This window comes from Chamaea fasciata, unplaced genomic scaffold, assembly GCF_029207755.1.
Source record: "Chamaea fasciata isolate MVZ Bird 193981 ecotype frontalis unplaced genomic scaffold, bChaFas1.0.hap1 SCAF_1, whole genome shotgun sequence".
NCBI lineage: Eukaryota > Metazoa > Chordata > Aves > Passeriformes > Sylviidae > Chamaea > Chamaea fasciata.
In genome coordinates, this window is record NW_027094086.1 from 58,516,516 (window position 1) to 58,588,288 (window position 71,773).

The 71,773-nt window shown below is 40.1% G+C and overlaps 3 protein-coding genes across 4 annotated transcripts in view; 1 reads left to right on the forward strand and 2 right to left on the reverse strand.

Annotated features, from left to right (window-relative positions):
* Nucleotides 1-5,245: 5,245 nt before the first annotated feature.
* Nucleotides 5,246-21,544, reverse strand: CYB5A (cytochrome b5 type A). Of its 2 annotated transcripts, none has more exons than XM_066184425.1 (5): nt 21,314-21,544; nt 11,459-11,587; nt 9,712-9,741; nt 7,171-7,205; nt 5,246-6,320 (listed from the first exon to the last, which is right to left on the reverse strand). In XM_066184425.1, exons 1-5 carry the CDS (start codon nt 21,455-21,457, stop codon nt 6,242-6,244), a joined length of 417 nt encoding a protein of 138 aa, XP_066040522.1. In that variant the 5' UTR covers nt 21,458-21,544; the 3' UTR covers nt 5,246-6,241. The 2 variants fall into 2 exon arrangements, with proteins under 2 accessions (XP_066040522.1, XP_066040529.1); XM_066184432.1 differs by lacking the exon at nt 21,314-21,544 and adding an exon at nt 12,971-13,172.
* Nucleotides 21,545-25,096: 3,552 nt separating this feature from the next.
* On the forward strand, nt 25,097-42,585 carry CUNH18orf63 (chromosome unknown C18orf63 homolog). The gene is made up of 14 exons (XM_066205668.1): nt 25,097-25,230; nt 25,871-25,949; nt 27,372-27,428; nt 28,745-28,856; nt 29,813-29,854; nt 30,752-30,828; nt 32,218-32,327; nt 32,983-33,079; nt 33,175-33,260; nt 33,833-34,016; nt 35,399-36,469; nt 37,474-37,590; nt 39,180-39,267; nt 42,483-42,585. The coding sequence occupies exons 1-13, from the start codon at nt 25,097-25,099 to the stop codon at nt 39,234-39,236; spliced, it is 2,223 nt and encodes a 740-aa protein (XP_066061765.1). The 3' UTR covers nt 39,237-39,267; nt 42,483-42,585.
* Nucleotides 42,586-62,209: 19,624 nt separating this feature from the next.
* Nucleotides 62,210-71,773, reverse strand: part of DIPK1C (divergent protein kinase domain 1C) — an 18,444-nt gene continuing 8,880 nt past the window's right edge. The window contains exons 3-4 of the mRNA XM_066184443.1: nt 71,316-71,480; nt 62,210-69,639 (exon numbers count right to left, since the gene is read on the reverse strand). Coding sequence (XP_066040540.1) covers nt 69,424-69,639; nt 71,316-71,480 — 381 coding nt within the window. The 3' untranslated portion in view covers nt 62,210-69,423. The remainder of the gene's footprint in view (nt 69,640-71,315; nt 71,481-71,773) is intronic.

Sequence of the window (71,773 nt, forward strand, 5' to 3'; positions counted from 1 at the left end):
AATGTACCCTATGAAATTTTTATTACTAGGGCAGAGATATAAAATGCCTGTCCTCTGACTTGGGCACATTAATTGTAATAAGAGGACTCACACTATTTCATGAAATGAAGGAACTGGGAGGAGGATGATAGCCAGGTAATATGGTGTACCTTCCACTAAGGTCTGAGCCACCTAAAGAAAAGACACTAAAACTTGGTTTGATACTACTTTCTCTTTATGCTGTTTAAAGTGTAACACATTGACAAAGATATGCTAATTTTGTTGTACACATAGGAGACAAAATTTGTCGTATGCTGAGCAGCTGCTTGTGGCCTACACATCCTACAAAGATTTGTGGCCTACACATGACTGATTTATGCAACAAGATGCTAAAAATGCACTTTTGTGAAAAAGTGTTTCTTGAAGAAGACTGTTCTTTTTCAGGCCATTTTGATGGCACTTTGTTGCATAGACAGGGTTGACCCCTCTAAAATGAACACTGTAGCCCGAGTTTAAAGTTTCTTTGAAGTGTTAAATTAAAAATAGAAAAAGTATATTTATGATATAGAATACAATTTTTGTGGAAATCCTGTTTCCTTCATGAAAAAGTCCTTTTTCATTATGTTAATAAAGCAAGCATTAAAGCAAATTTAGCCTTCTTCTAATAGCATTGTACTAGTGGATTCAAAATGAGAGTATTAATGAAAGTTTTCCCAGAAGACAGAATTACCAGAGTGCTGTGTGCCAGAAGAAATAGGATGCTGACACACAGTCCCCTGGCTTGCTTTTCAATAACACTGCACAGCACAGTACACAGCTGCACTGCCTCACAGCGCTCACACTCCATGACTCAGCCTGTGCTTAATTTCAAGACAAAGTTTGTTGTCTTAATTCATCCCATACTTCTGATTTTTAATTGTGCTGGTAGTTTACTTGGTAAACAAAAGAAAATCTAACAGATGTACAAATTCGTATTTATGAGGGAATTTACACTCATCTGTTTGCTTGCGAGTCGCATTACTGACACTTTTTTCAACAGTGTTACTAGAACTCCTCAGCACTCCAAACAAAATCAGAATCTCTTTGCCCAGGGTTTTCTTTCACACACGGGAGTGAAGTCCCTGCAGCAATGGATTTAAAATTTGTGGGTTTTTAAAGTACAAAAGGAACGTAGTTTGGTGACTTGTTTTTTTAACCCTATCTTGCTTTGTTATTTTTTTTAACAGCATAACAGCAGTTGAAAGTAGGAAGGCCATCTATTTTTAAAGGATTTATAATGAGCTTGTGATGACTTCAAGAACAAACTGAAAGGTTCCCACATGAAAGTGTGTGACAAGTCTGGAGCTGCATTCTCGTGCTTCAGGCAAACCAGAAGTGAGGCCCAGCAGAAACCAGTGAGGTTACGCCTACAGGAATGATGCAGACATATCCAAACTCACTCTAAACTAGACCGGAGTCTGCCCAGGCTGTAAAACTTTGTCCAAGAATCAGGATAAATACTCAATTAGTTCATCCGTTCCAGTAGAAACAACAATTCATAGCAGAGAGGAGAGACTAAACATCTCTGCACTTAGCAGTTAGGGCACAGAGCTCAGAAAGAAATTAATGGACAACAGTCCTTCTTTCACAGGCTGTTTCTGTTTTCTTCAGCCACTGTTCCTGCTCTTCCTCACCTGCTGACATTTATTTGAAGACACCAATTTACTATATGAAAAAGCATAATTTTCAGTTTTGAAGAGTCTGATCCTGTAGATGTGTGTTATATGTGATCTGAGACAACCCCAGATCAAGACTCTCCTGGGACCTTGAGGCAGGATAATCTTCTCTGCTCAGGCTGGCACATCCAATAGATGCTGAGCTTCTCAAGCCTATGATTGCCTTGCCTTCAGCAAAGGTGCAATAGATTATCTTGCATGCAACCAAGACTAAGAGCAGCCCATCACCAGGAGCTGCCAGAGAGCGGCAAGTTAGCTCTAAGTCTGCACACTCCATCCTGTATTCTAGTAACCTGTTCATCCATATCCTCATGCCTGAAGATCTCACCATGACAACAAAATACATAATAACCTGCATTTTCAAATGTCTTTGTGACTTCCATAGGGTCAAAAAGTAGTACTAGAGAACCACCTAAAAATAAAACAAGGTTTTCTCATTCTGGCCCCGGAAGCCAAGACTGCTCAAGGACAAACTCCCCTTGAGTATTTTTAAATTGCTTGTTCTCCGCAGACTGATACAGAAAATGTTATCAACTGTAACACTACTCTGAAAATGGATCCAAATAAATACAAGTTGTGAATCCACTCAGTTTACAAATGAAAGGATGTATTTTTTGGTTTCCAGGTACCAGCCCACCACCTTGCTTCTAAAGAAGCAGGTTAGACTCTTTTTTCACATCTACCATCAAGCACCTATGCAGAAAACACACCTTTTATGGATATCTCTGCAACCCATGTTAAGATGAGTGACACTAAAAGCATCAATTGCTTCTGCCTTCAGAAATGCGTGACAGGAGAATGATGTTTCCTTTTTGAAAAAAAAGTCACTTAGGAAAGCACACCCCTTGCTTGGGTTACCTTTTTTATCTATTCATGCCCTCCTAAACCTTGAAGCAGTTTCCAGAACACATATCCCACTGCTGGCAGGTAAAACCCCTACTAGTTTTAAACAATACATGGCTGTATTTATTCAAGACCTAAATAGGTGGGACTCCAGAGACACAGTGCAGCACTCCCACCCTGCAATACGATCAATCAGGTTTATCCACAGACCAGGGCCTGCAGAACCAGCAAGAATTTCTGTGGCACTTGTGCTACTGGGTACCATTCCTGGACTCTGGAAGTCTGCAGGACCCCTCTGGTGTTCTGTCCAGAAACACCAAAAAACCTTCCCTGAGGCTTTCCTGTGCATTACTCTTCTTGCCTGACAGTGCTACTTTCAGTGAGCAGAACTGACAGCCATGGGCAGTACTCAGGCTGTGTCTGCCCAAGTGCAGCAAACTGTTGAAGTACAGGCACAGGAATTATACACAGGATAGAAGTAAAAATCTATTCCCTTACACATGAGACTGCAGTGCAATTATGTCTATTCTGAGCTTTGTTTTAGCAGCATCAGTATGGACCAGTGCATGTTCCCACTTTTAGAAAATCACATTTTATGTTCCCACTTTAAAAAAACTTGCAAAGAAGATGTCAAAGATTGCTTTATGCACACTCCTATATGCAAGAAGACTAAGAACAAGTCTAACTAGTTTTGAGAAAGAACAGATAATCCAGCATTAATCATCTACCAAGATCCAACTGTCCAACATATTCTCATTAATTCATGTGCTTGTCTACCCATCTACTTAAAAACTCAAAATATTTCAACACATAATGAATAAATCACAGGAAGAAGTACAATGAAGTATGAAAGTAAAGTGAAATTCAAATATGTCATCCATCAGTTCACCATAGATGGGGACAGGCATTAGAGATAAGCAGAGTGGAGCATTAGATTCCTCCTGCTTCTTATTCCTTCTATGGCAATTCTGAAATCCTTTTCTATATTCAGGAGAAAATGCTGCAATACTATTAATGTTCTCTGCTTTGTGCACACAGATATAGCTCATTCATTTCCACTGAGTTTCAGTTAAGTCATTGCCAGCCTTGCAGAAAATACAGGAACAGTTTTGCTTCAAATGCCCATGAATTTATAAACACTGTTTTACCCTCAGTAGTCAAACATATAGAAAATTAAAAAAACACCTTTGCAATTTTGTCTCTGAAGAAAATTTGTGATCACCTTCCATTTGCCTAGCTTTCACCCCCTTGTCAGCTCCTCTTTAGCATTCTGCAAAATCCTGACTGCAGTATGATGACTAGGGAAAGGCATCAGACCAGCATGACGGAGCAAGGAAACTGGAGAAAGGAACAGAACCACTATTTTCTCTTTGTCATCTCAGAGGGAACAAGTGAACAAGTTGTGCTGGCTTTTCTCCACAGACACCAAGAAGCAGCCAAAGCCATCTCCATTTAAGGAGGAGCTCCCCATCACTGTGCATTCTTGTGAACAGCAGAGGACACGCAAATAAAGGCCAAAAATGCCATGCCCAAATAATTTAAGGCAGTGTAAACATTACAAGGTTGTACAGGTAGACAATAAAAGATGACAACTGATTTAAAGCATCAACCACTAAAGCCAACCTCTTTTAACAAAAATTAGTATTTATTATTAGACAATTAGAGCAAATACTTTCAGTTTGGATCTGTGGACAAAGGATTTTGTTTTGAGAAGGAAGCCAACTGTCAATTCTTTTCTTTTTGCTGACAGACTGTAAAAACATTGATCACCCTTAATTAACTTGCTTTTACAATAGCATAGTCATTCATTCCTCATCACACCCATATATATTTTCTCCTATTCATACTCAAAAGCTAAGATCACATAAAAAGTTCTATATGACACCTCTAAGGCAAGCAGCTCTAACTTTAAGAGTATTAAAAAGAAAAATAAGCCTGATCATTTTTCTAGTTTAGATTTATCTCCACTTACAAAATCAGTTTACATTTAAAACCCCAAAAGCAATGTGTATCTCTGAGGAACAACTTGCATCCACACCAGTGGAAGGGAGTGCACATCCACATTAGCACTTTCACTTGTAACAGTTATTGAAGCACTGCCTACTTATCTGTACTCACCATGCTTCTGGTTCACACTGTGGAAACTCCCTGCACATGCCAGCTTGAATGCTTTTAGATGGGACTGAGCTTCCATAGTTACTCCAGGGAATTGCATGAATATCCAGTATACAGGACCAAAACACAGCTACATCATATTAAAACTGTGTTTTAATATGTGCTTCACATTACAGATCCACCTTAATTGCACTGCTCTATCTGCTGATTTGGACATAGCTTAGCTTCCCCCCTCCAAGAATTTCAGACAGATAACTTTCTAAAGTTGCCTTTTTTTTTTTTTTGGCCTTGCCTAGATATATGGACTCAAGTGTTCTCTTAAAAATGAAACTTGCTTTGTGATTCTAAATACCAACTCTGAGTTATTATATCCTTTTTAAAGGTTATCTATAAAAATATCAATAAAACTTGAAGTTCTAAACTCGGTTTCACCACATTCAAATGCAAAGCCATGGCAAAAACAGGACAAAATTTACTGCTTGATATGAAGCTGATGGGAGCTACTCTCTCTACACTTCTGAGAAGTGCCCCAATAGGATAACATCCCTTTCAAGGCCTTCAAATTTGGAAATGAAGGTGTTTGAGCCAGCAGGTGTAAGCAATTAAACTTTTATTCATGATCATTTACATATGACTAAAAATGTTCACCACAAAATGCAAACTTGTAGTTATCTTGTACTCAGCAGTGAAAACGGTCACCTCTTCATAGTAAAGCACCATAGCACATCCCAGAAGAGTCAGAAATAGATTTCATTTTTCAGTTTTTCCCCTCACAATGTACTTGACAAAGCTGAAGATTTTATTGAAGGCTAAAAGTTCCAGAACAAATTCTACAGTCACCTGAGTGTTTGGCAGGAACAGTACTATTCAGTTACTTTTTTCTGCTTTTTTTTGAAAAAAAGAGCTATTTTTTCACAAAAATGAGACAGACATAATTGGGCCAAACATTGAGATGTATATTTCACCTGAATTTTTCAATGGGAAACAAACAGAACAGTTTGCTAGTAGGAGTAGCTACAACAACTATAAGAGTCAGTTGCCAGAAAAAATGGAAAAAACCCCAGCTCATTACAGCTGAGTGGTAGGGCCCAACCCACTTCCAGGCACCTATAACTCCACTCAGTTTTATTCATTACATTTAACTTGCATTTCATTCATACTACATTTAAAAAGACAACATGATTTTTTTAAGTTAAGTTGTGTACATGTACACAGTTTTGGTAGTCTTTTAAAGCTGTAAAATGTATACATAAAGAGAGTCCTAATGACCCTATTACAGATTAAAGAGAAATAACCAGAATCAGTGTTACATACAAAATAATGTTCTACCACAGAAACCAATACAGTTATCAAATAATTCATTAGAGAATGAAAGTGTTATACAAAAAGAGAAATGGTGCCTTTTTATCACTTCACAGCAGCATATAAGAAGGCAACATTAAGAAAAGTGCACAGCAGAAAAAGAATTGTTTCGCTTTCTGAAACACTTGAATTTTTCTTCAGACGTCAGGCTTTTGTCCAGGAACACATTGTTTATATTTTCTCCTAGAGAATGTATTCTCTTCTTGCATGAATTCTCAGTAAGGCGCTTACTCTGACATGTAGGAACGATACATCAGGGCCACGATAATCGCTGCTATTGCTGGGATCACCCAGTTGGACCATGAACTAAAGGGAAGTTTTTGAAAAAGCACTTTAGTAAGTGACAACCAACAAGTTAGACAAACAAACAAACAAACAAACAAGTCATTGCTTAAAGAAGTCCTTCCTCCCCTTCAAATTCAGGGCAACAGAACACCTGGATTGGCCAGTAATACTCCAGACAAGGGAAGAAGCTTGTACAGTAAGGCTTTGTACTGGAGCTTACAAGAAGTTTGCTTACTAGAGAAGAGTAAAACCCCAGGCACATTTAAAGTCATGGGCTGCTGCCCAGAACGTCATTCATTCAAAAGCCTATTAAGTAGCAGCATCACATTACACTTCTAAGCACCCAAACTCCCCACCCAGAGGGTCATAGAAGAGGCCTCTGAGGTTTCAGCAGTAGGAAATTGTCAGCAGGATGTAACTTTACAAAGTTTGATTCAGTGGTATTCCAAACTGTTTTTCAACTCCCTCCCAATTCTGACAGATCTTCCTTCTTATGCACAGAATCCTCTCAGATTTCCCTTAGAAGCAACAGCAGTAGGAAATTTTAAAAGTAAAAGCATCCATGTCAGTAAAATGGTTGGGAATGGCTTTAAGAGTCTTCCCTTCACGTGGCAGACTCCAGAAAAAAAGGCCCGTGCAAAACAAACCATTGGGTAGATACTGACACCTGTCAATATGAGAAAAGTATCTACCTAGTAAGCTGACACCCTTGTAAAGTGGTACATGGACGCCAACTTGGACTTTACATAGAACAGAAATTTTCATGTGCCACCCCGATATCTCAGCTTCCAGCAGATAAAAGCCATTCAGATTTTTAAACTTCAGAAAATCATGAGGAACCTTGAGTTTGACATCAGATGTCATACTGTACCTGGAAGTAGACTGAACAGTGGTAATAAGAGTTTCCTGGAAAGCAAAGCATAAGAAGGTATTTACTTCAGGAAGACAACCCTCTCCCATCTTAACTAGTCCTACAGTTTCTCAAAACTCATCAAGTGAGACTAATTCAGAAACAACTCAGTATATGCATTAGGGAAGCATTTTCTCCTAATTCCAACAGCAGTTTCTGTTGTATTATAAGCTAGTTAGTAGCAGTTTCTACAGCAAACATTGAATCAAGTTCCTAAAATACTATCAACAAGAATTTTACTGCAAGTTTTCTATGAATTTTAACCTTCGGTTACATTTGAAAAGTTTCAGTCATCTGTAAGACAAAAATCCTTTCCTTGACTAAAATCATATTGAAAAAACTCAGAATCAATGCATAAATATTTTTTATATCAAAACTACATAAAGAAAGCTACTAATTCACCTCTACAAGGCTTATTAAACTCACGGGGTTTAGTGTGGTGTTTCAGATTCTGTAAGAATTAGTCCAATTGTTATAGCTGTTCCTGATACTCATTTGGACTTCTTGTTCAGTTTCCACAGAAAAAGTGGCCCTACAGGGCCAAATCCCAGTTGGGTACATGTGCACAATTTATATGAAGACTTATTAATTTGAATAACTCTAGTTGTGTATGACCCTAAGTTTATTTTAAAAATCCAAGCATTAAAACCCTACCTAAACTTAGTGGTACAAGATCCATCACTACAAAATTACTTGCTTTGGTATCAGAACATTTGCAAGTAATTTAAAGACGGATTTCCAACACCCTCTCAGAGGTTCAAGCACACTACCTTTGCAAGCACCCAAATCATCCTAGGTTTACATGTGCAAATACTGTGTGCAAAAGGATATGACTCATAGATTACATCTCTGTTGCTTTTGTGAACACCTCAATGAAAAACTAACCCCAAAGCCAAACAGCATGGAAGAACTGGTGCCCACATTATCAAGGCTAGCACCATTTTTAACAGATGTACCACATGCAGGCCCAGGAGATGGCTCCCCTGACGTCAAGACAGTAACAGGAAATATGGCACAGCTCATAAAAAGATTAATTTTAAACTCTATGACACTGGACAGGTGCAGGGAAGGTACTTTGAAAACAGTGTGAAGACAAGAAGAACATTTGAAAGCCCAAGGCTTTCTGTGAGCTCCTAGAGAGCCAGGGCACAGAACCTCCCTAACCTGTCACATACCCACCCAGAGTCTAATGCATATGGAAACTGTCTTTCTACAGCCACATCCTGCTGCAGAAAAGCACCCCAATTTCCTTCTGGAATGATGGAGAACAAGTGTAGTGTAGGTAGCTATGTGGATACATCTTGACTCCTGACTATGCACTGGCCAAACTAATATTCTAAGTACTTCAGTTTGGTAAATTCCTCTGAGATTAGTCAAAGGATTATCTGATACAACTTGCACTGGGCAGTCTGTTCTCAGCTACATTCCTTATTAATGCTCTTAATGCTTAAGTGTAAACTGCCCTGAATGTCAAAAGAAATCTGAAGAGCAGATACTGTTCTTGGTGGGAAGAAACTCAGAATTTCATTCACTATTCCATTTCTTACTTTTATTAGTACACTAGTTCCAGGCCCTAATAAAAAAAAATTAATAACTGCTATTGTGAGCATTTCAATGCATATATATATATATATATATATACACACATATACACATAAATTTTATTTCTCTCCTTTGATTCATAACATCTCCTTTGATTCATTCATATGGGAAGATCTTACAAAAGTGATTACTTCTAAGAAACAATCTCTCCAAACATGAAGATTAAGATCTTATTCTTACTAAGATTCATTTTAAAATAATTTCCAATTATTTCCTAAGCATGTTGCTGTACTGGTAAGCCCAGTGCAAACATCCTCTATAGACAGAGTAGCAGCAACTGTACAAATTAATCCCTGAAGCACCTTCTCCCTTGAGGGACATGTGAGAGTTTGACAGCTGAGTGCCAACACAGATTAATTCTAATAAGGATGGAAAAAAGCCATTAGAAAATAAGTGCAATACTGCATTGACAGGACACTCAGCAGAATCCACTGAAATATTCAGGAGGCAAATAGTCAGTAATTTCACCTCGAAAAAGGTTCACAATTGCAATTTAACTGATTTATAATACACTGAATGCCCCTACATTCTCTAGCTACTAGCGTGACCAATACATTGTTAAGCATCACAATTTTCCTCCCATAAACGCTTCTAAGTTTAATCTGTTCTGACAATAAATTGATTTTTTCTTAAACTGAATACTAGAAGACCACTGACTGACTCCAGTCACCTTTTTGCTAGAGTATAATGCCATCACACTTAGTAACCCCTGGTATGAAGCCACACAAATTCAAGCATATAATGGTTAAGGGAAAGAATAATTTGAAGCAGTATCAACAGGTCTAAGAGATTTAAAACCTGAAACAGGCTTAAACTGAATTTTTTTTTTTCATTCAGACACTAAGACACTGCCTGTAACACTCAAAAGAAACAGTGTGGCATCTCAAGAAACACACTTACTGTTGGTTTCTGAAGCTTGCATCTATCATCCTGCAAGGAAAAAAAAAGCAAGCAACATTTAGACAAAATCTGAAAGCATTAAAAACAAAACCAAAATCACACAATTCATCACTTAATTCAGTTTGCAATTCATTCTGTTAATGTGTAAGTATTTTTCCCTAGGTAAAAACAAACTTGCAAGAGAGATAATGTGATTGATTTTAAGCTAACATAAACAAGATCACTTCCTCAAATTGTACTTCCCATTATACAACGAAGAAGTGAAACATGAGCCTCCAACAAATTTCATTAATCTTTGTGCCCGTGTTTTTATCTTTCCTTTGTCTCTGCAGAGTACATAACCTTAGCTTATACATTGACTGCAATCATATTAATTCTACTTAGTGTACTTGTACTATCAGGTAAAGTCAACTAACTGGTTGTGGTTCAATGTCCACTGGACCAAAAGTCACAAATTCTAGGGATCTTTCGTAAACTCAGAGTTCTGCTTGGCACAGTCCCATTCATTACAAAAAAGCCATAACAGTATATAATCCAGTCAGTATATGTATGCACAAACACAGTTCTGTATTTGTATATTAAACCACCAAGCTGTTTGTTTCATATCAAGTGAAAACAGGCACTTGACAAACAAGGAAGAACCGGACTGATAGCCAGGTTAAGAACAATGTTAGTGGCATCAAAAATAGATGGCAAGCCTGCAAAGCCACAAATGTGCATCAGAGCCAAATCACTTATTAGGACAAGCTACTACTTGTCCTAACTACTATCAGTAATATTTATAAAGAGATGACCTGAGACAAACAAGATCAGGAATCTTATGGTGCAATAGGCTAGTCAAGACAGTGATTTTATCCCAAATGCAAGACAAAACATACATAAAATGAGAGGAAAAGAGAAGAGGTAGGAATGGGCAGTAAAGTAGAGCAGACAGGCACACCAGCAGCCTAAACCTCAAAACAATGGTTTTCAACTCTTAGGATGCAGGAGAGTTTAACTATGGCCTAGCTGAAGGAAGTCAAGGCAGCAGCTCTGTAGCTGGAAAGAAATACTTCAAAACTTGACACAGCAGAAGGATGCTCACTAAAAAATTGGGAAATTGGATAGACAGTATAAAAGGGAGGATGTGACAGATGATCCAGTGGGAACTGATCACTAACAACCCTGACAATCACAAGTAGGGAACCGTGATGCAGCTAAAAATGGCAGGAGCCAGAGAGGGGAAGATAGAGTGACAAACTAGAAGTGCAATGCTTATAATAACCATTTTCTAAACACATCTATGAAGAGTGAGGATTGCACCTTCCAATGCAGATGGAAGCCTGGTACAAACGTATTTACAATGGTGAAAGCATGAAAGTGGTTGTTTAGTAGTCACCCTGCCTAAGTCACTGGCCTAAGAAAAGGTGTAGACATTCTGACATACCATCTTCATGGATTATGGAGTTTCGTTACAAAGCTGACAGCATATACCAGAAATGACACAATTCCATATTCAGTTTATTCAAGAACTAAGCTGTAAGGCAACTTAAATCACCAAAAGATGTGACCATCCTTATGCTACACTAATCAAATCCCTTCACATTGGGGGAACTATCTCAAACCTAGGTCCATCCACAAACAGCTGCAGGACTGGCATCCAACCAAACTAGCAGCTCTTCTTGATTTTGAAGTAATTACCAGACAAGTAACTAGATGCAAAACCAGTATAGTAAACACAAAATTAAGGACACTCTCATATACTCACGGGATGAAGTTCCCCAACAATAAAGGATTCCGACAATGTCCTTGCATCTGTGGAATGGCCAACATCTTCAAAATTCTCAGTAGCATCTCCTCCAGCTTGCTCCCTAAGGACCTCTTCACCTCCTGGGTGCTGCAATTTTTAATGAGTTTGAATTTGTTACTGAAATACATTTCACATTTTAGAAATGGAAATTCTGCATTTTTACATTTTTAAAATTAAAAAAAAAAAAAAGAGGCAATATCAGCTGCTAGACTTTCTATAGCAAACATAGGCTTTTCTGAGATAGGTTTATGTACTCTCTGAAGCCAAAACCAAGGAAGGTAAGACTCTATTTCATTGGTAAAGCAGAACTAAGAGGCATTACCCGTTGCAACTAAAGCATTTAGAAAGCTGTGTGGGAATCAGTCTGTACTTTAACAGCCCAACTATCATCTGAAGTTACATTCTGTGTTTTCACTTCTTTAGAAAAGGTGTATTTTTATCTAAGCAGTGCTTTATACAGCAGAAGGATAAAAGCCAACTATCATCTGAAGTTACATTCTGTGTTTTCACTTCTTTAGAAAAGGTGTATTTTTATCTAAGCAGTGCTTTATACAGCAGAAGGATAAAAGCCAAAAAGGTATAAGCTGCAGCAAGAACATTCCAGGAAGATAAAAAAATCTGTTCACAAGAAGCGCAATCAAGCATTGGCCAAACAAGCTGGCAAGGTGCTAATGAACCCAACCTTCTAGTTAATCCTGGCTCCAGCGGGGAGCTGGGCCAGATAACTTTAAGGGTCCTTTCCAAAACAAATTATGGTACAAATATCAAGTAAGACACCTCTTTTGGAAGTGATTAAGCACAACTGAAAGCTCACTCAAGACCCTAGAATGGCAATTTGGTTGTCATAGACAACGGAATCCCGAAAACACATTGTTGATAAAACCCCTGAGACACAGAGAAGTCATCTTCCAGGATCTTCTAATACCTCAATCTATCACCATTCCCTTAACATAAACCCCTGTTCTCCATTAACTTTTATTCTTCCCCAAGATGCACTTTGGGGATTTTATGAAGTTTTTATGAAGTACATTTTTATCTATCAAATAACTCTGCCTGAATATACTGGAAGATCTATCATATCTACTTCAGTGCATTTCCTCAGCTCCACATTACTTATTCATGTAACAGGTAACATGCCACAAAAAATTCACCACTCAACTTTCAAGCAGGAAAGTACTACATAAACATTGGGAATGATTAGGTAAACAAGCTAAAAGCATTTACTAGTACTGCCTTCGATTAAGGCAACCATGGAATAGATATTTGCACTTTACCAGTACAGCGGATATAAAATGCTTTGGAACCTCAACTCAATTTTTAATGCTTCTGAGCACAAGACCTAAAATTATGGAAAATAGGCAAAATTTCCACAATTTAGGGTCACCTTGTGGGGAGCACGGCTCACCAAAAAGCCCACAGGTTAAAGAAATGGCATTTCTACTCATCTAGGCAATTCATCTTAGCACTTACCTCAAACCCTCCTATTAATCTCGTATCAAAACTTCTCTTGTGACAAAACCAGAATTTGTTCATAGAGATGAACCAAACTACTACTATGAATTTCCAGCAGTACCAGAACTCCACAGCTTGAATATTCACATTAAAGACAGACATTCATTTTAACAGATTAAGGAAGTTAAGGAGAAGAAATAAACCACTAACAAAAAACCCCAACACAACACTTTTTAAAGAGCCAAGATACCACAGCTATTAGGGTAAAGGATCCCTACCATGACTAAGCAAAAACCAAGATTAAGCAACTGATAGGGAGATTAGACACAGAAACTGAGCCAAAAAGGGTTAGATGAGTACAAACAGAGTAAAGATTATGTAAGCAACCTGCAAATACAGCATGCTCACCAAAATCCTGTCCTTGAATCCATTCTGGTACATATTCAGGAAAAGGACAGGACAAAAGTTGAGGGAGCACTCAAGTTCAACGCCTTGAAATGGCACTTAAGGAACTGAACTTGGGTCTGACTAACAGTCCCAGACACTGCCTCAACTAAATCTTCACAGAATTTCTTCAGCAATGTGGGTTTGGGATTTTTAAAACCATGCTAAAGAATTGCAAAATAGAAAAATACATGTATCAACTTCAGCAGAAAAGGTGGCACAACTCCTTGGAAAACATGCTTAACAAACAAGGTATCAACAAGCAGCAAAAGGCCCCAAAGTTAAACCACCCATAAAGCACCAGCAGCAGAAGCAGTATGTAAACTCCTACTCATGCACTGCACTGAAACCAAACTCCACTCAGACAAGCACATAAAATACCAGTTACTCCAGCAAGTAAGATCACGGTTTACACTAGCTCACAATGTAAAATTCACTATCCAGCCAAACAAGTGGATTTCTACCAATGTAACTTAACTGCATCTACATTAAAATTACTTCATGGAGTACTTTAACAAATTACTTGCAGGTTGCCAGCTACAGAATGATCAAGTACTAACTTGTGCTCCCAAATCCCTCCCCTGTGCCACTACAAAGCAATCACGTAGCAGTATGGGCAGCACCACAGAGGCACTCCAGCTTTTCTCTGTAGAACTAGTTTTTTGTCTAATTAACAACTGATCCCTCTGTCTACAAAACCACAATATTACTGTCAAGACAGTGAATGCAACCAATACTTTCTACCAACCCTCTGACTGACTATCACAGATCAGCTGAAGAGAACAAATTCACCCTGACCTCTGCCACTACAGCTGGAAAACTGGTAATTTTTTTATGACATGAGCAAGGTTAAGTACAGAGGATCACACACAGAATTCCAAACTCAAGCCATCTACCAGATAATGCTAATAAGAACCTGCCAGACATTGATGGAAGTACTTTGAAACTAAACATTTGCTTTTAGATGCCACCTCTGCTTAACGATGTGAACTTACAAACCCTCTGTAAATAATCAGCACATAATACACGCAATTAATGGAAAGATTCGACGTCCCCTAATGAAAGAGAGCAACTGTAATGTCTCACACAAAGAGCAAGAAATGACTTTTCTATCAAAAGATGAGCATCTTTCATGGTTGGATGAGTTTCCCAAAGCTTGTTTATACAAGGCCTTTGTTCATCATTCTGCCTGGTAAACAAAGCCTGCTACCAGAACTGCTACTTTAATGAAGATTCTCTGGACAGACCCTGGAACTGGAAAGCCCACAAGGCTATACAGATAGTGACTCCTAAACCAAAATCCTGTTAATGAAAGTAATTAAAGAGTTCTTGCAGGTAAAACTGTGGTTCAGAGGAAATGAAAAAGCTTTTGATGGTAAATTAAGACAGCCTAGCTCATTCCTAGGGCACTCCCAATATAATAAATAATCTAAGTTACATGTATTACACATGCCTATACAGAGGCAGCACTAGTAGAGAGCACAGACTAATTCCTAACAGCAGCACATTAGAAAGTTTTAGATAAGGCAAATATAAAATAAGGCTGCTCTCATCTGGGTCAAAAGTCCATCTTGCCTCATCCTGAATGCCACCTTTTCTCCCCCTTGCTATGGTCATGCAGATTTCTCAGTGTCATAGTTCAAGACTATTAAAGCATAACTACCTTAATCTGCAACTCCTGCACCCTCACCCTTCCTATAGTGAGGGAATGAAATCTAGGGTCCAACTGAACTTTCAGAAAGAACAGCAAAGGTCTGCATTAGTGGCAGTCTTATAAACTCACATTTCACTTTCTGCACTAGTGGCATGAGAAGCAGAAAGGGGGCAGTGACACAGCCAGGAACACCCAGAGAACCTCAGCTGTATTATGCAGGACAGACAGACAAATGCTTGCTTATTTCAAGGGCATTTTCATGTGGACTGAAAAGAGTCCTCCCAATTACTTCTATCACCCATTTAACTTTCAGGACAGAATTGTCAGCTCATGTAAAATGTCAGGAGCCTATAAAAGATCTCTCTCTGAAAGTATGTTTTTGAAAACTATCATTAGGCTTTCAGATGAAGTGCAAACAAACTACCCAGTAGCTTGATGCCTGCCCTGATTTCAGCTGGGACAGAGTTGCATTTTCTTCTTGGAGGCTGGTACAGGGCTGTGCTTTGGATTCAGTATGAGAAGAATCAGTGATAACACACTGATGCTGCAGTTGTTGCTAAGTAGCACTTTACCTAATTCAAGGACTTCTCAAAGTCCCATGCTCTGCCAGCAAGAAGGTGCACAAGAAGCCAGGAAGGAGCACAGCCAGGACAGCCGATCTGAACTGGCCCAAGGGGTATTCCATACCACAGAACATAATGCCCAGTATACAAACTGGGAGGAGTTGGCTGGGAGCTGCAGCTTGCTGCTTGGCAATGGGCTGGGCATGGGTTAACATTTCTTTTTGTCTCCCTTTTTATTGTAATTATTATATTTTTTTTTCAGTTATTAAACTGTTATCTCAACCCACACATTTTATCTTTTTCCCCCTTAATTTCCTTCCCCATCCCACCAAGGGGCTGTGGGGAGAAATGATCAAGCGGCTGCAGGGCACTGAGGCAAAACCACAACAGTGCCCATTTCCTCACTTACAAAGTTACAGCTTGAAGAGTTTCACATAGAAGTGCTAAGAAGTTCTATTTCTTAAAACATTTTCAAATTCTCCTAAAAGCTTCATTAGAGCTTAAGGAAGTGTTAATGCTGGGTTTAATCCTCAGACTGCAAGGTTCTGCAGTAACAGTTCCTATAGTTCACTGGCAGACTCCAAATGTGCCAATACAGGCATCTTTCAATGCAAGCTGATCATGACTTTAAACATGGAAGGCATTATGCTACTCTTCCACAACACCATCCCCATGAATGTAACTTATGGCCACATAGGGGAGAGAACATTTTTCACCCTGACACAGTAGAACAATATTTGCTTTTTGCACTTTATTTGATCAGCATTACAAAACATTTAGTGGGAGCTGTCCATTCTACAAGAAGTTTAGGGAAAGTGTTATGGAAGCACAAGTTCATACCTTATGGGAAAAAAATATTTACCAATAATGTTTTTGCTGAATTCTTAGACCACCAACAATTGAATTAACCCAAACAAAGTCTGCATCAGACTAATATTAAATGCATGCCATAGTTGGGTTTCCAAAACAAGAAACTCCTCCCTGGTAGAGATGTTCCTGTACATGTCAGCTTTTTGGCTTAGTGTGAGGAATCCAATCAAGTTCCCACAAGAGCCTCACCACCACAGCAAGTAAACCAAAACACAGATCACACAATTTTACAGGCCCAGCTATTCCTGTTTAGCTCATTAGATTGATGTCAAAACCTGACCAGAGGGATTACTACATTAAAATTATGGGGAAATATATGGAGCATTGCCACTGCACTTTGTCCATTCATTGACATTTAATGTTCCCCATGTATGTAATTATCTCCAATACAGATATAGCCATGACATCCTGCTGTGAGTACACATGCATTTCTAGTAGCTACTTTCCTTTAAATGAAAGCAAACATAGGACTTTATGCTGGTTTCAGCTGGGATACAGTTCATTTTCTTCTTAGTAGCTGGTACATTACAGTGCTTTGGATTTGGCATGAGAACAATGTTGTTCATGAACTGATGCTTTGGTTGCAGCCAAGTAGTGCTCACCTAAGTCAAGGCCTTTTCAGTGTCCCACACTCTGCCAGTGAGGGAGCACAGCCAGGGCAGCTGACCCAAACTGGGCAAAGGGATGCTCCATACCACAGAGTGTCACACTCCATCCATAACCTGGGAGGAGTTGTCCGTGAGTCACCAAACACTGCCCAGGAACAGGCTGGGCATTGGTCACGGAGTGGAGAACACCTGCATGGTGCACAATTTGTTTCTGTTGGGTTTTCTTCTTCTCTCTCTCCTTATTATTACAATTACTGTTACATTCACTTTATTTCAATTATTCAACTGTTCTTATACTGACTCACAAAATCGACCTTTTTCTGATTCTCTTCACCCTGCACTGGGCAGGAGGGTGAGTGAGCCACTGCATGGTACACGGTACGTGGTACTCCCTGGGGTTAAACCACAAGACCTGAAGCTGAGGAAAAGGTTTCCCAAATCTTCTGCAACACAGGTCTGAAAGCCTTTAATGACAAATAACATAAAAGTTTCTGGTTTCAAGAATACTCTTTCTTGCCAAGACCTTTTAAATAATGCATTCCAAAAGCTGAAGTATCTTGATTTCTTCTCCCAGACTTGAAAAATCAAAGGAAATTCAGAGATTAATACTCAAGCTATGAATTTTGCACAATATGTACCCCTTAGAAAACAAAAACCAAAAAACAAACAAACAAAAAAAATCAACCTGATTAAAAAAAAGCAGTTGCCGTTGGAATCTTCATAAACTCCAAGGATAACATATCAAAGCACACAACTGTTTCCTCCTTCAGCAGTTTTTCTACTTTTCATATGATCTTTTTTAAGCCTTGTCCTCGAGGAAACCAAGCTACTATGGGTAACACCATGCCGTGCCTCCACTCCCAACACACACATATCACCACCCCAGCCCATTTACTATCTAACTTCAGTCAAGTGTTCACAGAGGCTGACTGTTCCCCAAAACTAAACAAGTTCCACTAAACACTTACAAGCTCCATGAAGACACACAACAGCTGGACAGAGGGAGCAAACCCTTGAACTACTGTAATGGAGTGCAAAGCAGCACCACACTTTTACTTATTAAGCACAAGAGTATCCAAGGTGTCCTCAAGACTGAAGCACAGTTAAGTTTTCAACTTTGTTATTAATAAGAAAATATTTCCATAGGTTAATGCAGTATTTGAAAAGATGGCTTATTGGTTTAAGAAACAGGACCGGTGAGCTTAGCTGCTGCTCCCATTTCTTCACTCCCCAGTAAACTGATATTTATGTACAACTTGGGAAGAGCACAAGTGACATGACGCTTTAGCAGTGCATCCTTTTTAATACTACTGGACTTAAACTTCAGTGGCCCACATTTAAGTCTTAAAATATGTTAAGCTTTTCTACTTCTGAAAGGAACTGGAAGAAATAAACCTGATTTTAAGCAGTAATGCTATTGAAACAGCTAACATAATCCCCACTTTGAGTAGGGTTTACTGTATTCTGGAATGAACCAGCAAGAGGCTAGCTAATTTCTCCTCAGCTGTCACATGTAAATGCCTCAGGGTGTCTGACAGTGTCAAAAGAATTAGCATAACATTTGGTAAGTTAACTAAGTACCAAAAGCATTAAAAAAAGAAAAAAAGATTTTAAAAGTGCCCTATGAAGCACCTTAATCAAAGAGCTCCCTAATAAAAATCACCAACACAATGAATATTAAAATGTCAAAGAGCTTTCCCGAGAACTGTAGCTTCGCTTAAAATATTTCAGGTAACTATTTCCAACAATCTCATCCATCATCCCAGAATGACTATGAAATTTCAGCTCAAAACCAGCCATGTTCTATTGAAAGCTGTTTCATGTGAGGCTGAAGTCTGACTTACGCATATCAGAGTGTCTCAAGACATCCCCCACATTGTCCAAAACCCAACTATTTAAATACTTACAAACTGAATTCTTTTGATATGCTGCCAAATTATCAGTGTTGTCCCGAAGGATGAAAATGATGTTTTCTTGGAGAAATTTACACAAGGTGATGCCTCTTAATATTTACTAATTTCATCATAGGTACTGAAGGAAGAGGCTATGCAACTGCTCAAACTCAAAAGCTCATTAGATCCTGGATTTTTTTTTTGTCAAGTGGTTTGTTTGGTTTTTTTTTCTTGGGTGCGGTTAGGTTCAGGGTTTTTCTATGACATGGGTCTTTTTGTTTCTGCCTCCTCAACCTGGACAATATGTACAAACAATACAATTATGTATCAATCAAAACTGATCAAGTTTCCAAAAGCTAATTCAGTTTTGCAGACAACATGGAAAGCTGCATTCTCCTCCGGAGCTTCTATAATTAAATCGGCCCTGACTGCATAACCATACAGCAATGTCCACAACTAATGAGTGAAGATGACCAGGGGCAGAGCTAGATGAAAAATAATGAAGAGTCAGTGGATCAGTTTCACAATCTGCCTTGCTGAAAAGCCAAATAATTTGCGTTGACACATAGCTTAAGAATGAAATACTACCTGTGTCAACAGTGCCTTTGAAAAATTGCTTGTCAACCCTCCTTTGCAAAATGCTCAGTTTTTCCTTTGAATTGCAAGTGTTTACAAGCACAAAAAAATCAAGATGGAGCTACAGAACTACTGATGCTTAAAATCTGTCACATCTCCACAAATCTAAACTGTATTCTTTAAGAAATTAATGTAAGTCTACCATACACTTTTTAACTGGTTGCTTTTAGGAAGAATTTCTTCACAAAAAGGGTGATGAGACATTAAAATAGGCTGCTAAGAGAGGTGGCAGTCACTGTTCCTGATAGTTTTAAGAAAAAACTGCCATGGTCTAATTGACACAGTGGTGTTTGGCCAAAGACTGTACGAGATCTCAGAGGTCTTTTCCAACTTAACTGATCCTGTGATCCTACCTTTGCTAACTGGGAATACAGAGCATGGAAGAAAACTCAAAATATCTAAAACCCAGCACCATTCAATTACTGAAAAAAAAAGTGGTAGTTTTATTTCTGCATTTCCACTGAAGAACGTTTCAGTCCAATAACTAAAACGCTTCTTTATCAACCATGACTATCAATGATTACACCAACTGCTCGCTGTCTGCCAGAGATCAAAAACATCAAACACTAACTGGGGAAGAAAAAAGGCCAACAAAACACAGCCAAAGGAACTGAACTTGACTCTGGTGCTCTACAGTAGAGTCTGAACTGGTGTAGCTTTGCAGCACCACATTGCACCCCTGCACCGAGCAGATCAGGGCAGCAGAGAGCCACCCTAATTTTCTGAATCTGCCTTCCTGTATGTAACGCTACGTCCTGCAAAAAAAGACCACCGAGGTCTTAAGGCTACCCAGAATGTACTTATTTGGCAGATATGAACACAAGCCACTGTGATCAAGAGGCTTTACCAAGGGCTGGATATATGGAAGATTTTTTTTTACAGTGACAAGAGTGAGGCATTGGACAGGTTGCCCAGAGAAGCTGGGAATGCCCCATCCCTGGATGTGTTCAAGGACAGAGGCTGGGAGTAACCTGGTCTAGTGGAAGGTGTCTCTGCCCTTGGCAGGGGGCTGGAAGGCCATGAGCTTTAATGCCTCTGCCAATCCAAACAAATTTGTGATTCTGTGAATATTAGAGTAACCCCAAGACCTGTGATATTCTGCATGCTGTGGTACTTTCCTTCCACCTTGTGAAGTCTCTTTCCTATTCCATAACACAACACACACTACAGTAGTATGAAGAGAGGAATTGCTGACCTTTTAGCTCACAAGATAATATGGCTCTGGGTCCCAGCTGAGTCTCCACTTTTAATTCTGTTTTCAGCTAGTACACCACAGCAAGAAGCAGATGGGTTCACACTCTTGGTACCCAAGATTCACACAGCCAGGCGGCCTATCTCAGCTCACAATACTGACTCCAGTTTTTTCTCCTTGTCCTTATTTACTGGAAATTCAAATCAGAATCCAAATCGGAAAGTTTGAGGAGGGCGCGGGCACACAGCGGACGACACGGCAGCGCAGCCGGCATGCTCGGCACTCACGCGTTTCTCCTGCCCGAGAGGCGCCCGGAGCCCGGGCCCGCCCCGCCACTCTTCCTCCAGGGCACTACCGCGGCCCCAGGGGCGGCTCCCGCCGCGGGCCGGAGCAGGCGGACGGGAGCCCGCCAGGGGCACAGCGCGGGGAGCCCAGGAGCCGCCGCCGAGCCCGCCCCGCGGGGCTCTAGTGCGCTCCGCGTCCTGGGAATGCGGGCACCCACCTCGTCCAGGAACTTGGTGACATCGTAGATGCGGTTATGGATGATGATCCAGGTGCTCTGGCTGTTGTTGTGCTTCTGCACTTCCTCCAGGCGGTAGTAGCGGCCCCGCCACGGCTCTTTCCCGGTCTCGCTGGAGCCCACCATGTCTGGTCCGGTCCTGTCCCGCACCGCACTCGCCACAGGCCGATACCCCGCACACGGCCGGGGCCCCGCCGCAGGCCCTATCACCGCCCGCCACCGCCCCGCCCCTCTCGCCTAGCCGGCCTCTCATTGGCGAAGGGCAATGCCACTCAAAGCAGACGGGCTGACGGGGGCGACCGGGGGCGGGACTTTGGAGTCGTGCCCCGCCCTCTCCCCGCCGTCCCACGTGACCGGCTCGGGAGGGGCGGGGCGGGGCGGGGCGGGGCGGGGGCGGTGGCGGGACAGCCCCGCTGGCTTCGGTCAGGTCGTCACCGGTGGCGGGTGTTGAAGTTGCGGCTTTTCTATTGTCCCCTTCTTAGGACGGTCATCCCAGCGTTCGCCACCTTTGGCAGCGGCGGGCTGCGGGGCTACCGGTGTGCGCTGCGACGAGCTAATCGCCGACTTGCAATGTAGAACCACATTGGGATAGTTTGGGTCGGAAGTGACCTTTTAGCTCGCTAGTTCCAATTTCCCTGCTGTGGGGACCACTAGACAAGATTGTTCAAAGTCCGATGCATCATGGCCTTGAACATTTCCAATACGAGAAAGACAAGGTACTGCTGGAGAGGGCCACAAAGATGTTTAGGAGTCTACAGCACTTCCTGTGGGAAGAGACTCAGGGAGCAGACGCTTTTTGCTAAGACAGGACGAGGAGCAATGGCCATAAACTAAAAAACCAAGAAGTTTCATGAAGACATTTACATGGAGAGTGGCAGAGATGGGCTGGTCGGGGCTGCCCGGGGAGGTCGAGGAGTCTCCCTCTCTGGAGACATTCAAAACAGACCTGTAGTGTTTCAGTGAAGCCTGCTCCCGGTGACCCTACCTTGACCCTAGATGATCTCCAGAGGTCCCTTCCAACCCTAACAATCTGTGATTTTGTGATTCAGACTCTCTGGGCACCCTGTTCCAGTGCCTCGGCACCCTCGCAGTAAAGACTGTTTTTTTTTCCTAACATGTAAGCTGAATTATCCTGGTGCCGCCGTGGTAAAGCCGGCTGGCGCCCGGCTCGGCGAAGAGCTGTGCCCGGCCAAGGCGCCTTTGCCTTGGGCACACGTAGCGCCGAGGGGGCTGTTACACCCGGACACAGCGTGGCTGCGCCGGGGCTCTGGCCGGCTCTGTGACCGCCCGAGCACCCTGCCCTCTCCTGCCGGTGTCCCAGCGGGCAGGGGCTGCCCGGGAAGTCACACATCCTCGCTGATCCCGGCAGCGGCCGTGCCCGAAGGCGGGCGGCGCCCGGCAGCCGCTTTTCCCGCGCAGCCCGTGAGGTGATCCCGACGGGAGCGGCCCTGCCATCGGGGCTTCCTCACAGCTGTTTAAAACCTCCCGGCTGTCACAGGCGTCCCTCGCCCCGCATTGGGAGAGCTCTCCCGCGGGGCGTGGAGCGAGGCTGCCCTCCTTTGCTGCCAGGTGGGCTGAGGGCACAGGGAGCGGTGCCTTCCCCTTCTCTCGGTGAGGCCCTGTCACCAATCCAGCATCCTGGTTCCTTTCAGTTTTGGCTGAGGTAAAATATGTTTCGTTCTGTTTCCTTTGCTCTGGTCTCAGATGTGTTCGATGGCTTTGTCTGTATTTCAGGCCAGTGTGGGTCCCCACATCCCCGTGTCACGTCCGTACACAACTTGGGTGCCCCAGTAACAATAGCCCCATGGACACACTCAGGCGTGATGATAGGTTGGATTTGCGGGGGTTTTGTAGCATAAAATTTACCGAGGGTGACCTGTCACCCTTCCTGAAAGCTGGTGCTTAGCTTCTGCACCCTGAGCCTGAGTGCAGGACAGCTTCGTACTTCACTGAATGCCCCCACCATCTTCAGATCCTGCCTCAACTTTTCAGCCAGCCTGACAGTAAGAGTAGTAGCTAGTCTCCCTCAGATTGGTGTTGTTCCCAGCTTTAATAAGGAGGTTCATCATTCCAGCTTCCAGATTTTTACTGAAAATTGCAAATACTGCTGCCAAGCTCTGGGATTTAGTTGCCTGTTCTGACAGAAAAGACAGCGATAGCCATTCCCTGACTGATGTTCTGTTCAGCTTAGCAGGAGCTCAGCGATGGTTTCAAGTTCACATGCTGTGATTATTGGCATGTAGAGGCGCAATTTCTCCCACACGCGTAAAGTCCTCTTGTACAGAGGGCGGCCGTGTTGATTTCCGATGATTTATAACCAGTAGTTCTTTCTTAACTGGCAGATCTGTGTTATCTTTATCCTCTCCCCTGAAGGGAGAAGCCTTTTGCAAGCACTCCGTCCCATTAGCTTTTAAGATGTCTGGGAAGATTTAACTTACGCTTAATACAGCAAGTTGTTCCCACAGGGGAGTCATCCTCAAATAGCAAGCAGGGCGCTGGAGCGTTGCAGCATGTGTTTTACAACATCTCTGCCACAAAACTCCCCAATAAACATTATGAAAGCTGAGGATTCAGGCTTTCTTTTCCGTGGTTGCATAAGGACAGGATTTTTTTCTCATTTGTTTGAAATTGAGCTTTCCCTTGAGCTGTATCTTTTGGAATTCTCTGATGAAGTGATAGTCTTGGCTGGCACTTAAAAAAAAATCCCCTACTTTTCATGACTGCTGAAAAAACTTGAAATGTGTTTTCCTTTAAGGGTGAGAAGTAAGAAAACATTATTTTCTTTTAAATGACAGTTATAAAACACTCACCTTGTGATTTTTCTTGGATGTGATGGAGGTTAACCTGTTTAAAGTGTTACACTCTAAAGAAAGCAAAGCAAAATCAGAACAGCAAAGTTATCTTTGACATTGTTCCTCAATATTTGCTTCCAGTTCATAATTGTTTTATCACAATTTACAAAATTGCTTTTCAGGCGAATACCTGGTGAGTTCATAAAATTTGGGATCAAAATATTTATTGCTGTCCTCACTGTGCCAGTGAGACCATTTCCCAAAATTGTTTTGGGGTTTGGAGAGGGAAGAAATACTAAACCAGCTTTCTCTAGTGTGCAGTGTTTATTCCTGGCTTTCTAAATACCTGTCTTTCTTTGCCATGCTTTGATTGAAAAAGGTGCTACAGTTAAAGGGTTTATTTTTCTTCAAATAATGAAATGGTAGATCTCTTCTTTTGTCGTGAATGTTTTAACTCATTACACTGAGCCTGGCTTGTGCTGCAGGGCAAAGGAGCACACAACAGGATGGGTAATATGAATTCATGTTATTCCCATTCGCATGTAGTTTGTAGTTCTGCATCAGGGAATCATATTCTTAGTCTGAAATTCTGGTTCTCTGGGTTCTTTTCACTGGTTTTTATGAAGTTCCAAAAATGACAGAGTTCCATTGCATGTGCTCAGTTAATTGGGCAAAGATCATACATGTACTCTGTATTCTTTTGTCCTTGTTTTTTCTCTGATTATTTTGGCTCTTGCAAATAATTTTTTCAAGTATAATGCATTACATATAGAAAAAAGATATTCAGCTGTTTTAGCTGACCACAATATGTTGTATTTTCTCTGTATTCTCAATCAAAATATAATTGATTCTTTATCTCCCTAATGACATATAAAGTTCTGTGAACAAATACCTGCCTTACCTAAAAAATTAACTATTTTTTTTTTTTTATTTTAAGACCCAGGTGCTGCTTTGGGGCAATCAACAACATACCATGAATAGCACCAGACACCAGTCTCTGTTCTTTGTCAGTCTGCCTGAGCTGCAAAAACTCTGTGCTGCTACCATAACACTGAGTTCTCAGATACCAGAAACTGAGGCCAGGAGTACACAGATAAAGACTTGCAGGTAAAGAGTTTTGAGGGCTGTTATTTCCAGAAGCTGATAGTGGTTGTCATTCAAATATTTTATTAGCTGTACTAGAATTAACTGTAATAAAATCAGCAAAATTCTTATCAGTGGCTAATGGTAAAAAAAAGATTAAAATAGGGGTTTTTTTTTTCTTGGGTAGGGGACTCCCTGGCTATTGGGGCACAAAAAATATGTTTCTATTACGTTTTAAATTTCATAGGCTAAAACTAACAAATCCACATACTGCAAATTAATGAATGGTTAAAACTAGACTGGGTTTACCTGCAAAGCTGGGAAGCTTCATATAAGTTGAGACTAAGCAAAAAGATTATTTGGAAAGCAGATGCAGGCTCCTTAGCATTCACCAAGCATTATGTTACTCCCTATAAAACAAAAGGGGAGAAATGAGAAATTCTGCCAAAAGGAGCTCTTTTGGGGAACTCCATTTGAGTGCCAAAGGCCTGTAATCTTTGTCTTAGACCATTGTGAGCAAGTAACTTGGACTAGTCCAATCTATTTTACTGAACCAATGGAAACTGATTAAAAGTGGAATGTATTGTGTTTGCAAAAGGTAAGGAAAATAAATTTAAGCTGAGAAAATAAAACATTTTAAATTTCTTTCTCACCTTTTTCTTAGACAGTTATTATTCCTGTATCAAGAGATCCTTTCTGCACCTGTTCTGGGGACACTGAATCAGATTTCGGTTGTGATGGCGGTCAGTATCCCTGTGTAAATAATTGTCTGTAGTTACAGACTGCTGCAGATGAGCAGAGTGCACCTCACTCAAAAACCAGAAGCAGCACTATGTTTTATGGAGGTAAAATAGTAATTTGACAGAGTTTGATGGGTCTGATGGAATTTAGCAAAGTTTTAGCAGTGCTCTGGCGAAGTTCAGGAAGTTTGATGCCAGGGTTTACCTTAGTAATTACACACAGAAGGAACATGAATAGGAAAAGTGAGTTAGAATGACTCAGAGTGAGATCAGGGGTGCAAAGAGTAAAGAGGGCCCTCCTGTGGAGACATGAGGTTCAGAGTGGATCCCTTTTTGGAATTCCTGTTTGGAGCCTGTGTGTGGCTATATACAATCTTCGTCTCAGATTTGGTCAGCTGTTCATGCCTAATGGAATTATCCCTACAATGTTTATAGTAGCTGAGTAGTTGCATGGATTAATAATTGTTCATAGCATGAATTCAGCATGCCTTCAGTTACTTACTGCAGATCACAGGTAAGGGGTCTCTTGGCCTTTTGTGAGGAAGGTTCTCTTAATTTCCAGTATGGAATCTCCGAACTTGAGAAGAGTCCCTGCCCAAACAGAGTCACCTGCCATGCAGGCCAGCTGTCACACAGTCTGGCTTTCAGGGAGTGCTCAGATTGGGCCCATCCCAATTATAATATTTAAAGGGTGAAGTAGTTGGCTCCTAATCAATAGTACAGGCAAGACAGATATCTTTGATTAAGTGCTGATAACTCTTTCTGTACTTTGGTTATCTTGTACTTTCGGCTTTCAAAAACACCTTCTGAAATATTTTTCAACACACCTTCACTCCCTTGTAGATGAGCCAGGGACTTTCCAGCTTGCAGGTTCATCCCAAGGATGTGAGACCTGTTGCTTCTTGGTCAGTCTGAACCAAACTACAGCCAGGGGTCAATTGTATTCATCACTCACACATGTGCTATGTTCCTCTAAGAAGTGTTGCATTGGAGGATCAAGGATAAGTAAAAATATTTCATTTAAAGCAGACTTTTATTTTTTGTGCAATAGCGGTGTAGAAGGACAATTTAAGTCCTTTATTTTTTTTATGAAATGACCTTTTCAGATGGTGAACCAATCTGTGGAATAAAATGGAGTCAATTGGTGAGGTGCCACCCAGTTCAAGGGTGAAGCAAGTGCAGAATTCTGCAGCTTTGTTTTGGGCAGTCTTTGACTTGCTTGGCTTGCTTGTCAATGTATCTTTAGCTAGAAATGAGATTACACTATGACAAATGCCTGAGCTAGTTTGAGTTTTCTCCTTTAAAACATAGGATCAAGTGTTTGCTTAACTATTCCCTTGCATGCTTTTCAAAGTCTCTGTTGTACTAGAATTGAATTTATGCTTAATACCAAACAATTGATTGATTTTTTATTGTTCCTTTTAGGTGCCATTTTATGAATCAGGAATATGTCAAGCCTATGTAGAGAGACATGGAGCTAGTGTAAGTGCTGAAATACGATGCAGTTCTTTAGACTGTTACACTTGTCTGCAATTGCTGTTACCAGAGATGAGTATTTTTCATAGGCCCTGCAGTTTGCACTACAGAAGCCGAGTTTCAGCGTTAATAAGTCTGCTCATAGACAAAGTGTGTCCTGTGAATTGGGGCACGGTAAATACACTTTGTCAGACTCAATAGTTTTAAGGAGTTTGTAAGCAATACCTCTAGATTTCTCTGCTGCCGTGGCATCCTTCTCCTGCTCAGAGGCACTGGGGACTGACCTCGAAACAACCTTTGGGCCACAGACCTGCAGCTTTCCTGCTGGTGTCATCCCCTTCATCCAGTGGGAATGTTCAGGACCTTTGGGTTTACCCAGCCTGTACAGGACAGTCTCAGGGAAACAAAACAAAAGCACAGAGAAGAAATGGAACCCCTGAGCTTAACAGCTGATATATTTTTAGACCATAATGCATATGATTTACTATCTTCTAGTGTGCAACATCTCTGGAGTTTGTGAATGTAAGTGTGGATGCACTAAAATTGCTGAGTCAGAGGTCTGATTGTAACTCAAGCCAGTAGCTCTCATAATTCATTTGTGCAGCCAGCTGGGTGTATTTTAATTTGTTCCAAGGAGTGCAAATGCATATGCAGATTAGTAAGACATACACTGCTCAGATATGCTGACCTTACAAAACTGCTTTGTGTTGATATGTGTAGGTGATCTGTCACTGTTAGGTTTTCCAACACCAAGCAGTTTCTCGCAGGCTTCATTAGAAACATCCCTCTGGAAGTGTATTACTTAACTCTTTTTAACCTACTGTAGTTAGTTTCTTGACTAATGCTGATGGTCAAGAGAAAGCTCTGCAGGACAGGCAGGCAAGTAGAGCTGTTGGGTGAGCAAAGCTACATTTATCTACTGTGATTGCCAGAAAATGTCTGTGGGTTTGACTCTGACAGCAGAGATAATGTCAGCTTTGGAAGCTGTGCCTGTGGTCTGGAGGGAGTTGCATATCTAGTAAAGCACTCCAGAGGGCTCAATTAATCTTTCCCCCAAGTCTATTATCAGCCCTATGAAAGCATTCTAGGAGGTGTCATGCACCTCACTTTAATGGCACATGAAATCCAAATGCCTACATCAAATACTGTGCTACCTTCCTCTTGTAGCTAAGTAGATGAAAGCTAAACATGTGTGGCACATACTAGCATTTGGCTCCAAGATAAAGTAGCAGTATATTTGCTTAAATTTTGACTGAGGCCTTTAAAAAAAATCTGTTAAACTATTAAAAATGTATATTTCTTTTTGTCACTGTTGTTATTAGCTGGAAGCACCGCAGAGAGTTACTTCAGCCCTTCTCCAAACCTGTCTTTCCTACACACTTACTGCTAGACTTGCACCCAGATGGAACAAGGCTGGTCATCTCTTGGTGCAAGGTATTTAACTCACTTGGGTCAGGGATCGAGAATTTAGTTTTCAGTTCTTTATTGTAGGATTTATTTTCCATAATTTAAATTCCAGAATTATGTTATTTATTATAATAAATTGTTTCATTCCTTTATCCTATTACTTTTTCCCTTTATTTGCACTTTTATTGTGTTGTTATCCAAGTTCAATGACTCAAGTTAATATTCTGAATGGACATGCCATTCACCTTTTCATCTTCTTCCTAATCTTTGTAATAGATCAAATAATTACATCAACTGAGTGCAATGTACCAGATGAAACCAAATATTGTTGGACCTGGAATGCCTTCTAAAAATTTGGCCTGTTTTTCAGATTCATGCTTTCAGCAGTGACACTTCTGCATGTGATTTGTAGGCTCTTCTAAACAGAAGTGGTTTTCTGCCAGACCCTCTCCTTCTACCAAGCTCTGTCTTTTTTGGATCATAGTTGCTTTGCCTGACATCTCTGCTAACTCCTGTGTAGTATAAGTTGGAATTACCAAAGTATAAAAAATAGTGTGCTCGTAATAATTAGAGCAATTGTGTACATAATTTCCAATATGTGCTGAGAAAAGTGTGCATGTTGCTACCTTATTTCCAGCCACAATAACAACAGTATCCTGTTCTCAGTGTCTTCAAAATATATGGGTCTCAGAATGAAATCAGCTGATTCAGGAGTAGCAGCTGGAAGTAGAGGGTTAGGAGGAAAAAGTGATGTATAGATTGCTGCTCACTAATGTACTTTTACATATCTCTCTTTCTTATTGAAGATACTAATGGATCAGGGAAAAGTTAATTGATAGAGGGGATTTTGTCTCCTTAGAAGGAACACACCTTCCAGCATTTGTGATAGACACAAACAAAACTGTGTAATTTCTCCTTTTTTTCACCTAAAGACTTTAGACATATGGTTTAGAAAATAACGTCTATCTATTTTATTTATTAAGGGAAAGACTTTTTGACTCAGTCAGGAAGGCAAAATGCTGTTGGTAAGTACAATATTCTGTCAATGGTGAAGTTGAGAGAACAAGGTAAAGTTAAGCACTTTCATACTGCCACAATATTGGGATTACCAGCACAGGGTCTTTGGTTTTCATTCTAAAAGTAACTTCTGCCAAAATACACTTAGTGGCAGGTGATGTTCTGTCTGTAATAATTGTCAGCTCAACTGAACCTGTGAAAAATTACTCACAAAGAAGGTAATTTTTATACTATTAATCCACAGCCTTAGATTGACATTTGCCATTTTAAAGTTATAATTATTGCAATTAAATGCACTTGCCTTAAATTATGAGTCTTGCATGTGATGTGAAAGCTCCACAATAATAGACAGGAAAATGAGCTATAGTGACTGTCCAGTTTGTACTGCATGCTGGTTAGCTATTGCAAAAATTACTAAGCAGTATTTTTAAAGATTACATTTGGGGATATTGGAGCCTAAATTTGTATCAGAGATACATGTTGAGGAACTCAGAGTTGAGTGAGAGTTCTGAAGGTGTGTCCATAAATGCTTGTTTTGCTCGTTTAGTCTTTCCTGTTGATAGCTCCTGGATGGAAAATTCTGGGCTGAATGACTCAGTGCAGCAAATGGTTATATGAACTACATTTGCTTTGAAAATGGGTGTTTGTCAGGGATATGAGTATCAAGCACAGACAACCTTGAGTTTCTGAGTTACTGTATGACAGTAATTCATTATTATTTTTATTTTTCACAGTTAAAATGCACCTAGTTTTAATTTCCGTGCCGAGAAAGTCTAGCCTTTTGATTTTCAAACACAGCACTTTGACTAACAATTACCTTAAATAAATATTTGGCTTAGCTTTCTGCCTGAGAGATGAGCTACAATTCAAAACAGTGCATCGTGCTTTTTTCTTTTTCAATTTAGTTCTAGACCTCAATGTGTCAGAGAGACAGCTTTGCCTCAGTGTGGAGCCTTGCTCAATTCGGCTCCCACCTCCCGAGGTATGAGCCTTTCTATGACTGTTTTTGGTTTATTAATCTTCATCTTCTTTTCTGTTAGGTGAATTCCAGTTAGCACGATGAGGAGAGAAGTGCTTATTTCTGATTGCATTGAGACATTAACCAAATTCATTGACTATCTGCACAGGTTATCAAAGCATAACATCCATATTGTATCTGTATTGATGCATTCTAGCAAGCATTGTAAAACTGAGATTCAAAGCTAAGACAGCTTTCAAAAATGGTAACAGCATATAGCAGTGAAGTGTCTTTGTGACTCTAGATTTCCTTCTAGCAGTGTTTCCTAGAAAGCTTTCAGTCACACTGTAGTACACAGACAATTTTGAGCAACAGCAGAGCTTGTCAACAGTGAATTGTTGACGCCATGTTCCAAGTCCCTTTATATGGTTATTATGGAGTCTGCTTAATTTCTATGCAGCCTCCAAAATATTGGAGCAGCCAGGACTATGCTGCTTGTAAGCTTAATTTTTACATTGTTTAAAAAATCATGGTTGAGGTTGAAAACTCATTATCCTTTTTGACAGCCACATCACCTGTGGTAAATACATCCATACATGCAGGGCATGTTTGTCAGGCTTTCTGGTTTCTTCTAAAATAAATATTTCTGATCCAAGCTCTTCTTTGTTGAAATAGAAGGATAGGATTTCTTCTGAGACCTGCTTGGGACAGCATAAACACTAAAGCTATCTATAAGAAGCCAGTTCCCAATTGATATGGACCAATGATGCAAAAGATCATGATGTGCTTTTTTTAGCAGTTTCATCCTTTCAATACTTTTCTAAAACAGAAATGGCTAGATTTTTGCTCAGGGAATAAATGCAAACCCTCATAGATTACAGATAGATAAAATGTTTCTCAAATCTCAGTCTTTGTCCCTTCCAGTCAAATTCTGACATGGTGAGATAAGTGGGGTGTTTTTTGGCTGCTCAGAGGATGAAACTGCATGTCCCATTAATTCTGTTCCTTGGATATTTGCACGTGCTTAGGCAAAGTGACACACACAGTTACTAGAATGCTGAGCATGGGTATCTGATTTGAACTTTTTAAAAATGTACGTGGAAGTGAGACAGCTCTCAGTTTGAGAAATACCTTCTATACTCTTATTAAACCATTTCAAATAAAGTTTAAATCTCACTGATTTCATTGAACTTTAAACCTTGTACTTGCACAGCTTGGAGAAGTGTAGGGTGTAACATAAAATAATGTGCAATTTGATGATGGGAATATCTTCTGAAAGAATCAATTTGTGAGAGCTGATGAAAGAGTAATAATGTATCAAGTTTCAGTGTATCATGTACACAATTATTTTTGAAAATTTAAAATTTGTACTGTAGAATTACTTGCAAATAAACTTTCTTCTTCTGTTTTAAGCTGGAAGATTTTGATATTTCAGCAAACACTGTAAAGCTGTTTGACAGCAATGAAAGTGCAGTTATTCAGCAACATTCCATATTAAGTAACTGGTGCTATGTTTTGCCAAGGTAGGAATCTGTTCACATTTCAGCAGAAATAAACATTTCTCAGAACGTCTGCCCTACAAGTTCCGAATTTGATACTAGGGAGAAGAACACTTCTGTTTTACAGTCTGTTTTAAATTTAGGAATTTGTTGTGGTTGTTGTTGTTTTTATCTCATTGCTAAGGAAAATAAGAAAAATTAATAAACAAATCATAAATTACACATTTAAATACTCTTTCAGTTTTACTAATCTTTGTGCCACTTATATGGTATGCAAGAGCATCACTTTTTCTCAAATACAATTTTAGCAGAACATCAGTTTAAAGAAAAAGTAATTCCACCTTTGCCATGAAATACCTCAATTTTTACATAAGATTTCTCATCATTAAATATAAGAGGAGTACTGATAATATTTGCTTTTGTTCTACATTCACTTCTAGCAAGTGTTGAAGAGAAATGGCACTTGTAGTTGTCACATTCTTTACCATACTTCAGGAAATATTGCTGTTGTTATGTCATAAACTTATGAGCTAAAGTTATTAGTCCTCAAAACATAAAATAATCTCTAAATACTTAGAATGCCAAAAATAAGAATTTTTTTTTTCCCCAAAAGATCAGTGTATTTTCAACTGGGTTGTATGACACCCTTTCTAAGCTTCCCTCCTTTGCCTGTGCACAGCATGAAAATGGGTCAGATCATAAACATCACCCACATAATTCCTCCAGAATCTCCTTTCCATTCCTATAAGGATCTTCAGATGCACTGGAAGAGTCTGGTAAGAAACACATACACTGCTGTCATTTTTCCCTCCCTTTTTTGTGCTTGTTGAGTTTTCCCTTGTAATACCTGCTTGTATTTGGTTTATCTAAGTATGGATACGTTCTTCCTGAGGATCTTGAAGAGACAAAAATATACCTGAGTGTTTACTTCAAACCAATAGGGGAAAGGTTCTTCACGTATCCTTTCAGAATATATCTATTGCATTTCCTCTCCTACACTTCTAGCAAAGCTCTGCTTTTCATTTTTGAGTGTGCCACATTTCCTTCTTTCATAATTTCATAGTAGTCAGTAGAGAAGTGTTTTACTGGACAAATTGAAACAAAATGTTTAGTCAAATCTCTGGCCCAGTGTTGAATAATAGGAGGTCAAATAGAACAATTTGCTTCACGGCTTCCATAAATGTGTTAATTCCACTTTAACTGTGATGTAAAAGAAAGTGCTCTAAAAGAAAGTTAAATTGTGCAAAAATGTAGCCAACAAAGATTGCTTTTAAAGAGAATTTTCCTTCCAGGAAAGATTAGACTAAGGATTACTTACATTGACTAATCTTTGCTGTTATAAGTTAATGTGGTATAATTGTGCTGAAGTCCTGTAACTTTATAAACTTCAGGCCCATAAGGAATTGACGGCTTTTGTTCACCTTTTTTAAAAAACATTTAGACAAATTCATGTTTGCTTTTCAACAAAGATGATGAATAATTATAGAAATGTAAAGAAACTTGTTGTGTATCCCTGAACACATATTCAGGTACCCTTTAAGTTGCATCCGAAGTCAACCAGTGCAGTATTTCCCCAGAACAGATGCAGAAAGTGTAGTGAACTCTTTCCTTTCTGACATGAAGAGCAATTTTTCACAGCTGTGTGAATTTCCAGTAAAGATGACAAGTAAAGCACTTTATGCTACAAAGGAACTCTCCAGTGCTTCAGTGCAAGTAAGGCTTTTTTTATAAACATATTAATGACACCCACTTTTTCATTGTATAAAGTGGTCTTTACCATATTCAGAGCACAGTTAGAGCATATAACTATGCTATTCACAACAAACTGTCAGTCTTGTAACTTTTAATTAATGTGTAAGCTACAGTATTTCCCATTGTGAAGTTATTATGAACATTATAAATGCATAAAAAATGGGCTTGATGTTAATTAGTTTCTATCAGTATTTGCAATTCTATCTATTTTTTTACAAATCTCTTCCATAATAATAATAAAAACAGTAATAACAACAATAATAAAAGTAACATTATTACCATTGTTACTATAACAAGGTCATGTAATGACAGGACAAGGAGGAATGGCTTTAAACTGACAGAGGGTAGATTTAGATTAGATATTGGGAAGAACTTTTTGCTGTGAGTGTGGTGAGGCTTTGGAACAGGTTTCCCAAAGATGTGGATTCCCCATCCCTGGAAGAGTTCGAGGCCAGGCTGGATGGGGCTTTGAGCAGTATGGTCTGGTGAAAGTTGTCCATGCCCATGGCAGTGGGGCTGGAACTAGATGATCTGTCAGGTCCTTTGCAAGCCAAACCATTCATGATTCTATTATTATTTTTACTTGCAGTAGTAGTAGTATTACAATTATTTAAAAACAAAAAGAGAACTGTGTGGACAAAAGCATTTTAAAACACTCAAGCTGTAAGATTTACTTCATGTCTGGTGATGGTAAGGAGGCAAGTAATCAAAACTCTGTAATCTGAGGTTGTGACAAAGGTTGAGGCTCAAATTTCTTTGGTAGTAGTGTGTGAAAGCAGAAATGAAGTAATTAATTCTGAAAAAAGAATAGTGACAGAAGTTGCAGAGGTTCTAAAATACTATAATCCTCTTTCAGAAAGCAGTTCCTGTTTATGTCTCTCCAGTGATCAAAGCTACAATGGGTCCTCTGTGTCATCTGCAGTTTTTATAGACATCCAAACTGTCTTTTGCTCAGAATACAGATGCTCTTAGAAGTCTTAAGAGATGAGGAGCCCTGTCAGTCAAACCTTCTGCAGAACCCCTTAAAAAGGGTAGACATTATCCAGTTGGAAAGCACTAAACCAAGATAATTACTGTAATTTAAGTTTTTCCTTCTGAGAAATATGATATTCTAGCATAGTTTGTAAACAAAGAACTCGGGGAGGATAAAAAAAAAAAACAACCTTAATTTACAGTGACAACTAAATATTGTTTTAAAGTATAGTCATTCTAATCCAAAACAGAATTGTGTGCTTATAGATTGTGATGTGTGTTAGGCTGATATCATTTAGCGATGCATTAGGTGGCACTATCAGATCGTTAAATCCCGTTGATTCCATTTAGCAACTCTTGATGTGTTGCAGGAAATAAAGCCTAAGACAACGAAATTGGACGGTGAGATGGTTTGTGTAGTGTCTCTAACGCAGGCTCCTCCAAGAAAACCGACTTTGCCTGGAATTCCTTCACCGTGCAGTACGGAAAACAGCCACTGGATGGAGTGTTTGATCAAAGGGCCGGGAACACAGAGGTGTCCGAGTAGCAGTAAGAGTACAGGAGGGGTTAGCATTGAAACAGCAGAGATATCAATGAGCAATAAGAAAATACCAGGCGTACCAGAGCTACCAACTGCAAAATCTTTAGGAACACCTGTAAACTTTGAATCCACACCCCCAAAAGTCAGCAAAATTATACCAATTTTCAAAGGCAAGTTGATGCAAATGAATGGAAAGATCACAAATCAAACAGATAGGAAGAAAAGGGAAAATGTTGAAAGGCATTCACCAATAGTGAGTGTGGGTGTTTCATCTTCTCTGCTGTCTGTGCACAAATCCGGCATAACTGAGGTTTTCAAACACATTGAAAATATGCCAGTGAAAACTCCTACTGACAGCAGCGTGCTTCAGGTGAAGAACACAAAGAAACACACAAAGCATGGTACACCCATATTCCGATGGAAAACCCAGTCTAGTGGACAAACTGCTACCTCTTATTTTTCTGAAAACTCACCTTCAGTTGGGAATCCACGTGAAGTTAATCATAAAAAAGCAAATTCTCCATTCTTTATTAAGAATGTTGGGCCAGTGCTTCAGAAATCAAACACCAGTCCATGTCTGAATACACATGAATCTCCTGCTTCCAGTGCAAGAAGGGGGAAAAAGTTTGCAGGTCAAAATACTACTCAATTTCTTGAGAAACAACACCAGTCAAATGAAGTGCATTTGCAGATTTGTAAATTAGACAACGAAATGACAAATTCCAGTTTGTCACTGCAACAAACAAAGAGATCAAATAAAGGAGCTGGGTTAAATATTCATGAATCTGTCTTCAAAGACACAGTGTGCATGGCCAAAAGGGAAGAAAACAAAGTAGCGTGCCACTCTAAGGACTGTACTGCTGAGACAACCAATCATCATTCCCAATCTAACTTTGAACAGGTACAGTAAAGAACGGGGCTCATTCTCACTGCTTCTCACAAATTCAAAAACAACGTTAAGCAATAAAGAGCATGACTTTCATCATGTTCTACCATCATTCTCAATATAATTTTCTAAAATTCTACCTTATAACTTAATGTTTTCAGCCACTGCTTGCTTTTTTTTTTTTTTTTTTTTTTTTTTTTTTTTTCCCTGAAAGGGAAGATGATTTACTGTGTGAAATAAACACTTCTTTAGTTTGGGAATTTTATGGTGGGGTGATTAGTTTTCCTATGTTTTAGACAGTTTATCCAGATCTGTGTGAGGTTAACATGGTGACTTTTTTTTTTGGTGTTCAGTCTCTCTCCATATAAAACCATGGAATAATTCCTTTCTCCTGGAAGGAATCTCAAACCTCATCAATTGTGTAGTGCTGATAGCAGTTGTGAGTAAGGCATTGTGCTGTTAGACAAACATGAAGTTTTGAAAGTACAAGTTTAATTACAATTTCACAAAAAGCACAAGTTGCAGCAGGAAAAAAATCCCACTGGACACGATGAAAAAAATCTTCAATGTGAGAACAACTAGTCAGCTACTAGAACAAGTTGCAGAGGGACGGTTTTTGTGTTTGTTAGGCTTCCAGATTCCCAGAACTTGACTGAATGGGGCCCAAAGCAAGGTGGTCTATCTTTGAAGTTAGCTCTGGTTTGAGTAAAAGTTATGATTACGTGACAGCTAGAAGTACTTTACCACCTAATTTTTCTGTGATTTTCCCTACATCTCAATTAAATAAATAGTTGAGCTGATTTCTGTGCTATTTTCATGAGGATGATATTCCTTATATTGGGTACATGGATGAAATGTTTATCATGTTTTTCATCTATACAAGGTAATTTGGTGGGTTATCTCAACTTTGTGTGATGAGGGCACCTTCTGAAAAAGCAGGTAATTTTAAAAGTTAGACATCTTGTTCAAAATGTTGTGAGGTGTTTTTCTAATGAAGGTATAAACTTCTATCCTTTCAGACAATTACAGGAAACAAGTATCTGACATGTGAAACACTGACCCCAAAACCAACTTTGCCAGTCAAGGAGAGCAACATGGAGGCATCTGTACAGAAAGGTTGTGCCAGAAGAAGGCAGGTAAACGCCCCCCGCCCCACACACATATACACTTCTTAAGCCAGTCCAGAGGGATCTGAATTAAGAGATAAAAAAGATATTTAAACATTTTTAGTATGTTCCCATTAAAATGGACAGGCTAAGAAATCTTACTAACTTCTCTGGATAAAATTAAACGTAACCAGGATAAAATTAACAGTAACCATCAGATGTGATACTGTCACTTGAAGAGTTCATTTTCAATATTTGTCTCCAGTGAAAAATGCTACTGAAGTGTTTAATGATGTTACTGTTTCTGAAGCAGATTTTCTGATTCCACAGAAAGGTTCTATCCTGCCCAATATAACTTCTGGGCATTCTCAGTGGTTCTGTGGGGTTTTCATCTCAAGGACTTGAATTTAGCAACGTTCTGTAGAAATGACTTTTTGTTTTGTTGTGCTTTTAAAGCCAAATACAATCCAGTTCTGGACATTTAAACTGTAATTAAAAGAACACAGTCTGTGCTCTCCGTGCAGATCAGAAAAGGCCAGTGCAGCAACCCCAGGGGCCTGCAGCAGGAACACACTCATACAACCCAGAGCATGAGCTGCAGCAGTGGAGAGAGGAGTTTGTGTGGGAAGCGCCAGCCCAGCTGCTCTGGGCTGGCCCCATCCAACTGCAGCTGGGAAAGGCCCTTCCACAGGGCCACAAACGAGTCACTGGTTACAGGCCCAGCCCTGCAGTGCTACAGCAGTAGAGTCACTCCCACAAAGAGAAGAAAACCAGCAATTAAAAATAGCTGTTTATAACAATAACAACCCCAGGGGTTCGGGTATTGAGGGGAGACTTCCACCACAGTACGAATTAATGAAGTCCTTTGCCTGCCACTGGGAATGACTCAGACACACTAGGGCTTGTGAGCATGGAGAGTTTGTAGCTGGTCTGGCACCACTGCTGGAATGGGGAAGGGGCACTGCCCTGTCCAAGTCAGGAGTCACAAGTGCCCCATGCATTCCTCACTCTCCAGGCAGGCTGTGAGTAGCACAGGTACCTGCCTGAGCCCTGCAAGCTACTTTTGGGAAGTGTCAGGACACAGCAAGTTCTCACTGCAACACTGCCACTGCAGAGGACACAGCAAGTTCTCACTGCAACACTGCCCCTGCAATGCTGCCCCTGCTGGACTCAAGAGAGATTTCAGGATTTTTAATTGGTGTGTCAGGAATAGGAAAGAGACTTGTATGATAATTGGGGTAGGGATGGACTCTGATGCTTATTAGGCTGATTCCTCCTGTCCCCGGATTAAAATACAATGGTGCTAAACACGTCTCTGAAGAGTAAGCCTTTGTCATTACTGATCATCAGAAATGATAGTTGGTTTTGAAAGTCATGGTCACCAGCATGTAAAGGGTACTTTCAAAGAAGCTGTGGTCCTAATTATTTAGCCACTGTACTTATAAACATACTTTAAATTATTTATTTTGGAAAACAGATACTTTTATTAATTACTTCTTATTCAACTAAGCATTTCACTCAGAAACAATTTTTTTAGTTGAACTTTCAGCTTAGGATTGTTGCTTCATTTGCTTTATTGTTTTTTTGCCCTTTTCTGTTTGTCTTGTGTTTGTGAGCAGAAAGAAGAAGGTTGTTCAAAGTTAAAGAGAGCCAAAAGAAGTAAAACTTCTGCTTAAGGTGTTCTGGAGTATTGGAAGAAAACTCTGGGTATGTTTATTACAAATTTAAAATATTTTCTTTTATTAAAATAATATCACGTCTGTAATAGTTCCTACACTTTTGGATCATGATGGTGATATCAGGTGTCTACAAAGGAATCACTTAACTAAAGAAAAGGCTTCTAGAGCAAAATGATGAGGTAATTGATGCAAAGGACACTAGCAAATTGTGCTTTTTTTTTGTGAAACAAGCAATGTTTAAAAAAAAGCTTTTTGTACTTACTAGAACTGAAGAGTCTGACATAAATTTATACTTTTATTGGCTCATTTTTCTCTCAGACTAAAATAAGCCTGGTTTTTGGGCTTCAAATTTCACTTGAATCTGAGCTGAAGTTGAAACCAAAAACCATTAAAGTGAAGCTGTGTATTATTTAATATCATTACAAGAAATGTGGCTAAATGCTCTTGTGTTGCTGAGATCTAATACAGGACAAAATTGTCGGTCATAAAAACTGAATAAATTTAGCTTTGTGACAAGATATTTCAACCCACATTGTGGGTGGTTGTCAACAGTATTCTTGCAGGATAAAACAAGCTTGTTCTTTCAACATTTCTTTGAATATCAAGAATACAGCATTAGGATATAGTATAAGAAGCTCACCAGATTTAGAGACTGAATGCCTATCACAAGTTATCAGTAGTAAAATGTGCAGGAAAGAGTAGCCTATACAGTTAACTGTTTCAGAGATAAATACAAGTATGTTTATTCAGATGAAAACACTGATGTAACCAAGATGGTCACACAGACAGAACAGCACAAAAATGTATATTATACAAAGCAAATAGAAAAACAGAGCAATAAAGACGCAAAATACAAACTGTACAGTTTTTAACCTGGCTTTTAGCTTCAGTGTAAGTGATAATAAGTAGCCAAATGTGCATTTTGTCTCAGAGATGCACTGTATGTCCTTCCTTTCCTTATTGGGATTTATTTCCTTCAGTAAACAAATATATCAGTCATCTGCTTTTCCTAAAGAAAGTCTCTGGTATGGACGGAAGCTTTCCATCTCTGGCCTTCAGCATATTCTGTCCCTGGGTTTAGTATTTCATCTCTCCTGCTTCAAGCCAGGCAGTTCAGGCATGGTCCTTCTTCAGAGGTGATCTGTTCTTGTGATCAGCACAGATATCTTCAGGTCCAAAGTCTGTGACTTTCACTGAGGACTGATGAGCAGAAGTGGTGTCTCTGTGAATGGTCAGAACTTGACTTTTTTTAACTCTGATATTTTTTCTCATTTATGAGTTAAATAAGCCATGACCAACCACAGCATCAGGTTGATCATGGTAGACAATGTTTAAATCCCAGAGAGAAAACAGTGTCTTCCATACAGTGTTGAAAATGTAATTTTCAAGAATCCCACTGGTAAGGGTTCTTCATTGTGTTCATGGTTTAAAAAGAAAACTGGAGTTAAAATAACTTCTGCTGTTGGATTCTTGCCTGCAGTTTTGATTCTGAAAAGCTGGGCTCTAAATTCCTTTATTATATATTGCTACACATGCATTCAGAGTGCATGTTTTCATTTGAACACTTGGGAATTACTTGTGAGTTTTCAAATTTACTGTGTAGCAAGATTTATGTGTGAGAAGTCCTTACATTGGAATTCAGTGATGTAGTCGGCAGGAAGGACTTTGTTCTATAATTCATGGCAAATAAACATTTTTTACAATTGTCTTGCAAAAAGGGTTAGTTTTTATGACTTATGCGCCAAGTTGCACAGCCTCTTGACTTGTCCAGGAAATCACAGCATAATCCTAATATTTATCTTTGTTTTGTTGGAGTGTGTTAATAAAGCAATGTGAGAGAAGTATTTAACATTTTAAGAAGCTGAACATTTCTTCTAATAGTAGGAGCCTTCATGCTTAGTTTTTTAATAATGGAAGTCACCCTATCATTTTCAAGGTCAAAAACTACTGTGAAAGGGAAATTTGTTTTCTTAGGCAAATCAGAAGAGCAGTGTTTCCAAAGGACAGCATAGACTACTACAGAAAGGTGTTTTAAAAGAAGCATTGGCAGCATTGCAAATGTTGGTGGAAGGACAGACACATAAAAAATAGCAGCACAGAAGCTTCAAAGCTTTTTTCACTGATCTGCAAAACTCTTCCTGTTTTTCTGCTCCTGTTGTTGTAGTGAGATAATGACCTTTGGTTTCAGTTGCCAAATTTCATTTAGCAAATGAGAGGATCCAAATTCATCACAGAAAATAACAATAGTAGGATTTCACCTGAAAGTATTTGCTGCTATTACTGTAAGGATACCGTGTGAATATAAGAGTGAGGTAGGAGGTCCACACAATTGGAATTATATAAAAAAATTCTCAGCAGTTTTGGGCTTAGATCTATTGGACTGTTTCTGCTAAAAGGTGCAGCCCTCAGGCTAACATTTAGGAATTTATCTTATAATTTGAAGGCTATTCTACCAAAATTTCAACAAAGCTATCTCTCAAATGCTTTTTTCATGTGAAATAGTAGGCTAAAATAATATAGTCTATTATTCATACTTTCTTATGTAGTAAAGATATTTGGTTTTATTAATAAAAGATTCTGAAAATGTTCAGTCTTTCAATGAAAAAGCAATTTCTTTTATGATGGGAATATCATAATCAAATCTAGTAGCAGAAATAACCTCTGGACTGTGTACATCAGTAGGTTGTTGGTGCTTAAGATGTACCCCAGAAAAGAGTTGCTATTGTAGTATTTTTTTTCTGTTATCCTATCCATTTTCCATTGCTATGAGATTGTTTCAGGTTAGGACTTAATTTATTGCATGGTTGACCATTTATAAATGCTAAAGAATGGTATCTTAGGATTCCATCTCTCACTTTCTTGTAGAGTTAAGGATGTGGTTTGGCTGCCTGACCTCAGCCAAAGGTTAAGAAGGTGTGAATAGACTTCTGCAACAGAAGTTCCTTCTTCCAACACCACAGCTGACTGTGATATTTTGAGGGCTTTAAATTTAAAGAGCCCAGATCTAAGAGGATAAATTTGTGCATAATACCACATATTTGTGATGGAGAGAATTCTTTATTGTTCTGTATAGAAATGCAGACATTTCATTTGAATGCCCTGAACCCAAACTTTATAAACAGAATGCAAATGCAGATGTGGGAATACAGTGATATTTCTTCCTTCATATTAGTCATAGAGTTCTCAGTTGTCCTTTGTTTTCTTCTATGATGTAAACTTTTTCTATGTTTTCCTCCATTCCAGTTCCCAAGAGGACAGTAACGTGCTTGAGAATCTCTGAACTTCGTGCATTTTGCTGTTTGTCATTGATAGCTGTTTCTGAGTGAAAATTTGAGGGTTGAATACAGCCAAGTGAATCCATGTGTCATCAACTTCTTCAGACAGTTCAGGTTAATAAGCCTCTAATGCATTTGAAAATTTAACTAAATTGTTTAGTTTTTGAATCACATTATGTATGTCCTGCTACTTGCTTATACAGTTAATCGTTATTCCAAATTATTTCATTGTTTCTAGCCAGGTTTTTAAGCATAAAATATTTAATTCTTTATTACAGTGTCTGGGCCAGTTTGATTCATCAGTAAAAAAATTCCCAAATAAGTTTTCTTTGTCAAGTCAAATGATTGGAAAATAAACAATTTTATTCCTATAGGAATAATTTAAAGGCTGGATTTGGCTCAGGCTTCGTTATTTCTTGTTGTAATTTTTGATGACTTTTCAGATATGAAACTGTTCTATAAAAGATTTTTTTTTAAGTTTAATTGACAACCCCATTCTTCAGGAGTTCATAGAGAACCTGTAGTTGCTCTTTGAGGAATTTTGTTGCAGGAAGTGTGACTTCAGTGACCTATTTCAACTTGCAGATACAAATATACACATGTATATAAGATTGTTGCCTCATAATCACTGCTTTGAAGTGAATATTATTGTGTTGCCTGGAAAAAAAAGAATAAAATGTCACACTAGATCCTGAACTCAAACTTCACAGAACTGTAGTTTAACACTTGTTTTGGACATACATTTGAAAATCTTTTTTTCTGAAGGGATTGATACAATAGGACTTTATGCCCTTCATGAAACTTTTTTTTTTTTTGGTTCATATTGCAGTAGTTGTATTTCTCTTCATTTTTCCAAGCTGTATTTTGTCCTACTACTGTGACAACTTTTGTTTTGTTTTATTTTATTTTGCTTTGTTTTGTTTTTTCTTGAATGGTGACTGCCAACATAGCTCTAATTTCATGGTGCCAGTGTTTAAAAGGAAACAAGCTCTTCAACAGCATGTCATTTTCTCATACAAAATACAAAAAAAAACAAAAAAAACAAGCCAAGACAAATAATAAGAGAAGTTAGCGCAATATGCTCAGCAAGAAATCAAATTATATTTTCATATTATCTGGAAGCTGGTATACAAGGCTACTTTTCAAATGCTATGGTTTAGTTACCTTTCATAGGTTTGACTGCATGTAACTGATCTTTCTGCTGTCTTACATGGAAAAGCCTGTAGAGTAGTTGCATTTCTACCATGCTATATAAATTAGTGCTTTGCCTGATCTGTTTCCTATTCTTGCTTTTAAAATGCTGCTGGTTGCCAACATTTGTCTTTGTATTTGTATTATCACAGGAGTAATTTTGCACTATTTTTGCAGTTTTGAATGTTTACGTCATTTTGTGTTACCTGTTATACAACTCAAAATACAGAAAAAAATTCTTTATCTCAGCTCCAATGTGTTCCATTTAAATAAATTATTGAGTTACTCATCTGTGCCAAATTACCAGCTACTTCCTGGTCTAAACTGTGGGAGGAGAGCCCTGTTTACTCCACCCCACCCACCTACTCCTTGTAAATGCATGGGGAGGTGTTGATAGTGAGCAGAACTACGCTGGGTGCAGGAGTGGTGGTGGTGGAAATGCCACTACTGGAAATGAAGGATTAGTGCTGTGACTGCCTTGGTGATTTGGTGATGCTGGAGACACCTTTGCTGCTGTCTTACTCTTCACTGTTTACGTGGAGGGGTTGTAAGAGCCCACCTCAGTTTCTGCTTTTAATCAGTTCTTACTAACTGGGCAGAACACACTCACTCCTGGCAGGTGCCAGAACCTGTCAAAGCACTGGAACCCTCAACATCCAGGATCACATGCAGCTTCCACGTGTGAGATCTGCAGGCTTGGTTTCTCAAGATTAAAGAAACAGACTACCCCACATGTCCCAAAATATATAAATGTACATAGGAACAATTGAAAATGTAAAAGATTAAAACAATTCCCAGGTGTGTGAGAAGCTGGTGAAGAGGTCAACTGGCAAAAATTTTCACTTGCCCACTGACATCTGATGGGTTTTATAGTGTTTTATAACTTTGCCATCAGTTCTCAAGTCATCTGATTCTATAGCTAAGTTGATTCAGATTTGCATTTGCCAAAGCTTTCTTTGGCCTCTGTATTAGAGGATTCAGCAAATATTTGTTGAGTTGAAGTATTCATTATGAGTTCACAATATTTAGTAAATATACGTTTCCAGAGAGTGATCTTTTCTCACATGTATTCCTAAGCTGACACTGTTCTTATTCTCCCTCCTCTTCACAGATGTAAACCAGAGGGAATTTTTATGTACTTGAAATTGGCGGATGCTCAAGCCCTCTGTCAAATCTCAATTTAAAAGTTTACAGATTATCTTAGAGGTGTTTATAACTGCAGAGAAGCTTGCTGTTTAGTTCCTTTGGTGCCAGCTTCCTACCAGCTTGTGGTTCAAATCAGATGGTTTAAAAATAGTCAGATTAAGATCTCTGGAAGTATTATGTCACTGTATCACAAGGTAACTTAGCAAATACAACACTTTAAGAGCTTTGGGCTGCATGTTTTGTTGCACCAACATGCTCATCCTTCCTTCACAGAGAACAAGATACTGAAGAATTGTGGCATCTCCTGAACTAGCTCAGGAAAACATCTTATCCCAGCCCTGAAAACCATGCAGTGTTCTTTGCAAATCTGAGTGGTTGACCCATGCACAGCACAGAGCAGCAGCTCAACCTCTCACTTAAAAATTTGCAGCCAGGATAAGCAAGTCTGTTTTCTCTGGGATCTGTGCAGAACTCGATGCAAACTCTGAACATCTTAATCCCCCCAGGCTAGTGTTAGAATCTAGAACACGGCAGTCCAACTTTGCTGGAAAATTCGTGAAAATTGTTTTCAAAGAGCTTACAGATCCACCAGGAACACACATAGCTTCTTGCAACCATTTTTTATTGTTCAAAACAGTGACAACAAATTTCTTATTTAACCCAATAAGTAAAAGTGATTTAAGCTTGCTCCAGTGGGAGAAGTTCAAAAGTATTGAAGGCTAGTATGTCTGATCTTCTTTCAGAAAGCTCTTTGTCTGTGATTAAATAATCACTTTCAGAAAAGACTTTTCTGTTCCACTATGTTAACAGCTAAGTACGTGTGTATATTTATATATAAACATGCACACACATATCTGTATGTATTAGAGCATGTGTGAATATGCACATAGATACATATGGCTCTGCTTCATTAGAGATGTTTTAAAAATATGCTGAGTGTGTGTAATGTGAAAAATGTTATTCTAGTACAGACAGTTCAGACTGGGCAGCAGTGTTGGGAAGTTCCCTGTTGCCAAGGGCCAGGGGCTGGTACTTGGAGGGATAATTTTCCTCTTGATTCCCTGATTCCCCTGTCCACAATATAAAATTCAATTTGCAATTACAGCAGCAGCTGCCGAGGCTTAGCTGGTTTTAACTGTGCTGAGCTTAATTAGATACTATTAAACCATCAACTACTATCTAAATAAATCAACAGTAAGAGAAGTGTGCTGATAGCTGCAGATTGCAGTATGGTTATGGCATGAAATCTTGGGTGATGCCAACTCAGTAGCGAAGGTAAAACTTGGACTCTTTTCTGTGTGCCAAGACCTACCTGTTCCGACACTGGCCTGTGCACTGCTGGTGCCAGGGAATTGAAAGTGGTCACCTGGGTGGGTGATCCAAAGCTGAAATTTAACATAAATGAACAAAAAGCATGTTGTTACATGCGTCTCAGCTTCCACAGCCCAAAAAAATGCATTTCCCTTAATTATGCATAGTATCACAGCACAGATTTTGGCAAGAAGGAATATTTGTCTTGCAAAGCAGTTGGCCACCTGTCTGTGCAGCCAGTGAGTACCAGGGAATGGTGACCAGCAGGTTGAGGGAGGGGATTTGCCCCCTCTACTCTGCTCTCATGAGATCTGCTGCATCCAGCTCTGGGTCTGCCAACACAAGAAGCAAGTGGACCTTTTGAAGCGGGTCCAGAGTAGGGCCCCGAAGATGATCAGAGCGCTGGAGCATCCCTGCTATGGGGACAGGATGAGGGAGCTGTGGTTATTCAGCCTGGAGGAGAGAGGGCTCTGGGGCCACCTCACAGCAGCCTTCCAGCCAAAGGGTACAAGAGAGCAGGAGAAGGACTGTTCATAAGGGCATGGAGAGATAGGACACAGCAATGGCGTAAAACTGAAATAGACAGGTTTATATTGGTTAGGAGGAAATTCTTCACTGTGAGCACGGTGAGGCACTGGAGTGGGCTGCCCAGAAAAGCTGTGGGTACCTCATCCCTGGAAGTGTTCAAGGCCAGGTTGGATGGGGCCCTGAGCAACCGGGTCTAGTGGAAGGTGTCCCTGCCCATGGGAGAGGGAGTTGGAACAAGAGGATCTTCATGGTCCCTTCCAACCCAAAACATTCTATGTTTCTGTGAAATCAGCTAAAACTGCTCAGTGCCAAAATGTTTTCCAGAATAAAAATAAGAAGGGTTTTTCTCCTGGGAGGTGCAAGCAAGAAACCCTATATCTACACATCCAAAAAAGAAAGGTACCTATTTAATTTTTTATGTCGCCTTTTTTATTACATTATGCAGCAGAAATATTTTTATTGCAACCGAAGCTTCAGGTCTCTGGGATATTTCAAAGCACATGAGGTAAATGAAACTAAATTAAACCTCTGCTGAAAGGGGGGAAAAGGGGTGGTAAATCATAATTCAAAATTATAACATGTAGCTCTTAGTCTTCAAAATAAAATAAAAAAAAAATTACAACATTAACTTCATTTATTTTCCATTTATACCATGGAAAATATGGGAAGAATTAAAATGGAACCCTGATATGGGTAATGGTAAAGCAGATAACATTCTGAAGCTTACTGTGCAGCTTTTAATATATGTGGCCAGCACTGTAAAGTACTGAAGTAGGTGTAAATTCAAACTTCTGTTAATGAGGAAAATTGTGTAGCTCTCCTTGTATTGCAAGAGAAACTTAAGTAAGGCTCACTTCCATAATTTTGTTTCCTGGGACTTTGGATGCTTTGAAGGCTGACAAAAGCTTTTCATTGTATATCAGACTTTGTAGCTCCTGTAAGAATGCCCTCAGTAAAATGCCACCCAAAGGGAGCACATTGTCCTAGGTTATTGTTTTTCAGTCTCACACTATTAGTTGAATACTCAGTCTCGGCACGTTTTTTTAATTTAGAAAGAATAACAATAAAATCCAAAATCTGCCCATCAGTGAAAGTAAATGCATTCCAGTAATGGAAAACACATAGCTCCCAATACCTGGGCACCCAGCCAGCCCAGCTTGGTATTAATCATACATATTCATTAATTCTCATTTAGAGATGAGTCAATTGATGTTAGCAATATAAGTGCACACAGTGCGAGCCACCATTCAACTATAAAGGGAAAAACACCACCAGTTTGGGGTTTTCATGTGCACTGGGAATACAGGGTGAGCACACATCCCTTGGCCACTGGCATGCCTCCATCTGCTGAAGTCTGAGGCTGCAGCTGGGTGAGGGGTGCTGAACCCACTCCCTCATGCCCTGCACTCCCCTGACACAGCCAGAGCTGCCATCCTTTGCACCAGAATGCCAATTTTACCTATTTTCCCAGGCCTTTTCTGGTCTGGAGAGAGCCAATTTGGTGGGAGTGAGCGAGAAGTTGAGTTAAATCACAGAGACACTCCTTTAGAAAGCTGATTTACATGTTTGACTACAGAGATTTATTTATTTTAAATGACTTAAATTAAAAGGCTAAAAGCTACTTATCTGCTGCATTGTTAATGATAATAAGCCCAAGGGAATTTTTTGTAACAATTATGGTGGGAGTTGCAGTACTCTGAATGCCTTAACTTTTGTAGCCTTATGAAGAAAAGTTCTCATCTACTGGGATCTTTTCAAATATTAATGGAAATTTTAACATGTGCTAAAGAAAAATATTTCTTTTGAAATATTTGGGTTTTTTCCAAACTTCAGTTTAAAAAAAAAATTTTATGCTATTATGTGGAGTTTTAAACCCAAGATGGAGATCTAAAGCAGTCATATTGACAACTGGAAAGGAAAAGAGAGATCTCCCAGAAAGCCTCTGTAGATTAGATAGAAAACGATACAGAGAAAGAAGGTTTTTTGGTGACCTAAGCCCATTCCCTGCCAAGGGGGAATACACCCCCCTGACTGAGTACCCACCTAGCTGGAATCTCATCTGAACCTACTGAGTTGTGCATCAGTAATGAGATAGCATGGAAAGTATGCACCATTAATTTTTAATAGAGCTACTGTGAGAAGAAAACGCTCAGACTTTGTGAGTGTAATAGACCTGTCAGGGCCATGTTTTAACACCAGAACATTTTTATTTTCATGTCTCCGAAGAGTCAGTATCTGTTTAAGTTACAGCAACACTCATTTATTGTGCAGTTTCACACAGTACCCAGGGGAAATTTGATGCAAAGTTTTAGCTCCTTCGAATCAGCTGCACATGCCTGCTACTGCATAATCAGGGTAAGTGTTTTAGAATAATTCAGAATAATAGCAATAGCCTTTTAACATATTTATTACAAAAAAAAAAAAAAGTTTAGTATAGAGTGCACCAGGGATTTTTTTCTATATTTTTGTGAACTTAGGCTAAAACACTTATTCAGTAACTCACTATTTTATTAAGATATGATATGTTGCATTTTCAGATATAACAATCACATAAGCTCAGAAGGTCTGTAAAAATTTAAGACTCACATAGCATCAGTGGATGTGGCACTTGCACTTCTGATGAGCTTATACTCAAGCAGGACAGACACACTTTTGGAGGCACAGACTATGGACAGGAACAGAGAGCTGGTGAGTATCAAAATTTACAACTGGTTCCATCTCACAGCTCCCATTGAGCTCTTTGCACATTTAATCAAGTCTCCCTTTGTGATTGTAGTGGTGCTTCCATTAAAGGCAATTAATCAATCATACTGAATTCTGCATAATTTTTGTCACTCTGCTCTCCCACGAGTTTATGCTTGCTCAGTCCAAAGGTTCAGTTCTCTGCCTCCATTCAAATGAGGGTCTTTCCACCTCTGCCTTATAAGCTACAATGTGCTTAGAACTACAGTGTGAATAATGGACTTCTGGGAATGCTCTACAGAAGGTAATTAATGGGACTGGCTCTCATTCCTAGTGAGTCATGTTTGGGCCAGTAACAATTTTTGTATGGTTTAGGTTGCTCAATCTTGCTTAATAAGACAGTTGTGATTAAATGCATTCAAAGTGTCCAAGCCAGGTGCTTTTTGAAAAGGAAATCTAACAAGAATTGAAATAAGCTTTATTTTTCCCATTTTGGTCTTTTGAGATTGAGGTATTTTTTTCATCACCAAACACATTAGATTTCTTTTACCTTTCCCTTCTAATGTTTCTTCTTGGAGGGAAAAAAATATTTTGGCTTAAAACTGTGAGCATGAGTATTCAGCTCCTGTATTTGCTCATGTCTTTCCTTATGTCTTTTTTATCCTTGGTCTTTTTGCACTTCTATTGCTTCTTGCTTGTGCTTACAGTGTGTCGTCTCACAAAGCTGCCAACTCCCATTTGTGATGATGGTTTGCTGCTCGCTGCTTTTCCTCCTGCTCTACTCCCAAGCAGGTGATCCACAATTGCAGTTCCTTGGGGTGTCCCTGCCCAAGGTGTCCCTGTGCCTGTCCCAGGGTGTCTCTGTGCCTGCTAGCATCTAACTGGCCAGGAGTGTCAGGCCAGCTATGCAGTACCAAGACCATCATCGCCTGTGGGCACGCATCCTGGGGTTGCAGGGCTCTCAGGAAGTGTGACCCGGCTGCAGCCCTGTTCAGACAGCAGGACCCTGCCTTCTGTGCGTCAGACTCCCCTTGTATACAGTATCAGAAAACATCTTAAAACAAATGGTCTTTGTTTGAATGCAAACTCTTTGCTCTAAAGTGCTGATGCCGCTTGGGACCCAGGCTCTGACTAGATGGATGCCTCCCATAATGCTTTGGTACCCATCCCTCCATTTTCCCATCCCAGGCTTGAAGTGATTATTCAGTTTGGTTGATGATGCTACATGAGTTGCATGGAGATGATTCCCTCCTGGGCCAGGGAGGGCCCAGGACCAGCTAATTCTGTCTGTGAGTACATGCCAGATATCTATTTCTGAGCAGTCCAGTGTGTCCCAGAAAACCAGACAGCACCAGCTTCCCCCACGAGGCTTGCTCTCTCCCACAGTCTTAATTCAGTCTCATGTTTTCTTACTTTCCCAGACAGAAATCTGTCACTAATCAGTGTTTTCTTACCCCTGTCTTGGCTTCCACAATTGTGTCTGTCCAAACAAAGATCCAGGGAGGACCAAGAAGTTTTCCAGTTTTTTACTCTTTCAGTATTTACTTTGAAGAGACCTTTGAAAGAGGGAGTTTGAGACATGTCTTTTAGAGCAGTGGTTTTTCCAGCCTGCAAGATTAAGGGAATGTGCTGCTGGTTTCAGACAGATGAAGTTCTTCCCCTGATTGCACCACTACCTTTTTTTCCAGCTCCTACAGCCTTTTACGCCCAATGATCAGTGATCACTGCCAAAAAGTATGTTCCTCCAGTTGTATATCTTGATATCTGGAAACTGATCCTCTAGCATCCCAAGATGAGATGACATGCCAGCACAACCTCCCCATCCCTGCCAGAGCTAGAGCTGACACAGAAACCATCTGACAGAAGGGTTTATGGTGGCTGTGCTGACTGCACAACTTTAAGCAGTACCAAACCTGCCCAATGAGCAGGTGCACAGAGGGCATTAAAGGCTTAGAAATCCCAGAGAAGCTGGATCCATGACTGACACTCATCAGTAGCCCTGGAAGCAGCTAGTTTTTCATACATAAGATTTGGCCCCAAACTATTCTTGGTGCTTGGGGTGTACATTTTATTGCTTAGAGCTTGTGATTAAATGGGTAAGTAAGTTCTCATGCCCCTTCGTCTCCCATTCATCAGCATGGCTGCACCAAAACTAAAATAAATGACCTTAGAAGAGAGAACTTTATGTTACAAAAATACCCTTACAGAATGTATGGAAAGCATGTGAATATTTCTGAAATATGATCAAAACAAAACCCAGATGACTGTAAGAGGTTGAAGTAATGTTATCTTTCCTTTATTCAGCCCAACCAGTGTTTAAATCTGCTGCAGGCAGTCTTTAGAGAAAGCACTTAATGCAATGCAAGAGGATCCTGCAGAAAAGGTACAGCACATTAATGTGCATGGATTGTCTTCCTTTAGCTCTGTGAAAAGGCTTAATTGGACAACTGCACTAATGGTAATTGTGTAATTGATTCATTCACAACAATTACTTTAGTGCAATGTTTTTCTTCCATGGTGGAGAACAAAAACAAGAAGTTAGACCATTGAAACAGTTATTAAAATAAATCTTGGCCAGTTTGGTTTGTGGGGGTCTTTGGAACTTGAGCCAGAAAGATGACAATAACTTTCAAAAGTAGTTCTTGGGAGGCTGTTTGGAGGTTTCTTTAATATTTTTACTTTTCCTGCCCTTGCCCCTGGGCTCTGCCTGATTTGACATCTCTGTGGGCTCTGAGGTTGGTGGATTGTCTTAGATTGTTGGTATGTCCTTATCTTGCGATCCTTCCCAACCGGGCCTGTGAACAGAGCCAATGGATTCACCCCACCACAGTGGTGTTGACAGGGCGTGACATTGACAGTCCATGAATCTCAGGGGACTGTGAAACAGAAGTATTTCAATCAAAGTAGTAGAGCATGTCTGAGCACTGAGAGCAAAACTTCCATCAGTTCCAACGGATGCAGACAGATTTTTTTAATTCTTCTATCTGCTGTATGTTTAGTATTTTTGAGTAATTTCTATTTTTTCTGGGTATATGAGGACTCAGTTTCTCTGTCCATCCTGATTTCAGAGTAGATTTTGCAGAGAAGAAACAGCTTTCTAATGAAAATATAATTATTGAATGCTATGGCTGCGTCTTTAAGGGGTTTGGTTTTTTTTTGGCATGAGTTTTGTTAGAGATGGGTGAAGCTTTGAGTTTTATTTAATTCTCTTCAGTCAGACTGTCATCTGGAATTTCTTTCAAGTTTTCAGTACCATTCTGGCCTGCTCCTTATGTAGTGGATCTCTCTAACTTCATAAACAGACACTTGAGGTAGGAAAGAATGCAGATGTTCATTAAACAAAGCAGAAGAACAAACACATAGTTTGGGGGGTTTTTTTTGTTTGTTTTTTTTGTTGTGTTTTTTTTTGTCAGTTCTTAGTAATACCTGCCTAGAGAAACATTAAAATAAAACCGTATGCTTGTAGAGCACTCAGTGCCTTTTAAAATGCTATATAAAACACTAATCTGCTGTGGTTTGGGTTTTTTTTTTAATTTCAATTAATTTAGATAAATATGCAAAGAGTTTTCCAATTAAAAATGCCAACAAGCATTCTTGCAAAGCATTTTGCTTGAGTGGACATAGCATGCCAGAGCCTGACCCTGCCTTACCCAAAGCTGTTTTACTTCATGAGAAAGACACTGGAAGAATAGGTGGCTGGAAGCCAGCATCAGGCAGACTTAATTGAGAAACAAGTGAGGGTGATTAGCCACTGGAACAAACCGGGAAGAGAAGTGAAGGGCTTTCCACGTCTGGATGTCTTCAAATCAACAATCAAATCTCACATGGAAGAAATGAGTAATCAAACAAACAATTTTGGGGCTCAACAAAGGGTAACTGTATGAAAGCCTGTGATCTGCAGAAGATTACAATATTTAACAATTCCTTTTGGATTTAAGCCTGAGTTCGGGGCAAATTAAAATACTGATAACACGAGTGTGACTTTCTGAACCCTGAATTCCCTTCCGCAGATCTTTTTCTTCAAGGCTGCCAAACTCTGAACATCCAACTATTCCGGGAGTATGGAAATAATTTTCAAAAAGGCCAGTTTTGAAAAGTTGCCAAGAAAATCACGGGCCCACATGTTACAATAGACATCTGTAGGTGAAAACTCCTCACAGCAGAAAGAAGCTGTTTTTATTCTGATGGGCCATCAAGGAGCCTGACTGAGGCATTTTCTGCTTGTGTCTTTGGCCCAGAAACCTTTTTGGTGACCGCAAATGTCAGACCAAGATAATTCTATTACTCAGTAAGTTGGTCTGGATGGGCATCAAATGCAAATGCTGCCAGGATTCGATTGTCCTCATGCTTGAGAAGTGTAAGGACAGAAAAATGGATTGAGCAAACTGACTGTTAAGCTATCACCAGTTCTGCCAATCACATTTTCCATCTAAGCATTGGCTCGTGTGATAAAAGCATTTTATCATTTGGCAAAACTGAGCTGTCAGGGTTTAAAGTGCAAGAACAGGTTACCACATGGCAAACATTAATTCCATCTTATTTCATCAGGTGTTTGTGGTGGTGGAGTCTGTGCTCTGAGCCAGCCAGCAGACACCCCTCAGGACTGCCCTGGGAGTGCTGCAGTGAGTGTGGGGAGCACAGCTAATCCAATCACCCCTCTGTGGGAATACCTTGGATAGTAGGTAAAATGTCAGTTTTTCAAATATCCATATAAACAGTGGCACATCTTCTGTCCACACCCAACAAATTAATACTAATAAGAGGAGGAAGAATTCAGTGGCTCTTCCCTTAGCAATAAATTATTATCTGCAAGATATTAAAAGAGTTTCATCCCTTTAAACCTATTTTTTTTCCTATTTCTCTTGCAAAATAAGTCCATACATGCTTTAATTTCAGGCAAGCACTCTAGCCAGTGGGGTTTTTGTTGTTTTTCAAAATTAGAAAAATTGGTTCCTTTGCTGAGTGGATTCCTGTGATCTAAAGCTGCAGTGCCTGTTATCAGTATGCGGCTGCTTGCTTTAAATTGCTAACTTCTGAAACACTTTCTCAAACATTCCTGAAATAGAATATTTCATGTGGAAATAAATGGTTTTTTGAAACCCTTTTAATTATTTTACTTCAGTAAAAAGATAAAAATCTAAATCTCTCTCACTCCACATCCATGTTGTAACTTAGAGAATATGAAAGAGATTTATCATTTTCAAATGCTAAATACAGAACAAAATCTATTTTTTCCTTTCCCCCACACAATTTGAAAGCTCTCAAACTCTCCTTACTGTGCATATGAGTTGAACATTGTCAAGTACGAATTAAGGATCTGATCTAGTAATTGCTTTCAAGCATAGTCTTACAGAGCTGTGCTGGCTGCACTGGGGAAATCCCAGGCTCGATTCAAAGCCTGTAGAGCAATTCCCAAGTACATGGGGGATCAGGCATCTCAGAGGAATAAAAAGGCTCTGAATCTGCAATTATGGGCCACATCTAATTTGGTATCTAAATATATATATATATTTATATTACTCTCTCAGTTATAGAAAAGTTTAGCATTAGTTAGATGTGTTTTTGGAGGGGGGGTGTACTTGTCTTGAGGGGTTGTTTCAGACTCAGATTGGTGAGAAGGTAGACATCAAGATTTGAGTTCATATGGTCTTGCAGTGCCATTTATTCCCAGGGAACATAGTAAGCCTCCAGCCCTGCTCCAAAGGAAGCTGTATGCTGGGAATACTTTAGGGAACAAGGGCTTATATGTAGCCTAGGCTACAGCTGGTGAATGCCACGCCACTCACTGCAAAGCCATGAAAACCTTGATTGCAGTTTGGGTCGCTGTAATTAGCACTTTGTATTTGCATTCTACATTTTAAATCAGGTGCACATTAATACATCAGTTATCAAGAATAAGCAGCATAGAGCGTCGAAAGTTTTATAAAGACTTACTCAGGACTGATGATTTTTAATGTGTGTGATTAGTTGCAACCAAAATTACAGTAATATGTAAAATTATATGCAAAATGGAATAGGAGGCTTCTACATAAGAATGAGGCAAATGGTACAACAAATGCCAAATTGATTTCTAATGCTGGTTCAAGTAAAATGTTTATAGGAATTGCTTATGCTTTGATCTCAGTACTGAAAAATGTGAAGATTTTGTTTATTAAAAATATTGTAAAGCTATTAAATTCTGTTAATGTAGGGCATGCAAGTATTTGTAAATGCCTTAAAGAGTGACACTTAAATTAGGAGGTTTATGCAGCATGGTGATGTCATTCACAGCAATGGAGGAATCCCATTTGTTATGGAGAGTTCTTTATCTCAAAGTCCCCCTTTGCTCAAAATTTCCAGTTCCTAGATGGTGGATCTGTTCTCTGAAAACCGTTATTTGAGTTGGGACATCTACAGTGCCAGTTTTGCGAAAGGATTTTAGAAACTGTGGGGAAATATGCTTTGAGGCAGCTCACAAATTGGGGCTATTCATAAGTATCAACAAGCATTTGCAGGACTGCTCCTTTTGCTGAGAAGCCACAGATCAATAGATTCTAGACATTAAGCATAGTAGGTAACTTGGACAAAAAAATGCATTAGTTCCATGCCATTTTTGTATTCTTGTGGGTATTTTTCTAAGCAGATACCTTTTTTTATTTTTTCAAAATATTTGCTTTAGATTGTATTTCTCATTCTTTCAAATGTTGCTAAAACATTCCCATGCAGATGGCTGTGGAGGCTTTACAGTAGAAATGATACTGAAGCACCCTTGAATCCAGTTCTCATGAGCACTGCACTTGTCTAGAGCAATTTATCCCCAAAGGCTTCTGTAGGGTTTGATCAACTGTTTTCTCTTTTCCCTGGCTCTGCTCCACACCTTGGAGTAATTTCTGTCACCAGCCCTCTCAATGGCTTCACCCTGAACAGATTTTTGCTCAGTTTCAATTTTTTTTCTTCTCTCAGGCATTCTGGGTTTCCTAATGGAATTAGTCTGTGCCCCCCAGCTGTGATTTAGCTGATAGGAAAAAGGGTTTCTGTTCTCTGTATTTGGTATTTGATATTTATTCACCTATTTCTCTGTTTGTTGCATATGTGTTTCAACACATTTCATCACCTGTTTCCCTCTGGAACACTACCAGATGCCACCTCACCTTTCCAGCCTGTAAAGGAAAAGGGAATGAGTTTGCAGTGAGCCTGATCCTGACCCATGGTGGCTGTCCTGGGTGCCTGAGCCACCCTATCTCACCTCCAGTCTCTGCAGCTCTAGTGGAGGCTTTGCAGCTACTCCTCTTCCCCCTTCTGAAGAGAGTGAAGGAGAGAGGCACAGACATCTCCATGGAGATCCCCACCACCTGATTTCTTTCCAGTGCTGCAGACCATGGAGATGGTTGGTGCTTTAGAGCTGTCAATGCCAGCACTACCTTGGGCTTCTGTGTGCTTTGCTGGGCAGGCAGGATGCCAGCCCAGGGTGGCAGTGCAAGGCATGGTAATGCAAGGCATGGTAATGCTGGCAGCTTCAGGGTGAGGATGCTGTCCCAAAGGTCAGGGATACCTTTCTTCCTGTATTTTTTTGTTTTTATTTTTAGGGAAGGCCAAACCCTCGAGGAGTTCACTCTTAGATGTCACCTGCACACTTCTCATAAATAAAAATGAATTTAGTCTTCTGCCCTGAGGTAAGCAGTAACAAATATGGGGTAGTTCATAACAAATGCATATCTCAGAGCACAACTTGACTGTGTAATTTCACTTGCAACGCTAGACGCGATGTTAGTCTGTCACTAGAACCATGCCAGATTGCAAACAGTGAGGATCTGACTGCTAATTTTTCTCTCCCAATGGTATGTACTATTTTGCAAAGAAGTTTTCTTTAATGAAAATTCCATTAAAATTATTCTCTTTCACTCCCATTACCAAGGAAGGCTCCATTTACTTTATTAAAAAATGGTTTTTCAAATACACTTATTCTGACACTTTCTTGTTCTGGTGATGAGAAAATCTCTGAATAACGTGAGAAGAATAAAGATGCACTTCCCTTTGTTGCTTCCATAAGTAACATATTGTAAAAGATACTTACCAGTTTCACCAGAACTGTTTTTGTGACAGCATTTGTGGCTTTCCTGATAGCAGGGCTGTTAGACATCTATTTTGTCTGACTCAAGATTTGCTGACATGTCTTATTTGCTAACTGATGAAACAGCACAGCCAATTTAAAATGTTCAGCACCAGGTCCTCACACTGGGTAAAAAGCCCCAGTTCCATTAACTTCACTGGAGATGCATCTATTTATCGGCTGGCACAGTGGGAAATGCAGCTATTGTCCAAGGAGGGAAGGGGATAGGAAATGCCGGACAGGCAGCCACTGACAGATTCTTTCTGACAACAGAGGAGGAGCAAAATTAAATTCCCATCACTTTTTTAATACTGCTATTAAATGCTGATCCACTAACTAATGCCACAAATCTTTTTCCTCCTACAAGCAGCGGGCTTGCATCACAATTTATAACGTGCTCACAATTTCTGAGGGGCCTTCCAAGGCAGGTTCTAAAGTAACTTTCAAATATTTGCAATAAAAAAAAATTACACCAAAGATCCTCAAGTATTCATTCTGGATGTTAAAAAGTCAAAATGCTGTTGTCAATGCTCACAAAACAGCTTGTATCAGAATTCCAGGGAATCCTGTGCAACTGCTGAAGAGAGTTCGATAGGCTTCTGTGCTGTGGCCACTCCAAGTTCTGGTTCAAGACAATAAAGCCCCAGGGTGCGCCAGACACTCAGCAATTCCTGCCATCAATTTCCAGCTGCTGACTTGGTGGATGACAATATCCCTAATTCTCAGCAACAACCCTTTGCTCTCTCTCTGAGCCCCCTGATTCACAGGAGCTTGGTTTGGTTTTGCTTTTAGCAGACACCGTTCTCTGTTTTCTCCACCAAGCAGCAAAGAACACTTTGCTGATTAGGAAACGAGGGGGTTTATTGCCCCCTCTCTACAGATGTGATAAGTTCTGACAAGGTATACTTCGCCTTTATCCTTTCTGCCATTCTGATGAACTGCCTCGATGGTTTTTTGGTAGTCCAAGCTGCCCTCTCACTACAATAGAAGGATGAAGGCAAGGCAGGAGCATCTGTGCCTACAGCTGAATGCCAGGACAGCTTCAAGCAAATCCCAACCTGCCTGAGCTTGTTCCTACTTAGAGACCCATGGGAGGCATACAGTCCTCTCCCTCATCTCATATGGGTCAGATTTATGAAGTATTAGTGGTTTTGCAGCCTTGCAAGGGGTCAATTTCAAGGTCTCCAGCACTGTTTTATTAATGAAAATCTAAATGGTAGAAAACTGCTAATTAGGAGAGCTTAACACCCTTCGACTTAATCTTCAGCTCTGTTGTAGGCTATGTATGAAGGACTATTGTTTCATGCCATTATAAATTAATGAGGACTATGTTATTAATGACAATGAACTCTCTGTGGTTTATGGTTTACTGAAGAATATTTTTTAAAAGAAGTCTTTGTGCTCTCAGGGTAGTTTATGTTGGAACAAGAGTGTCTATAGACTGCAGGTGTCTCATTAAATTCTGCTGGTGATTAGAAGAACCAGCCATGTGCAGAGATCTTCATCAGGGGCTCTGTGATTTGTGTTGTCATGCTCAGTTTTCCCCTAATAGCTACACATTACTTAGCATTGATGCTCAGCTGCTGTGAACAGAGCTCTGCAAAAATAGTTGGTTTCCATTCAGAAGCAAATGGCATTGAGCCAGCTATTGATTTATAGACTGACACATCCCCCTTTAAAATGGCTATAAGAACACTGGCTACTTACCTGTTACCTTTCTCCAGAAGTGTGTTAAAAATAATTTTCTACTTGATAAACGGAAACACAGTGTGTTGTATTTATACTGGTCATTTTCATAGAGAGCTCTGAAAAGGGCTACTTTACACAATAGAGAGAGAGAGAAGGGTTGAGAAAGCTTGTCAGTATTCCCAGTTCTGGTTAAATTGTTTGGCCTGAAGGCAAGATGGATACATGCCCGTTTCTTCCCAGCATAGACATGTGTTTGAAAACAGCAACTTGGCATAATGTTTTTAAAAAACCCAACACTAAACATAAAACAGCAACCCTTTTGTATCTGGAACATATACTGCTTCTTTGGGAGAAAGAGGCAATAATATTCAAGCTTCTAGCAACAGTGATACATTATTTAAAATTGTGCTATATTTTATTCATCTGAACAACTGAAGGACATTTATTTTCATATTCCTACAGAATTCATTTACTAATTCTCTGTTAGTAATGTGACAGCTACTCTTTAAAATTTTTATACCTCCAGTGCTTGGCTGATCATTTTTGTTCTTAATCTTGCAATTGTGTTTGGGATAAAGGAGGAGTACTGGGTTTTTTCTCAGAACTGAGGTTCTGTTTGGGAGAGAGAATCTAAACCACAGAATACACCAAACTATTTGGCGTGATTCTGATTTTTCCTCATGTTGAGGTCTTGCAGTGGATATAGATTATACTGATATCAACTCTCAGCTCTGAAGGGCCAAAGAAGCCCAAACATGAATGCAAACTCAGGTGCTGTATATTACCCTGGTCCTGGCCAGCCCCTGGCACAGTGAGGCCCTTATCCACTTGGCCTGGGATAGATACCAAAATATTTAAACCATGATCATATTTTCCTAGAAGTTCAGATGGAGACTGTTTTGGGATCCAAGAATTTTGCAGAGGATTCATCCTATTAGCAATGCAACTCTGCTGTTCCTTGGCATCCACAAAGCCCTTGTTCTTTGCATTCCTCAGCTTCCTCAGCTAGTTTGAGTTGGCTTTGGCTAGGCCAGGGTGTGAAATCTGTTGCTCAGCTCAGAGTAGAAGATGCCTGCAAACTGGATCGTCCACCTGTTAGATGGAGACCAAATATATGCTTTTGGGTCCTTCACATGAATAAGAGTGACTGTTAAAAGAAACATGTTGGTATTTTGAGTAACAATAGTTTGCAAAGGCCATTATGTTTCTCTGATTTTCAAACTGCAGTTGACATTTTTGAAAGGCTCCATGCTGGCACTGAGGCATAAAAGCCACCTAGTCCAAGCTCTTGCTCAAAGGTAGACCAGTTAGACTGGATTTCTTAGGGTTTTGTCCTGCCAGCTTGGATATCTCCAAGGACATAGACTCTACAGCCTCTTTGGAACATTCTTCCAGTGCTTGACCCTTTTCACTGCATAAAACCTTTTCTTAATACCAAGTTGGAATTTCCTGTGTACCTGCTTGTGCCTGTTGTCTCTTGTCCTGCCATTGTGCACTTCCGAAGAGAGTTTGGCTCCATCTCCTGTACATGCCTCCATTAGCTGTACACAGGAGTGACTGCTTAAGGCTAAACAAGCCCAGTCTTCTCAGCCTCTCCTCATAACAATCTTCCCTGTTCCTATGCACGAGAGAAGATGTGAGTTTTTTTGTAGGACTTGCTTCTTCTAATGAAAAGCTACTGTTATCTTCTGCTTTTAGTAGCAAGCACTTCATATTACCAGAAGTGTCTGCAGAGATCCATACAAGCACCCTTTAAAAGCCCATACCTATTTATTTGGCATTGCTCCAGCTATGCTCTGCTTTCCAGCATCTTTGCAGCTTGAGAACATGCACTCAGAGCAGCCAGTTTAAATATTTATAGCTGTGTAGTTGGACACTCCAGCTACCAGATTTTCATCCAAATGCCCAGACAGGTGTGTGTGCCTGCATTTAAATCCCTGTTGCTTACAGAGATGGCATCTGAGCTGGCTGACAGCTTTGTGTACTCTTGTGTTGAAAACTAGACACACCCTTCCAGTGCTTTGTTATCTATAATATAAAAGGATGGAGCCCAACAAATTCTTCCTCTTCCTTTGCACTTAGAAAAAGACTGCTGCATTTTGTACTGATTATTCAGACAATCCTTCTCAGTTTCCCACATGGAAAAAAAGGCGGATAGTATTAAATACCCCCCCACAATTTTTTTCAGCATTCTGCCTCTGTATGAGAGTAGACTGCTGCAAAAACTTTCTCAGTGAAGTTTGTGTAAAGGCTGTGGGATGGAGTGATATCAATAGATGAGGAACATCCGTGGTGCCACATTTGTTTTGTGTTCTTTCACTTCCATTCTTGACATGAATGTGATGTTCCTCTGAAGTGCCAGTCTCATCATAGAAAAGGTTATTTCCTTCTCTTCTGCAGCCGGAAGAGAAGGATGGCAGGGTTGAGCTCCTCACCACTGTGCTGGGACTGGTAAGGGTCACAGCTATGAAAGAGACTTTCCTGGGTGAGACACTTCAGTACTGGGAATGATGCTAGAGATTCATCCTCCAGCACCCTGTGGACATCCACTAGAAAAGTAGTTTTAATTTCCCAGTGAGCTTTCACTCCCAAGGAGTGGGAGAGTGAACACTTGTAACTCATTGCCTAATGGTCAGTGCTGTCAGAGGAGAGGGGCTGAGATTCAACCAGTAGGGCAGTCTGATCTATCTGCTCATTTTCCAGGTGCGGGAGAGAACTCCTCTCCTGAGCGGCATGCCCAAGTTCCTTGCCCTGCCTGAAAGCCAAGAAGAGGTGCCTGCAGTGAGACCAGAGCCCAGCCTCAGAGCCAGGCATGACTGGTGAGCCAGTGTGTGTGGAGGAATAGCAATGGGCTGTGCCACAGTCCTTGAGGAAGATCCCTGGATCGTGTCCAAGTGGGTGCAGCTCTGTGTCAGCCTTTCCACAGAGATTCCCACTATGGAAAGGAAAAAAGTGCAGAGCTATGGTTAACATCTGCATTATCACTTTTATTAAATGAGTTTATTGCTCATGTTACTCCTACCTCTGCCCATTTAAAAATGCAAGGAGCCCCTGCTCTCCTGCTGACATGAGTCAAGAGCACACACTTAAATGCCACTGAATTATGTTGGTGTAAATCCAGCTTGAGTCTTCAAACATGCCAGTATCACATGTGACTTCATATTTGGGGGGAAAACGAATGCAAAATGAATGAGGTGGAACTGAAGAACTGTCCCTGCATAGTCCATTTCCAGGCTTTTCAGTGGAGCTTATCACTGTCCTGTCCAGCTCTTGGCTTCGTTTCTTCACTTTTTGAAAGATATCTACTGAAATGGCAATGGAAATTCAGGCAGTATACTTGCATTATCTAATGCCTCTTCAGTGATATATCTTTGGCTAATATAACACTGTTTATCCAATATTTTTTAAGAGCTGGGGACTAGAATCTGATCCAAAAAAATGTAACTCTTTAATTACTTAAGAAAACTCAGTGAAATCAACGGGTAAAAACACAGAATTTGATTAAGCATTCTGTTAGTTTCTCATGATTTCTGTACACTGTGTGATGCTCATTCATGTTGCTGATTACTCTTGCATTTCCCCAAATTATACAGAATATAATACGAGAAATAAAACCCCAGGCATTTATGGTCTGCCCACTGAGCATTTGTGACATCAATTTACAGTTCAACAAAGGAATGCCTCAGTATCTGAGTACACACTGCCTTTACTCCACAAAGAAATAGAATACAAAGACTAAAAGAAAGACCATCGCTAGGACATTCCAAGGGATGGTTTGTTCCTCCGTGCTCTGGTCACTGTTTTGCCAAGAATCAGATGTGGGCTGAATCCATGTGGATGCACATCTGGACATATGTTTGGCAAAGCACTTACATGAGCATATATAATCTAGAATCAGATAGACAAATACTGGTATTATTACATTAAAAGAAATTCTGAATACTGGAGTAATAACTTGTATTTTTATTTAGCTATTGTTTGACATTTGATTCCATTAAATAGGCCCTGGTTCATGTAATAAACACTTAGCCACTGATAACTCCCTGCAATATTTGATTGTTATTTAATAACCCTTGTACAAGAGAAAACACCCCCCAAAAAACTCGCCTTTTCCCAGCTATTATTTTTCTTGGGATAAGGAAAAAAATCAATTTCCTAAGGACAAAGATACAACCTGAAATGTGTGACATAGAAATGGGAAAGAAGTAATTACCATACCTGTGAAATTTGGTGTAGTAAACACATTGTGCTTTTTAAATTTTCTTTTGAATTGGAAAGAAGCAGAGGGCTTTGAATTATGCCAATACAGAGGAATGTTAGCTCATTAATGTATATAGGATATTGGTAGAAATATCTATTTTTTTTCAGTTACTTATATTTAACTTCCTCTTTAGAAATAAAAACTGACCTCTGTTCTTTCCTGCAGCTTTGCATGTCGTACCTTTAAGAGAATGAACCCAACCTGAACTCAAGGCAGTTTGTTCTTTTCCTGCTGTAGCATGAATCTTGGAGAGATTATAACCAATTTAAGCAGGATGGGAGATCTGTTTCTAACTAGCTAGGAGCAAACTGCTAAGGAACCAGAAAGGGGAAATGAGAGGTATTCACAATAGTCTCCAGCTTGGATTACATGTATCTTGAAAGCACTAGCAGCAGATGCTTGTGGAAGTGATTATGCACTGGATCATACGCACATCCTTCTGGCTGCCAACATCACTTAGGCACATTTTGTAGCGTAGGAAAAATCCCTCCAGTTTACAGGAGAAGGGGCTCAGAGCACATTGCAGAAGGCACCAAGAATCATGGTATTTAAAGGAGCTCAGCCGTCACTCTGCTGCTTTGGGACCCAAATCTGCAGGATCAAAACTTTACCCATGGATTATGAATTGTAGCCTTTCAGGGATTTCATCATTTTCCATACTTTAATTTATAGACAAAAAACAATTTTAGTGACAAAAACACTCCTTTCTCTCTTTTTGGTTGACATTGTTTGTTGCTAATTAGGGCAGGTTTATGCATTTATGTAAATAGTAATTCTAAAAGCTTTTTCAAAGTGATTTTTTTCTGTCTAGCCTTTAGGCTGTAGATGTCATTATACAGCTCCACAGTCTATTTGACAGATCCTTAGATATGTACAACAAATGGCTTTGGCGATGGCTGCACTACCTGTGCTACTGCGCTTTTTTATTTTAAAGAACAATAATGGAAATGTTGGGATTTTTTTCCCCAAGCAATTCATCGACATTCTCTGATTTTTCAGTATGGAGTCTCTTATCTCTTTAGTTCTGAGTTCAGTTGTCCTGGATTTTCATTCTTCCAAGCATCTCATTCTTTCCCTCACTACGCATTGCTGTCTTTTTTTGCTACTGAAAGCCCAGTAGCCTTTCTCCTGATTTTACTGTGGATCCAGGAATGTGGCAGCGACTGAGGCTCCTTCAGAGTAACTCTGCTTATTGTGTGGACTCACTAGAGGTGGCACAGACAGAGGGATTTCATTTTTCATTTCTACTAGGCTTCAGAGGGCATCTGCCAAAATAGGTAATCTGGTTGTTTGCATGCACTGATGCAGGTTCTGGGTTTGTTTTATAGTTGGCTGTCCAGATGCATAGACTGGCATCACAACTACAACGCTCCCATATTACAGCCAGAAACTCATTAAAAGCTGCAATTTATCACCTTCCTGGCCATTACATATGACAATATGATCTGCTGAAAGACAGGCAACCTGGCACATGGCTTCTTTAATGTCTTGGTTTGGTGTTGGGTTTTTTTGTTGTTGTTGTTTGATTTTATTTTTTTTTACTACACAAAAATAAATAGGCCAGCTTGAGTCTACACTTTATAACAAAGGAAAAAAATTATCAGTGAGGAGTGCCTAACTTTTTTGACTATGTGATCCCATTTTTCACCTATAGGAAATGTGTTATTCAGTCAAGGTTTCTAATTAAAAAAAAAAAAAAAGAAGCACACCCTTCCCTCTCTTCTCTCCCAGTCCCAAATATCTGTTGTTATCTCTAGCGCTCCCTCCAGCAATGTATCTGAATGCTCTCAGTGAAGGGGAAATCTGGGAAGTCATATTAGGGAGCAGTAGTATCTGTAAGAACAACTCTGGTTACAGCAATGACCTGCTTTTCTGGGCTAGTTACCATTGAGTCAACCTAGAAACACAAGGGGGACCACATAAACCCTTTGGGGCAAGGAGTTCTGCTCTGTCTTATATCATCCTAGTGCAGGACTATTGCTTGCAGATTTTTTTTACAGAGCATAAAATACCAGTAGGAGAAAATCAGAAGTAGTTCTGTGAAAATCTTAAGCACCCGGTTGAATTTATCTTTCCGAAAGATTTCCTAAAGATGAAGTAGACCTCCAGTTGGACTCACCTCTTGAAAAATGTGGGAACAGACAGTGTATTTGGATTATTGCAGAGTAGAAGCAAATGCTTCTAAGTGAGATGCAAAGAATGAATAAACAATGACTTAATGCTATTCGTGTTTCACAGGGAGCCATAAATATGGGGTAGAAGTTGCTGACTAAGGCACTAATTCAGCAAGTGGTAGAAATTAATCAGGAGGTAATGCCACTTTTATAGGGCAGAAAGGATATGGGAACAGACTGACAGAGCAAAGGGATGGGGCTGAGATCAACTGAATGGGAACAGACTTCTTGGACTAAAGTGGCTGTTGCCAGTGCAACCAAATGCTGATAGTGAACCTATGTGAGCCGACTTTTTATGGAAGGGATAAGCAGTGGGAAGAATCTTACTCAGTCTTTGTAAAGCTATGGTGCACTAACTACCAAAGAGGGGTGGGCACTGCTGCCAGGGCAACATGAAAGGGGCACCAGTCCTGGTTCTTCCTGTCAAACACCTGTATAGATTTTTCCATCCAAAAAAATAGATATTTTCACCAAGAATGTGGTTGTAAAATTGTACAGCCTTGAATTACAGCAGTTTGCACTTGTCTTCTTAAGGTAAATGGCAACTAAACCAGTGCCTTAACTTCTTTCTGTCCCAGGGAGATAAAGGCACAACTACTGTTTTATTCCTGTTTTGGTCATTGCTACCTGTGCTAATTAAATTATAATATTTCATTTGCTCCACTGATAGTGCTTTCCTGTTTCCCAGGATTTAGTGACTTTACAAAGCACTGTATGCAGAGGGCTGTGAAGAATCAAGCCCTGTGTTCACAGAGCCTGTCAGATTCTCCTTGTGTCCTTGAAGGTGTGCACCAAAGCCTGCCTGGAGCTGGCTGCATCAGTGATATGTAATCTCACAGCCTAGCCAAGGACAAATAACCCAATTGTGTTGATCTTGAGAGTTTGCTGAGGATTATTCTCTGTATCCTGAAAAGAAGTGAAACCTAATGTCCTGGGAAAATGTGGTGTGGGGGAAGGAGGTCCCTGCCAGGTGGAGGTGGCTGCAGCCAGGCCCTGAGGGAGTTGGAGAAATCTGTCAAAGGCAGCTTCCCTTCCTATATCTTGGCAAGGAAAAAGGATCTTCTGAGCAGAGTCACATTCCACCAGCATTTGGCTGCCACCAGTTTTCATTTCACTGGGTTTTTTCCACCTGTTTGAAAAATGGAATATCCCACCCAGCAGAAATTTATCCTGTCTGAAATGCAAACCTGGAAATGGGAAGGGGAGCCCTGCCATGGCGGGAGCATGACTGCTGCAAAGCACCGAGGTGTGAATGCCTGCTTTTCTCTGAAGCTTGGACGGGAGGAAAGAATGGGACCAGGGAAACAGGAGCACAATGATATATAGTATCTTCAGGTTCCCCAGCAGCATTTGGAATATATATTGAGTTCCTCCTGACCTAGCAAGGATCAGGACCATCAGCAGGGAGGTTGTGTGGGGGAGGCAGGATCACACCAGCAGGCTCTGTAGCATCATTTGCACAGCTGGAGATCTCTATGCCTTCCCTTAGCAGGGGAGCCCACAGATTCGCATAGATAAAGTAAGAGAGAGAGAGATGTGTTCTTGAGTCTCAGAGTGGGGGATTTGTTGTGAGGGAGTCAGGAGAGCACAAATGCTAACTGTGATAGCATAATCACGTGACTTGAAGATAAAAGGTTACCTCAAGGCAGCATTATCAACTTTACTTCATGTACATAATTCCTGAGAGGCACTCACTCTTGCCTATAGTTAAAACCCACAATTTGTGAAGTCTGAAGGTTTCCCAGATTATTTGTGCCATATCTTCACTCTTCCTTTCTATCAGAAAGCCTGTAGCAAATGTCTTAACTGTTTTCTTCCTTGCTACAGTTTAAGCTCATTGCTGGTCATATCCACCAAGGAAATCTGGACAGGGCAGTTCTCTCCTATTCTCTTTTTATCAACCTCTTTCTGTTTTTGAAGAGAATTATGTTTATGTTCAGTCTCTTCTTCCTCAGAATAAATGTCACTTTATTGAATTTTGCATCGTAAATCATGTTTCTACAAAGGCTGACATATTTTTTCTTCTTTTTTTTTTTCTATTTTTCCTTCATCTCTCTTTCCTTGTCTTCTCTCTAACTGATACTTTACCTATCGCCGCTCCTTTGCCACCATCTGATTCTGTCTTTAATGATCTTCTCCATCTATTTCATGATTTTGTAACAAGGCTAGTTCTGGAATTCGTGTTTCTTATTCTGCTTTGCCTTCCTGCTTTTGCAAAGAATAATGTTAAAGTATTGAAACATTCTTTGCCTGCCTGCTTAAAGGAGAAGTATGGACTGAGAGCAACTTTACCAGTCAGGAGCTCCTAAGCTGGAGCTCCAGCTTGGCAGCAGCTTGTCCAGCCCCAGGCAAGGCAGCTGACCTTGTTCTTGCTCTGAGTTTCTTGAGGGCTTGCATGATTTTTAAAAAGATGATAGCTTATTGCAAGAAATATATATAAAAACCCACTAGCACCAGACTGAAAATTTGAGCTAGGTTTTAAGGGGTCGAGGTCTCCTAAGCAGCTCCCATTTTTCTGGTCACAGGCAGTCTTTGGCTTTACTTTAAAGAACCACCCCAGAAATGAAACGTTTATGTCTAGTTAGCACTCACAGGCTTCACAGCTGTCATAAGGCTGAGGGACGTAAAGATGGAGGAGACTAAGTGTTGTTATATGTTTCACATCCCCAAACCAGTATCATTAGTCCTAACATTGATTCCTCCAAGCTGAGGGCTGCCATAGGCTGCTGGGATTCCTGTTTGTGGGATTTGTAGTGTCCTCATGCCAAAACCAGATCATGGGGACATTGCCTGGTATTGGGCCTACGCACTTGTAGTGTCTTCTGAACCCATGTTGGTTTCTCCAGCCACATCTGTGCACATTTCAAAAGCAAAGTTAATGTTTTTAAGTTAATCTAGAGATCTTTATTTACATAACTGATTGCAAGATAATGAATTTGTACAAAAAAAATTCCTTTTGTTCATTAAAAAAATACCATGGAAGAAAACTCTGGGTCTGGATATTGTTCTGTGCAAAGGACAGATTGTTGACATTCCTGGGCAATTCTGGTCTCTGGCAAAGGAGTGCTTCTTATCAAGTGCTCTGATGTACAAGTGCCTGAGGGCTTGTTCACATGGGAAAATCCAGTAACATTATTCATACCTCTTCACTGCAGAGTATGAGTACCCACATGGGAGCTCAGCAAGGGTATACTTATTTTGGTCTAGAAAAGTCCAAAGTACCTTCATATATTTTTTCCCCAAAAGAGTAAATGATGGCACAGGTAATGCAATGCCCTGGAGAAAATGGATTTGGAGACATCAGAAAGGACTGCTTTGTACAAAAGCTACTCCTTCCTTGTGTGACAGCACATTTCCCTGTTTGAGATCCCCTCTTTTTTTTTTTTTTTTCCACACAGAATGCTCTGTCTCTACTGTAAACTCCCCCCTCATTTGACAGAGAAACTAAAACAAACACCATACATGTACTTATTCACACCCACTCGCCCATTCTTTTAATTATTGATAGAGTTTTGCTGCACTTACACTTTTCTTCTGTAAATGCATGCTCTGAGCACCACACTCAGACAGATGCTATCTGAGCAGTGACTACAGCTCAGAAGGATGTGCTGAATGCTGATGGAGAGGGGTAATGCTGCCTCAGGAAAATAAGCAAGAACAGAATCCAAATAATGTAAAGCAATTTAGCACTTGACAGGATATGATCAGGATGTGCTGCACCTGCAGTCATGAACTTCATTTGCATAGCAGAAAAGCAATCTCTGTGCTGTACAAGTACAGGGTTAGGAGGGATGGCAGAGGGAATGGGATGTGGCCTTTGCAGTTCTGCCTCTTGTGTCTACTCTGCCCCTTGCAGTTCTCGCTGAGTGACCCGAAGCAGGTGGTACAACTCGGAGAGAGATTTCAGAGTCCTCTGGTGCCCGGTGGCACCCATGTGCCCTGGCTGAGCACACTCCTGCACAGCTTTCTGCAGCTGCAGCTGCAGGGGCAGGGAAATCAGTGGTCCTCTGAGATTTGGGAAAAACCAGCGACGGAATATTTTGTCACAGATTACCTGGGGAAAAGAAAAAGAGCAGAATGTTGTGTTTCAGAAGCTATGGCTGATGCCCTGCTGCTTCCCTGGGACTGTAGCAAAATGTCATCTGAATCCAAAAGGCCTTTAGCCATTCAAAGAGGAAGGTATAGAAAAGGAGCATCCATAAAGGCTACACTCTAGCTAAGGGATGGCCCTTCTTCTCAGGCTGCTCCTGCACTTCACACATTTTATGAGTGGCTGGGGGAGCTGGGGTTGTTTAGTCTAGGAAAGAAGATGCTGAGGGAGGACCTTATAACCCTCTATAAGTATCTGAAAGAAGGTTGTAGGCAGGTGAGGATCAGCCTCTGCTCCCAAGTGACAAGCAATACAAGGGAAAATGGCCTCAAGTTGTGCCAGGTGAGGTTTAGGTTGGATTTTAGGAAAAATTTCTTTACCAAAATGGTTGTCAAGCACTGGAACAAGCTGCCCAGGGAATTAGATGAGTCACCATTCCTGGAATATTTAAAAGATGTGTAGATGTGGCACCAGAAGTGTGATCTGTTGGTGGACTTGTCAGTGCTGGGTTAACAGTTGGACTTGATGATCTTAAAGGTCTTTTCCAACCTAAACAATTCTGCATAATGTTATGATTCTGCATAAAAATTAGTAAGGGTGATGGGGTGGGACAAGCAGCCTAAAGGCTGACAAGCTACACCCCCACAACGTCTCTGTTGCTCTAGTGCCTCCCACCAACACAAGCTGGGTGAGCTTAGTAAGACACTTCAGCCCAAAGCCAAGGACGCCATGGAGACTGCTTTCCACTACACCCACACACTGCCTCTGTAGAGTGGACAATCACAACCACTGTTTACATTTGGGCAGCCTCATCCTTCACAGAATCATAAAATCACTAAGGCTGGAAAAGACTTTTAAGATCATTGAGTCCAAGTGTCAATGTAGCACTGCCAAGTCCACCACTAAACCATGTCCCCAAGTGCCACATCTCCAAGTTTTTTGAACACTCACAGGGATGGTGATTCCACCACTTCCATGGGCAGCCTGTTCCAATGCTTGACTATCCTTTCAGGAATTTTTCTTCATATTCAACCTAAACTCTGTCTGGTGAAACTTCGTGTCATTTTGTCTTGTGCTACCACTTGTTACTTGGGAGAGGAGGCCAACACTCACCTCACTGCAACCTCCTTTCAGGTAGCTATTGAGGGCAATAAGATGTCCCTGAGCCTCCTTTTTTCCAGCCTAAACATCTCCAGCTCCCTCAGCCACTCCTTGTAAGACTTGTGCTCCAGACCCTTAATCAGCTCCATTGTCCTTCTCTGGACATTCTTTAGCACCTCAGTGTCTTTGTTGAAGCTAGGGGCCCAGAAATGAACATAGGATTTGAGGTGCAACTCAAGCATGTTACTTCACCATCAGTGGAGACAGAAGTGCTAATCCCCTGCCCCGACATACTCTGCTCTCCTGTCTGTGGCACTGGGCTAACACCTACAGAAAACCATGGCAAATAAACCCTATATATAGTGAATATAAAGATCTGTTTGTGTGTCCCAAGACGAGATTTCTGAACACGACTGACACGTGGACATGTTTAAAAACCTGACTGTCTTCATCTCACAGTCTCCTTGTACATACCATGCATTTTATAGTCAGTGTGATTTTAAAAGGACTGGATGCTTAAAACAGCTGTGTCTACTCACTTGCAAGTTGTTATTGGCTCTCTGTGCTCCACATTTTCTGATTTTCAGATTGCATTTTGAAAAGCAATCAAAGAAATTACAATCTTCATCTCCTGTGCACTTCTGTTCCAGGATGTCCCTCATTTTGGGTTCAAAAAAGGCCATATCCACATCAATGGCCACCACCTGTGAATCAAAACATCCCATCAGATCTGGCACGCCACAGCCTCTGGGATGGGGCTGAGCAGGCATTCTTTGCTGCTTGCTTTTGGAAATGCTGTGCTGAGAGCAACTGCTGGCAGGGAATTAGGATTACAGGGGCTTTATTTCACTGAACTGAGACACACTAGCCTTATAAACACCACTTTTTAAAACAAAAACAGCCAATGCTTATGACACCAGGAATGGAAAAATTATTTGTGAACAGTATGCATCCCTGAAGTCAATTAGATGGATTTGCCTTGAAGTGGAACTATCCA

Excerpts from the sequence above, each read along its gene's own strand:
- CYB5A (XM_066184425.1), bottom strand. The coding sequence starts at position 21,457 with ATGGTGGGCTCCAGCGAGACCGGGAAAGAGCCGTGGCGGGGCCGCTAC. Across the intron at positions 11,588-21,313 it reads TCACCAAGTTCCTGGACGAG|CACCCAGGAGGTGAAGAGGT; the intron begins GTGGGTGCCCGC and ends TAAAAATTGCAG. Across the intron at positions 6,321-7,170 it reads ACTGTTCAGTCTACTTCCAG|TTCATGGTCCAACTGGGTGA; the intron begins GTACAGTATGAC and ends ACTTCCCTTTAG.
- CUNH18orf63 (XM_066205668.1), top strand. The coding sequence starts at position 25,097 with ATGAATAGCACCAGACACCAGTCTCTGTTCTTTGTCAGTCTGCCTGAG. Across the intron at positions 30,829-32,217 it reads TTCGGCTCCCACCTCCCGAG|CTGGAAGATTTTGATATTTC; the intron begins GTATGAGCCTTT and ends TTCTGTTTTAAG. Across the intron at positions 32,328-32,982 it reads TGGTGCTATGTTTTGCCAAG|CATGAAAATGGGTCAGATCA; the intron begins GTAGGAATCTGT and ends GCCTGTGCACAG.